This window comes from Hyalella azteca, unplaced genomic scaffold, assembly GCF_000764305.2.
Source record: "Hyalella azteca isolate HAZT.00-mixed unplaced genomic scaffold, Hazt_2.0.2 contig17841, whole genome shotgun sequence".
NCBI classification, from domain to species: domain Eukaryota; kingdom Metazoa; phylum Arthropoda; class Malacostraca; order Amphipoda; family Hyalellidae; genus Hyalella; species Hyalella azteca.
The window spans coordinates 440,392-505,100 of record NW_025947610.1 but is presented as its reverse complement, the minus strand read 5'-3'; the positions used below and the strand labels follow the sequence as shown (position 1 = coordinate 505,100).

Sequence of the window (64,709 nt, the reverse complement as noted above, 5' to 3'; positions counted from 1 at the left end):
TATATTACGCAGATTTGGCCTACCGGGCAATTGACTTCCAAAAGAGGCTGGTAAATAGAAGCAAAACACCCTACGTGGCCGACTTGCTCCTGATTCACCCCTAAGCCGAATATAGTTCCTCTAAAACGACCTTAATCGGCACGAAAATTTTGACAGGGTGCTCCTGATTCACCCCTAAGCCGAATATAGTTCCTCTAAAACGACCTTAATCGGAACGAAAATTTTGACAGGGTAGGTCGAAATATCCTGGAAGACATACATGTTGACAGCGAATTTCCTTTGAGGTCAAGTAAAAATCATTAGTTAGAATTCGTTCTGCAAAAAAATTTACAAAAACCACGTCCATACCTTAAAGCAGAAAAAAAACAAAAAGACGTAGGTCACTGTAATCGATGATACATCTGAGGAATATTGCTGGTTTTTTATGTCTTTGGGGACAAATGTTTTGGCATTTGAGATGACCCTGAATCACCGCAGGTTCGCTGACTTCGACTTCATTTGGTCCATCCCACCAATTGCCGAAATTATTTCAGGTTTAGTGACTCCGTTCTTACTCTACGAGCCACTGCAAGCTTGTTGAATCACCCTGGTTTATCGATTGCGCATACCCCTGGTCTATCTATTTACACCCTGGTTTATCTATTACTAACTTAAATAATCAAAGATTCCAGAACTCTGTTTCCTTCATAAATCGTCTTAGGTCGCTGAATCGTCCAGACTTATCGCTTGAGTCCTTTATCACCCTGTCCGTGCGGCTTGCTTAAATTACCAACGATTCCAGAACTCCGTTTCCTCTATATAGAGGAAACGGAGCCGCACAAATATAAGCGCGTCAAGCTCGGGAGTCTTTGAAACACCCAAGCGTTTCAAAGCAGGGGGCCTTTTTCTCTCAGTGTATGATCGCCTTTTAGCTTGCTGAATTAACCAGGCTTAGCACCTGCATCCTTCATCCCCGGTCCCTTTTGCTAACTTAAACAACCAAAGATTCAGTCACTTTTTCTCCTCTGTAAGTGCTGTATAGCTTGCAGAATCCTCCAGGCTTATCACCTACATCCTTTATCACCCCGTCTCTTTTGCTAACTTTAACAACCAAAGATTCAGTAACTCTGTTTCCTCTGTAATCGCCTTTTAGATTGCTGAATCCTCCAGGCTTATCACCTGCATCCTTTATCACCCCGTCCCTTTTGCTAAGTTAAACAACCAAAGATTCAGTAACTCTGTTTCCTCCGTAAGTGCCGTATAGCTTGCTGAATCCTCCAGGCTTATCACCTGCATCCTTCATCCCCCGGTCCCAGTAGCTTGCATAAATCAGCCCAGCTTCATTGACTTGGCCCAACAGCATCGCTGTGTATGCGACGCGTTGGTTCGGTAGCAGCAGCACATGAAGTGCCGGTGATGAGGAAGCTTCATTGGACACGGTGAGGGATGTGCATAATTGCCAGCTGAAGATCAACTTCCTGAGCGTCAGATCAAATGATAATGAGGTGCGACGAGACGCAGGGCAACACGAATACAAATTCTCGACCCAGCGCCTAATACCTTGATTCGACAATTTATCGTTGCCTACCATAAATAATCAATTGATGTTTGCTGATAATGAGTGAACTTGTTTAATTTAAAGCATTCCTCGTTCAGGAGATCATATATAATAATATTGTTATTAAGAAGTGATACCTCGATGAACCACTTGCTGTGAAATAGCATCGGAACACAAATGAAAAATATTTTCAGTTGTGTTCATAAAGATTCAATGGAAAAAAATTCATCGCAAATGCCAAATTATTGGACGGTGAAAATGTTTCAATACAAAATAAATTTTAATAGAAATTTTGAAACAAATTTTAGGAGATTTATGGATAGTCTAATTATTATCCAACTAAAATAACTTAGTACAAAAAGACTGCTCTGGAATGTCACGTTATCGAATTTCAATAATCACAAATAAATTTATAATTTGTAATAACTACTCATATTTGTCTGACTGATAACCAATTTTGTAGGATATCTCAAAAATCTAATGTTCCACTCATTGAGATACAATGCCACGTGATCAACGAATATTTCTTCTCGTTCTTCGCAGGATTTGTGCCAGGTCTCGGGTTGCGCTGCAACTTATGTGTACATGATGCCGACGGACAGAATTCTTATCGCTATCGGGAAATCTCTTCATAGCTGCCAAGAATGGGAACAGCATTATCGGCAATGTCTATTTCTGATATCGATCTCGTGTTTTGCTCGTCCATTGCACAGCAAAGTCCCGACAGCGGCAAGACAACTCCGGATTACATATAATGGCAAGCACATACCATCATGAGCTAATGCTTATTCTGAAAAACTCATTATTGCGAGCAAATATCCTCAAGTTCATCGATTCTTCATAATTAAGTACATGAAAACATTCTTTTATAGCAATGGAAAAATTGTTATGTTCATTGCCCCTTTTACCTACATTCAATTAAACCTCATCAGGCATCTTCTGCTTCTAAATGGCACTTTTATATAAATAATTTGCTTTCTTCAGTTCTTCAAAGCAATCCATTGATAACTGCGTCAAAGACTTTGTAATATGTTAAATTTCAGCGGAAAATTGTTGTCACTAAAACTATTCTTCCGCACTGAACCCAATCTCCGACAGTTCATCGTCAGGTAAGAATAAGGGTATTTTTTGCAAGGCATCGACCAGCTAACTTTTAGAGGCGTCTGCCTCTGACGACCCTTTAATGCAGGCAAATTACTTCAATAGCGCCACAAAAAAATAGTTCCTTTCTATTCCGTGAAAAAATGTGCCCGGAGAAAATCAGGCTTCTATTTTATTGCGCCTTCTAATTAATACAATAAACATGGAAGGAGAGAGAGTGTCATCAACTTAAATTCTAAGTAGAATTTTTTTAAAGTATTATCTATTGAAATATTTATTTTAGTGATTAAATGAAATCACCGTCGAAGCAGTTAATTTTATGAACGAACTAATTCAGCACTGGAACTCAAGATGAAGTAAAAGGTGTCACTTTAACTTTGACGTAGAGGTAAACTACAAAAATGAACGATGTGTATAGGGAAATTAATAACCCCTGTATCTCATAATTCATAATTGTCGATCCTTCAGGACATGACAAAAATTGTGTATGTGTATTGACGTTTATTTATTGGGTCTACCGTACCTCGGCAATTTTAGTTAAATATTTCTACGCCTTTTAACACTGCAAGTTATAGGAAAAGATAATGCTTTACAAAAGTTTCAAGCAAAAAATGGTATATCACGGTCTCAATGCATATTCGTTTAATAATATGCCTAGGCCCACATATTAATGCGTGTTAAATTTTATCCCCCAATTGAGGTAAATTTAAGATTTCCAAATTATTAAGTTTATAATAACTATGCTCTCAGTTTTAGAAAAAACAATCTGCATATCGCAATGTTTCCTTCATGCATATTAATCTGCTGCATTACTTAATGAGAGGTTTTAAATGAGCACGCTGCCAGATAACTTTGCAAAGATTATGTATATATTTATCCCAATAACTTTCACTTATACAGTATATCCTTAGAGTCAACTGCACTATGATATACAATGGCATCCAAGTTTATCATGATTGAGAAGACATATATTTGATGAAAATATCTTCAAGGACAGAGTGGAAGTAACCAAATATCGTGCATTATGAAATAAATTTATAAAAGATCGAATATTTTAATATTTTTATGTTAAAATTCATGCCTACAAAGCAGCAAGACCAGACAATATCCGCGAATTGATTCACCGTGCGCCCGTATGCAAGAAATGCGGCAGGTTTATAGCCTCAGAACGCGACTAGCAGCACGGCCACAAGCGTCGCGTATAAGCTGAGGAAGGCTCACTGCTCTGACATTCAATTACACCGCCACTGTATTTTGTAACCGACCTCGGATTTCTCATGCGAAGCCCATAGCTTCTGAGGCTCTAAACTGTGTGAGGTATTCCCCAAGGCTGTCCAAAGCAGAGCACCCGCTAATAAACATCACAGAACGTCTCCGCCCACCAATGCATTACAACTAGAATGCCTTAAAAAATCATGGCATGAATTGGGCCTGCGGACACATTTTAGTTCCGGACTTCCTAAAGATGATCGATTAAAAAGTGAGCAAGCTGAAAAATTTGTGTTACTGTTCAGTAATTTTATTGCTTAATAAAATTGTTTAAAGCAGAATTAATGTTATACATTTTACACTAAGAAAAAGAGATCGAAGGAAAAATTTATTTGAAATGTCAACATTTTGATAAATGTACTTATATATCTGTATTTTGAAATTATACAAGGACCGTATAGATTTCGGAAATATATTGTAATTATGCAAAGGTAGAATGGATTTCAGGACCGAGTAAGTTTGGTTGGTTTGTACTATTGGATGCACAAATGAATTCATACCATCGTCCTTAATAATGATCATAGGGCATCTTTTAACAATCTTAAAACAACGTTATTCACCAGCAAATTTTAAACTTTACCTCCGTTTAAACATCTAAAGAATGGTTTAAAAATGATTAACTCAGTCTCGGAATCAATATTTTTGTCACCCTTGTTCCACGATATTTAATAAAATTTGCACCCCTATGCAGTAATGTAAATTATTTTAGTGTCATAAAAGCATAGTGAGGCCCACGGGCTGAAACATGAGGATAATATGTAATGTAGCTCACGCTACAATACTAGAAGATGTTATTTCGGGTTACTTACAGAGCAGCCGTTCCTCTACATTGAACAATCCAACAAAAAATAAACGTTTCTCGAAAATAACGCAAACTAGATAACTTTCACATTAAGATTCAAATGATCAAAAATAGCATTAAAAATTGTTCCTCAAATCAATAGCATATGTTGGATCTATCAATCCCGCCTTCATTATTCATCATTGGCCTGGGGTTAGTATAGGCAGTATCATTTTACAGACTCCATTTCCCAGCGATCACAAGCTGGATAATTTCTTCCTAACATCATTGTATTTTAATGTTGATGGGCTTTAGATTATCATCATTTTATGACGTGATAAAATTCAAAATGAAGTTCCCTAACAAGGCCTTACTGCCAGTGAAGTGATTAGAATGTTAATGGAACGATTCAGTCTTAAAAACAGCGCTATCGTTAAAATTTTACCATTGAACGACGTCATCTCTTGAACGTCACATGGAATCAGCAGGGCCTGTTAGATATGAACTTGTGAAACTTACGAACTTATGAAATAAGTTCTTGAATCGTAAAATACATTATAATTTATATATTATTTATCAGGGAAATATTTAATGAAAGATCCATCATAACCATCTACTGCTTCTTGAAAGCACCAAGTTGCTAATAACGTAGACGATAATTATTAATTAATTAATCAGCGAAAAGTTTCATTCTTGATATAAGGAGAACAGCTGAAGCACGGGGTCAAAACCTATAAGGTATGATTTAGAGTTTAATTCGTCGTAAAAATTACCTTGCTTGGTAATTCTGGATAATTTTGCCATGCATAGATTAATTCTGACTCAGAGGTTGTTGCTCGAAGTGGTGTTAGTTGCTAATAAACTTTAGATTGAACTTTTCAATTAACTGTCAACGCGAGCTTGTTATCGTTTGTAGACATTTTCCTGTAACCCAGAGAAAAATTTTACGAATAATTTATTCATATCGCACAAGATACTTCATCTGTGTATGCTTTAACGTGATTGTTACTTTGATTCATATGATTGTATTTATGAAACAGTCATTGGACCTAAGTCAGTAATGAACCCTTCCACATAATTTCTCTGTCCAGAGTCTATCTAGACTGAGGTGAACGATCAAATGCATTCCTGTTTCATCAAAAGTAAGCTACGAAAAATCTTGATTGCTGACTTCATTAGTCCGTCCCTGCATAACAAATCCATAGACTTTTCGATTACACGGGTTCCAAACGGCAAATCAAACTCGCCATCTGTCATGCGTTGCACAATTAGGTGTAGAAATGAACAAAATTTGTATCATTAGATATCAATACCTAGAAATATATTACCACTGCTCTTTATATCATTATTATTATTATTACTTGCTGCGATTTTTGCATTTTCGATTGAATGACAGCTAAAATACAGGTAGATTCTTGTCGTGTGAATTGTTTAATTATATGACTTTTTTCTTTCCTAATTAAAATGTTTCTTTGGAAGCTTTTAATTTATTTAATTGCTGGATAAATTAAAGATACGTTCAGATATAATCAGATTGAACATTATGAACAGACCGTTTTTCGTATGTGTCAACGTTTTTCAACGCTCTTTGAATAATTTGTAAAAAATCACAAATATATTATTTTAAGGGCAAACGTCGTGTTGAATACGCTGATATAAGTTTGATAAAAAAACTACTTATTAATGTCCAATAGTTTGATTCGTTCAATTAAATTTGTAAAAAAAAATTCACGACTTTCAGTTAAAAACGTCTCAGTTGCTCTTCATAGTTGATCAGACGGAAAAATTTCTCAATTCTCCTTCCCACCTCTTGCCAAAACCAAACCCATGGAAAATATCTCCGAAGCAAAATCGTATATTTCACAAGCAAAACGCGAAATGCAGGTGTTGAGATTTTTAACATAAAGGCGAAATTTTCTGTGTAGGACAGAAAATGTATTTCATCTTATTCTGCCCAGTTTATTTGAAGAAAATTTTCTCCTTTAAATCGGCATCGAGCGTTTAGATATTTTATAATCCAATAATATAAGGAATAAAATCTTTGAATCATATGAAGTCCATATTGAACGAGGAAATTTGAAACTTTTATACCGAATTTATCCATCACATTATGATAACATGAAGTAGAAATGGGGCGATTGCCACGTTCCTCACACAAAATTATGCAGCCTATTAGCATTTGTTCATCAGTGAATATTATGGTGATTATTTATACTTTGTTTGTAATCATATTTTCGCCGTAATTGTAAGCACGGGCAGGGGAAAAAATCGTGTTGATGCGACATAAATGGCCGGCATTTGCAAGCTTTCGCTCGCTGCTCCAGATAGCCAAATTAAAAGTCAACATAGACCCTATGCGACCGATCCCAGCCGATGCAACATAAACCGAGCACCATAGCCGTGCTGCGGTTGTAAACAGCCATGTATCGGCTACGAACGATCACAGCCGATGCAATATAAACCGAGCACCATAGCTAAGGCAGTCGTCTACCAGCCCGTTGTTTGTCCTCGCTCCTTGTTAGTATGCGCATTGAACTTATATATTAAATAATAAGCGTTACAAGCGTTATTATAAATAATAATAGCGTTACAAGAAATTCCTCACTGGGCGCATCGTTAACTTAATGATTAATCCTACAACCAGAGACCTAAAACTCCTTTAATTGGCGTCTTAGACAGAAGCTGACATTATCCGGCATCCATGTTTCTGTCTTTGAGTTTATTGATGCTCATAGTTCAGAAATTGATTCGTTGTATAGAAATTATTTGGATATTATTTGAAAAAAAAAACACATTAGTTTGTTCGCTTCACCAGTAAGTGTCTGAGGAGGGATCACATTAGTAACAAAGAAATTACATTGGTTACAATGGGGACTTTCATCATAATATCACGTACGAGATATGTCAGCTGCACCTTCGCTAATCTTAACGAAAACCGCGAAGGGTCAAAAAAAAATAATTCGAACTAGTCGAAAATACAAAAAATGTATTTAATAAGGAGCAAAACTGGCACACAAATGTTGGAAATTGGAGATAGACTATGGCCCTCGCTCGAATAAGGTCCGTGTCGCACCCAAGCAGTCCGACGATTGGGAAGCTGCGGGAATAAGACAGAAGTTTCACCTTTCGTTTCAGTTATGGATGTAATAGTTGTAGTATTAGTTATATAAATTTAAAGTATTAGTTGTAGTATTAGTTATATAGCTAAAGCCATATAGTTATAGAATTTGGTATAGTAATGTCATTTTTGCAGTTATAAGGTAATCGTTTTAGATATATGGTAATAGTTTTAGTTATAAGGTAATAGTTTTAGTTATAAGGTAAGTTTTTGTTATTAGGTAATAATTTTACGAGTAGTAATGCGGATGGTAAGTACTTTTAGGATTTATTAGACAGCAGCACGCACCCCCCAATCATGGGCTCTAAACAGCGACAAATCACACAGCTCACCTTCATGACCTAGGGCGCACGCTAGTCCCAGGGCTGGTCCCGTGCTCGTCCCATGCAGGCGACAGACGTCAGGCAAGGCGACAGACGTCAGGCAAGGCGACAAACGTCAGGCAAGGCGACAGACGTCAGGCTGGAAACCGCTGACGCTTAGATCGCAGTAGCTCAAAGAATGCACGATTGAGTTTATGTGGCTAAGTTGGAACCAGGATGAAGATAAAAGTTTCCCTAATACGTGTACAGGTTGCAGCTGAAAATCAGGTGAGGTTGTATGAAAATGTCACTCAAGCACATGATCAAGGTGCACAGTGCTGCTTCTGACTAACAACTTAACCTAAATAATCAAAAACTTAACCTGCATATCAAATCATATAGTTGAATATAGTCATATATTCAGTAGACTTAAAGCCAAAGTTTGCGACCGGAACAGTGGCCGGTCGCGCCCGAATCTACGACACAAATGAGGTAGTTTCAGGTGGCCGCCTGAAAACGGCTTTTCTTGTCATGAACGGTCACGTTCTACTAAACGTATTAGTATCGTTTTAGACAAATCTACAGCATAAGCCTATCATTTCGTACTTCATATACAGACAAAAGCGGTCAAATAACATATGTAGTGTTTTTTCTTATAAAGAACATGAGAGATGCTTGGGATTTTCTCTGATAAACTAGGCAGTCAATTTTAATTTACCGGTGATTTCCTTTTTTGTTAATAATTCTGACATTTCTTATAACAGAAAGGTCATGTAATGCTTGATGATATAGTTTAATTTCTTTATGCCGTCACATTTAAAGAAAATAGATGAGCTGTATTCAAACAACGTAAAATAATTCTACAACTATTGCCCGTGTTGCGTTGAGTCAAGCTCCTGCAATTATCTCTGAAAACAACTGCAATTTTAGAATTTTCACATAACGATAATTTTTTTTCATGGTATTGGGAAGGATCTCGAGTGGTTTCTTGGATCTCTCTATCGCCTCCCCGCGCCTAAATTAATTATGAGCGCTGTTAATTCAAAGGCATTTAATATTTGTTAAGATGTCTAATGTATCGCGATATTCTTCTTTGTCTGGGGAAAAAATTATATTTACGATTTGCAAGGGCTCACAATAAATAGTTAAAACTAATACACCAGCATCAATAAAAAGACACTAATTAATCTGTTAAATTTGAATGAGCCGTTAAGTTATTTATCCCATACTTCATTTCTTTTCAGTTTGCTTGATTCATAATTACAGCACCACTTTAAGCCCATGTGTTCAGTTGAAGAATATTTCAGCATTATATGGTGCAGTAGAGGGGTCCAAATGTTTAACGTATTACGCAAAATTTCGTATAAAATTCAGTTATCTGGCAATAAAGCCTTCGAAGGCTAAATGAAACTTAGACTAGGTACAAGTTCAATAGATTTCGCTAGAAAAAGACCCTGTTTATATTTTTGGTATCATTCTATTTGAAATCTGTTGTATTATTACAGTTAATATGTATCACTTTTACCCATCTTTTGTTTAACAATTAATATTGTTGGCCTTACGATCATTGGTTAAACTTTGGAGGGCACCGTAAGCTTTATTCTTTTATTAATTTATTTAGTTATATGGCCCCAAATTTCAATTTCTGCTCATATTCACTCGGAGCTTTTATGCAGAGGCCCCACAAATAAGGAGCTCCATCCCTCGTATTTCACTTGCCCGTTGAAGGAAGAGGCATTTTATTAGCACACTTAGTGCGCACCTCTAAACGCATTAGCGCAGCGCTGCTCCAGCGCAGCACAAAACATCAAACCTGCATAAAATTTTTAGAAGAATTATAATAATTGTTAAATGACCGACGTTTGGCCATACCAAATTTGCTCACGATTAATTTAAAAAAGGATCCTGAATATGTGTGAGGACTTCGTTCAGGATATGCGGGATATTATTAGGTGCACAATAGGCACCTTTCTTCACTAGGAGAGCACTACAAAAATCCTTAGGAGGAGATTTGGAGTTTTAGAGCCGGCGGAGTCAAGGCCCCGAAAGTTGATCCCTTATGAAGGCGTTGCGCAGGCAAATGGAAGGAGCAACTGCAAGGCCTTATTGCTAGGACTGGAATATTGCATTTGTAGCCTAGAATAAGTTGGCTGTGATGAACGTAAACTGAACCAGTAATCAAACGTGTACTGAAACACTAAATAAAGGCTCTAGAAGCGTTTCGTATTTGTTTATATCATATTAGTAATTTTAAATATTGTTGAAGTTAATTAATCGAAATTAAATAGGAAAATATCATGCATCAATCAAATTCAAAAACATCCTTAGATCTTTCTCTTGCAGTAACACATAAAATAAGTTTATCCCTGCGTATCAGATGTTTTAAAAATTTTTTGCATCGGCATGTTTTATACAATGTGTGGCATCGGCATCAAAAGTAAAACACGCGCGTTCAATACGCACGTGTCTAATTTTTTCAATAAATTCCTCAGTTCCTGCAACGATATCTCCTGGACATAGACTGTATTTCTTATGTTGGATTCAATAAATTCCTCAATTCCTGCAACGATATCTCCTGGACATAGACTGTATTTCTTATGTTGGAGAGTCAATGTGAGATTAAAGATCGTTTTTTTCTGTCAGTCGCTTGATGTCAGCAACTTTGAAGTAAGTAATTACAAGTCCTTAATTGCCAACCTAGTTTGTTCTCTTTGAAATGTTATGTTAAGTCACTTAATTTATTATATTATTTTCTTTTTAGCGACGGAAATGCTGCAAATTGAGGGGGCGTAAAATATTTCTTGATATATTAGACGGGATTATACTATTTTATCCCTTATATATCTATCCGATCTGCCTCCAACTGCCCTGAACTACAGGCTAAAATTCAATGATGTTACTTTGTCCTTAGTAATTTCTCATGGATGAACAGTTGTTGAACACTCTCTTTGTGAGTAATTCAATGAACATAAAGAAGTCCTCTCAGTAAAGAATACCTTCTACGTCAACTTAATAGTAGCATTCCGGTCACTAAGCAGCTATTATGACGCTATAAACTGTCGTTGGAGCTAACATATAATAGAAAGGTAGCCAAATTTTGAGATATGGCTACGAAATTTTAAGAAAAGGTTTCCAATTTTCAAGAAATGGTTACGTAATTTTCAAAAGCGGCTACAAAATTTTAGGAAACGGAATTTCGGAATTTTAGGCCGTATTTACGAAACAGAAACAAAGCACAAAGTTCCTCTAAAGTATTCAGGAAAAGCGTGGTAAAAATTTTCTATCCCCGAATTCTTCTTGTTGTTTTTTCAGCAATGTTTTTATTATTTTTGTATGGGGTTTTAATAAAGAATATTCTAGATAATTTTCTAAATTTATTCAGTTGCAAGATGGAGGTGAATAAACAGGATTGAAATAATTGAAATTTCTTTATATAATGTTGTTATTCAAATGAGTCCTTCGATCGTATGTATTTAAACTCTTCACCGGCTTGATAACGAAAATTGTATTCTCGAAACGTCGCAATCCACTAAAATGTCATTTGGCAAGCGCCAGCAAGAGATTTTGTTCGACTCACTGAAAAAACAAATAAGATTATTAATAAAGAGTATGCTTTGGTCTTCAATCAAACTTGCATAATTGAACAGGCGTACATATAAAAATACAGCTGGAGTATATTATAATATAAGAATTTCGAGGCATTAAATGAAAAAGTATCACTCGTTTCGTGAAATTATGTTGTGTTAAATTGGCTCTAGTGTTTGAATAACAAAGTGTGTTGTGCCAAGCTCCCGTTTTCACATAGTTCAACTTAATCTACGGTCTTTACTCCCAGTATTTAAGTACCTCATTTACTTGTACAGAATTATCTGAGCTACCAAACACAGGTTCGTAACTATTTTTATGTTATAAAATATACTGTATGATTCTATATAAAATAACACATGATAAATATCTAGTATTTTTATAGATAAGTCAAGCATGTTTCATGCTGCAGATGCAGGGAATCTATCGTCTAACACTTGAGTTCATCCTAAATAGAAGTTTTCTATCAGGTGAATTTTTCAGAAAACGGCAACTTCAGGATAAACAATAGAAAATAATTTTTCGACACGAACTGACCAACATTGAAATCCACTACTTAATCTGTCAACCAACAAGCACATTTAAATTCAGTAAGCAGATTAATTTTCAGTGCAAGTTCATTGAGAATAAGAGATGAATTCATTATGAATGTCAAAAGCGAATGTTCGAAAGGCGAAAGTTCAAGAGATGCATAAAATACGGAGAGGATATGAACAAAAGAAGTCCAGCAGGGAGGTACATCAGGAATTTTATATTAAGCAGCAAGATGCCAAATATTAAACTCAAATTTAAGCTCAGTGAAATTAATTTTTCGCATACAGAAATTCAGTTCAACTTTCCATTAGCGAACAAATCTTTAGCCTCTCCATCATGACCATGTCAGATATCAAATTTGCCAAAGTTATCAAAAATTTTCATATATTTGAATTAAAAAATCATAATTAGTTATTTAGCGAATGATGGTCACAGGGGGATGAATAGTCTCATGTAGCGTGTAATTTTATGTTGCATAAGGGCGATGAACAATTATATGAAAAATTTCAATGAAGTAAATGAATCGAAAATTAGAAAACGGACTTGAATATTCGGGAAAAATTCCATCAAGCGTGAAATAAAAAATAATACAATGGCTTCACCGTCAAATCAAGTGCTGATTATCTTTATTTGGCTAGATGCTCGCTGGCCAACCGCCGTATATTCCCTCAAAAACTGAGGTAGCAAAACAATGTAACTCAAATTTTATTAATTTCGTTGATACTTTAAAGCTTGCAGTTCTTTTCCAGAGGCCGGTGTCGATGTACTGGCCATTTAATTGCAATGCATCATAGGAACATAAAATAGCCGTAAAATATATAATAGATTTAAAAACCAATATTCAATTTGATAACTAGATCGTACAGCCTGCAGACCATGCAATATGTAGCATGTATCCCGCAGTAACTAATGGTATTCCGCTGCACAAATGGAATTATTTTTCTTTCAAGTATTATTAGATTTGGGTATAAGTGTACAGAAAACAGAGAAAACGTCAAAACTTTTATTCAGAAGTCCAGGCAAAGTGTTTAACATCTTCCAATAGTGAGAGGATAACGGCAGAGGTTGCAAATGCTGAAGAATAAGAATGACATCACTATTGGAACGGTAATTGTTAGGCAAATAAAACAATATTAGCTTGCAATTGGAATGAGTCACTAATGCGAGATTGAGGCTCTCTCAAGTCTTACCGCGAAAGCGACGTTGCAGGATAACGTTATTTAGATCCGGTTATGGAAAAGGAACAAGTAGCAGGTTTCAAGTCCAGTCGGTAAGTGGAGGTGCGGAGATTCTTATCTGGTTAATATGAACGGTTGACTTAGTACAATATACCAAATAAAGTTTTAGCTAATATCGCAGATAATAACTGTCTTGGCAAAAACAATCAGGAATGAATTTTACTGATACGTACCTATTTGTCACCAAGGATGGAAACCATGGTAAGAGTTCTCTTGTTGAGAACAATAAGAAGTGAAAAATAGGGAAAATAGAGTAAGGAGTGTTCGCTCACAACAAGGCAATGAAGGTGAAGGTAGGTTAAATGCATGCAAGCATGCAAGTTAAATCCCACAAAGGGCCTGAAGAATTAAGTCCATAAGCTCCACGGAGCCAAAACCGACGGGTTCAAAGAAAAAGACAATAAGATTTCACGAATAAAGCAAATGGTTCCAGGATCTAATCCGCACAGTCGTAAGTCTTGTTCATCAATCCTATCGATAAGGCAGATGGCAGACGACTTAGCCTACTAATAAATGACTGTCGACAAGCTTAATTATAATAAAGATTTTAATAAGTAACAAATTTTAACAGCGCGCTGTGAACTTGGAGCATTTCACACTCTTTTTTCAGTTCATCATCTTTTTTCAGTCAACAATTACGCCACATCTAATAATTATTGGGCATTAACAACAACCGAACTATTACAAAATATGTATCAGAGCCGCTGCTTGTCATTGTCCCGGTATTGGTTTACAGGTGATGGAATTGCTTTTTGAAGCCAAGTGGCTTATGAAGAAAAGCTATCATGGTCTGTGCGCTCTCTATACCATCTCTTGCCAACTGCATGAGACATATCGAATCGCGTTAATGGCACTATTCATTTAGGACAAGTGAAGGGAATCAAACAACGCTATCCACACTGTTCTATACACAGACATGTGCGTACTATAACCAGTCATTAGCTCTCACGCATACCCTTACAATATACATAACATCATATGCTATATTGTGGCTTCAAAAGGACTGTCTGTTGCAATATGGATACTAGTCCAACAGAGCCTTAGAGCTTTTTTGTAGCTCTACAGAAGTAGCTTAATCTACATCAGTATCATATTTTGAACTGAATGCTACATTATGCAGAACATTTGAAAGAAGCGCTTGCCGAGTGATTCCGAAAGTGACAGATGATTTCTGTTGAAAAATGTGTTCAGTATAGATACGAGTATATTGAAAACTACAACACTTCATGGAATCGTTGCATGAAATCCAAGTTATTCCATAATCATATCAATTTATTATAGATTACACAATCTCAATTCTGACAAGTCTTTTCCCAGCTTACCTTTGACTTGGGGACATACATCTAACAAATTCATGCTTGAGGAACTATAATTAATGTTTAAAATTTATAGAAAATTATTTACATCTATATTTTTATCGCAAGAAGTTATGACGGAACACTAATTATAAAACACTGATATTTGATAATCTATTATTGAAGAATGATAAGTACCATGACCGAACACTCGGTATTTAAATTTCGCGCAAAATTTTTTAAAAATTTGGTTTTCATAGCGAAAAATTCGAAGAGGTTGATGAACCTGGAGCAAAATCTGTGAAAAATGCGAATCAAGTAGTGCCTGAAATCTTACTAGATGAAGCTGACACCTAATTAAATGCGGTGATTTACTACCATACGATTTTATATTGTGTTTAAATAAACTTATAGGGTTAAACAAGACTAAGAGCTTACCCTCGTATGAGCTTTATGTCGCAACCGATAGAAGAAATCCTACAGTTTGAAGTTCCAGACAGATTTTTTTCAAAATAACATATACTACTGTCGTAATCAAATAACGAGTCTCAAAATACAGGAATAATAGAATAAAATATATCGCTGGGATTATGGTAAAAACTATTTTAAAATCCAAAATTGGCCGTTCAAACAATTCTTCAAAAACTTTCTGTTTGTTTGATTATTACTAACAGAGATCAGGTACGTTCTAAGTTACTATATTTATCTTCAAGAGCAGTTGCACTTTGAATTTAATCACAAGGATTTGGATGACCTATAAGAACTTTTTCTCCACATTCATAAAATTTCGTTTCAGACACAGAAAGGGAGAATTGAACACGTGGAATTAGCTGGCAGTCTGGCGACCTTCATTAAGTTTTCCTTGAGGATTCCTAATGAGGGCAAAGCTCACACGGTTTGAGCAGACCCATCATGTATTTGCAATTTAATCTTTCAATAATTCAGCAGAGAACATAATTAGCCCCTAACGAGCTCCAGGCCTTATTTACCAAGCGGTGCCAATCGAACGTTAGTCGTAAATGGCAGATGAATTCGTTACGCACCACGAGGCCGCTGGCTTTGAACTCTCAAGCTCAGGCGCTCGGCAGCGCGATCTCGCCGCAGATTTTGCCCACGAAGTGAAATATGTGAATAAAGCAGCTTCATGACGTCAACGATGACATTTTGCAGTAGGAGGGCCTCTGCAGAGTAGGTTTTCGACTGAAAAATGTGAATCACAGTTCACTGATGAATTGCTATTTATGAATTAATTTGAAGTGAATGATTTCATAATTATTTATCCGTTGATCCAAGAAAGGTCAACTTAATTTAGGCTGCTTTAGGAAATATGAAAAGATCCTTAGCTTTCGAGTTTTTGGGAAGATTATCCATTTCAGAGAGGTTATCATGTAACGAACTTCAGTTTAATCATTCGGCTGACATAAGCGTTGCCGGCCGACTCGGATCGATACTCTGCCGATAAGTTTGCTGACAGTTTAAATGCGAAAAAAAAATTCCACAATAATTTACCATATCTCTATTGAAAACGCTGTGGAGTCCAGCTGCATTGCCAGTTCGAAAAAGCTGGAACTCAAGTACAATGAGATGTTAATACAGTCGAAATACAAAAGAAAAAAACATAAGTTAAAACCTAAGTTCACAAACTAAAGACAGAGTAATACAGAACGAACGCATCCATTCACAATTTCTAGTGGATAAGAGCTAAAGGCTGCATTCAAACTAGGCCTCTCTTTGACAGTATACAATGATTCTAAAATACACAGAGTGGAAGCGCAATATAGGGGCTAAAACCTTAAAATCACTGTCGGATACTGGAACATTGCACTGTTCGACTTGAGTCGCACAGCCGAATGATGAGGAGCGATAGTAACTGCCTAGTCCTATAACTCCTCCCTCGATGCTCTGCGACTCTAGAATGAAGATTGCATGACTGCATTTCAAGGTACGCAGATACACATAGCGCACAACTACAGTATATTTATAAATTAGGGATGATCACTTATGCAAATTGAGGACATCTTCGTGCATATAGAAGGAACCTATTTTAAAATTGTTCACCAATAAAATATGAAGATTAATGTTAAGGAAGTATTTCATAAAATACTTTTTTATTCTCTTGACATAGCTTCTGACTCGTGGCTTCAAGGCCGAAATATGGAAAAGAACAGTAAACAACGCTCCTATCATCGGATTCTGTACCAACCTCACTGTATCGCTTAGGCCCGAATTTCTTAAATTTTTAAAACACTAAGCTAGAAATTGCGAATAGACAGGTTTTTCTTTGTTTCTCTGTTTTTTGTTTTTTAATTTAGGTTTTAACATCTGCATTTTTTCTTTTCAATTTCAACTGTATTAACTTATAGCATTTGTGGGCTAGATTTTTCGAACTGGCGATGGAGCTGGACTCCTAAACATTTTCAATAGAGATGTGGCGAATTCTTGTGGAGTTTTCTTCGCACTTGAATTTATAGCGAATTTGCGGTTTAAGCAATCTTGTGACATTATTGAGCGCTGAGATTTCACGTCATCATCCAAGTAAGATTTTTGATCATGTGTCCTGACTTCAAATGTCCGGGGTGCACCAGGGACTGAACCATTCGAGGTTTCCGTCAGCTTCCATATTTATAAAGATTGACATCGGTCCCGCTACTTGCCCTATCAAGTTTAGGAACTCAGTTCATGACGAGAACGAGAAACATACCAATGATTTATTAGGCAAATAAGTTGAAAATATGTAAGCTGCTTGAAAGAGTAAAAAACATAAGTGGAGCATCGTATACTCCAGGGAAGGACTTTTGTGAAACCATAGTGTTGCAATTACAACAATCAGAGCGGATCTACATCTCATACAAACTACAAAATATGCCACACAAACTCCTTTAAAAGACGGAAATCTTTCAACCATATGTCAGCATGTAATCATAGTTTTTTAGGCGAATGAGTTTTATTTGGCAGCATGACATCATTTTTGTAGCCTTTCAAAGAAATGGACCCATGAGCAACTCTCTCGAGTAAACCGACGCTAACGCAGTAACGCAGTCACCCTCAAAAGTGCCCCGAATGCGAGTGATAGCCAAGTGCTAAGCCGATGAGCTTAGCATAAGGTTACGGAGTATAGAGCTCTTGTACTTCTTACTTCATGCAGTCAAAAGCGCCCTCGAGTTTGGAAGTGTCACATACGCGTTTAGATGACTGCATTTAAAGCGACAATGAGTGACATAAAAAGTATGATTGTCGTGTATGAAACTTCAGGTTACACTCACTTTTTTAGGAGAGGACCAATAAAGCGAAAATGAGTGTCCCAGGAAAAATACTAAGTGTTACTCAAGCTAAAAATAAAAATTATCACAATATAAAATTTTCGTCGCACAATACCAATGCCGAAATAATTCAAATGCATGCAAATTGGAATGTCTTGAACTCATATATGTGCGTCATCTGGAATATATTTGTTCTGCTTATTGGTTGCTGGCGATGAATTTTGAGCTTGCACTTACTTCAGACCAAGATGTTCTAATACAAACTTCCTGAAAAAGTTAAAAAATTGGGCAAAAAAACGAGCTACAGGAGAAACTTCTTTATAAATATTGACGTCATCGGAGTCACAATGGAGTGAGATATACCTGAATCGACATCGTCGAACCCAACGCCAGGTAACCCTAAAAAGTTATAAAATAGGGCAAAAAAATGTTCTTCAAAGACTTTGCGTCCTAAAGAGTTTGATGTATGAGATGTCTTATGTTCCAACTGCTTAGTCTTTGGTACTTTTATTTTTGCTGGGCGCAGCAAGGCCTTATGTGACGATTGGTCATGCTAGCTCACTTATATGCTGTGTTTCAATTCATCTGGTGAATTTTCAGTGCAGCGTATTTTCAATAGCATTCTTATTAACGTTGAGCTAAACGTAGAATTAATTATATGAATGCTTTCATATCGACATAAAAATTATGTAAGCAGTGTTTCTAGAAATAAATGAGCATATCAACCACTGTCACACACATTTTGATCTTTGGTTTTATTTTAGATTGCTAAGATTTTAAGATATATATAATATCATTCATTTTTATAACATTGTTTGGTAATTATTTCCATTATAGCAATCAATCCATCTCAATATAAACTCTCAAGATAGACGTATTCGAGTCCGTATTATTATCAGCCATTTAATCTGTTGCCAACTTAAACACAATCGCGATTTCTTAGAGTTTGATTTGATCCCAACAACAGCGCACGTCTGGCAGTTGCCGCGCGGAGGTTCACATCTAAATATATGACTGAAGGGAGAACCCTCATTGGCCAGGCTGTTGTTGTCGTACGATTAGACCGTCGTATTCATAGTAGCAATGATTCGAGCGCGTTGATTCAATAATAAAATTTGTTTGATTTGTTGAGGATATTTGGTAGCTCGTAAACACTTAGAAAAAATTAATTTGAAATGATTGAATATTTCAGCGTTGAACTAATTGGATTAACTGAGGTTTAATACTTGTTTACTAACCTAGTATATAAAAAATTAGTATTCAACAAGTAAGAATTGCTTAAAACAATATTAACAAAAATTTTACATGGGAAAAAATGGATTATTTATACATCATTTTACTCAAAGTGTAATAATAAGGCAATAATGAACTATCCCAAAAGAGATTTGGACCCTCACTAGATGAAATATTGTTTACAAAGCCGTCTGCGAGGTGTCAGTTTAACGATGTTCGTCCTCATCAATGACAATAATTGACGACACTGACAGGCGCTGACACTCGGCTAGTGCTTCAGTCAAAAAGCTGACAATCGGCTAAAGTTTTAGTCAAAATGACGAAAGTTGCTGTGGGGCTTTTTTGCCTACATGCAGCGATAATTGATTCCATTGATTTGGTTTTAATATTTTCGCGTTAAAAATTATTCCCGAAATTTGAATGGGCCCAATATGACAATATAATATTTACTTCATACACTGAAGTAAAAATGTGGAATGAAAAGGCATGCGGAGTATTGGCTAAAATATTACTTAGCATCATGAATGCAACGTGTTTGGCTACTTGCGAGCCTCTTACTCTGAATAGCTTTGCGTAGCTGGCCCAGTGAATGTATAATTTTTAAAGGAAAATCTTGCCCAGTTTGGTCATATAATTAAAACTAATGGAAGTAGCCTAGGACATGACTGATGGAACGATAAGCTTAAAGAAAATATGACGACTTTTTCCTTGTGTTACTCATAATTAAAAAATATACATTTAATCGTTCTTTTAGACCTTGAAATAATGGAGACATGATATGTCCCTATGTTGCTCATAAAAATCGGGATTTATTTGATTATATCCTAAAATTCAAGAAATTTGAAACAATTTTTTAATGTGATACGAAAATTCATATGACATATGATTAAAAAAAGATTTGTACACGTCATGCGCAAACCTGTACACCTACATCAAACTAGAAGATTTTTAAAAACGATTAGAGTGATACTCAACTGGATAAAAATTTTAGAATGAAAGGTGCACCCTGAAGTCCATTTCTAAAATCGAAAGCAAAAGGTGCAGGATATGCCCACTGAGCCCTCAGTTTATAGAACCGATCATCAAACAACTCCGGTGGCCACTCAAGTCTGTCCGAACGAAGCCAAGCCACTTATATTCCCGCCCTAGCATACAGCCAATAAAATTTTATGAGATACCTCGAGAAAAAGGCGAGAATCTGACATGAGAGCTGCGGGGTCGGTCACTTCAGCGATGGAGGCAGTTTTATGACACTCTTGAAGCTAGACTTGGCCACCTCCAGCATCTGCCGGCCACACTTTCCAAACTGGCTTTAATCGACCAAATGTATATGAAACGAACGCTTCAGTCGCGTTCAGTCTGTCCCTAACTCTAAATAACCTACCGTATTTTTTATTGCAGCCTATTCCAGGAACTACTTCCTTAAATTGGAAGTAGTCAAATACTTCCTTACGCATCTGTACTTACGCATCTGTGATGGCATGGTTCCCATTTCAAATACTCACACCATCATCAAAATAAACGTTTTCAATTGAGACCAAATAATGATGAGTTCACTCGAATATTCCTTAATGTACAACGACACCTATTATATAGTATGTCATCAGCACAACCAAAATTTCTGAATTTTTAGTAAACATCATTTGATGGTTTAGCCAATTTGTTTTGTCCATAAAAAATTAGCGATGAAATTTTTTAATGATTTTTATAGACATAAATACAGTTTTAAATTTTAATCAATATTATTATCCTTGAATAATATTATATATTATATTATCCCTGGCCTGGAACTGCTAATGAACCAAATTTCCAGGCTGCCCAAGCATAATTTTCGACTATAGATTCATTTCGCTTATATCCGTGTATTTATTATTCAAAATTCAGGATTTTGTTGTATTTTAATGACAATGTCTTGTTGGCTAGCCAGATAGAAGGCCAGAGGCGTCTTGCATAGCCTCCTCTGCCATGCATGAATTGTGTTGCCCATGAATAACATTATGGCCGCACAAAACGTACGGCTTTCTCTGCACCGTTTCATCGCCTTAATAGAAACTCTCTTCAAAATGCGCCAGCCTTTAAAGCTTGCTGGAGGAACAGTCAGCCCGTACATTTACTGGACGGTCTCCTTCGCTGAGACAAAGATTTTCGAAATAATCTAATAAATTCCTAATCAAGTTACTTAAATTGCTGAATAAAGAGCACAATTTTCTTCGTTGGTACATATTTACTTATTAGTGCCTAACAAGCATTGGCATCCGTTACCACGACATTAAAAATTACGAGTCATACTTATTAGCGAAACCTAATTCAAATCTACGTAATTGATAATGCTTCATTGGCCGATATTATTACGAGTTCGAGTAAAAACTGACTGCCTTTGCCGTTCTTGTAAAACTGACTTAATATATAAGATAAAAATGGGAAACGGTAGACAAACTCAATATAAGGAAAGCAGAACTCTGGCCACGATATGGAACGATAACTAGCTTTTAATATAAAACGTAAATTTTAATGATACAACTTACAATTTTTTCATTAATGCGTGGCCACTCGAAGTCCTTGTAAAAAGTTTGAATCGCTCAGTTGGCGCAGCCAGAAAATTTAGAAGCGCAAGGTTGCACTGCTGTGGCGGTGACCTCTAGTGCCTCACATTGAAAGAGTGCTATGTTTAATGTCACTTATCGAAGCAAATAGTGTTTTCAGAGATTTAATTGCTTTCGACTTACTAACCTTAATCCATTTAATAAACTATTAATCATTCTGTAGCAAAATGTCAATATAGTTATTAGTTATAGTTAATCAGCAAATTACTCGTCCATTTTCTGACTGATGCAACATCTTTAAATATTTATGCAAAGATAAATGAACAATCTGCTAATAATTTAAGGATAACTCAAATCTTCGTTACAGATGAAGGAAGGATAATAAAAATACCTCATGATCTTAGCTTAACGTATTTCACTTCTTATAAATAAATATAACAGTTTAGACTTTGCGGTACATTTGTCACAAGCATATCACAAGGTAATATGAAACAGCTGTCGGACGAATATATTTTAAACCTTTATTTTGAAAATAAGACATCGTACTTCTTGCACGCATATAAAGTAGATTCCACACCTGACGTGCCAGGCGCACAAAATCACTAGAAAATGGTCGCTAAAATGTTGATCAATTTATTCTATACTAAGTCTCCGTCAATTTACTGGACAAGGTTTGCCTACGACTTACTGGGTTGGGGCAGCTCGATTGCACAATGGTCATTGCACTACCACAAGCTAGGAAAGCAACGCTGAAATTTGCAGTGCAACTTACATTTTAGTAACAATGATGTGTTGAAGCTTCTCCAGCCATCGGGCATAAGCACATAAAAGCAAAAATAAAAGTGTCGGCTGAAAACAAACATCACTTTCGACTTGAGTGATGATGAAGTGCTAACGTGAAGGTTTTAACAATGTATCGTCTTCTTTTAACGAAGAAAAGTTAGAATAGAATTTCTAGGAAGAAAAAGAAATACTGTGTCATATGGAGTTAACATAAATTTTGTCAAATTGGCTGTTAAAGTGAATTTAAATGCTAGTTCCAAGCATAATGTGTTCGCGTGACAGAACACGAGAATATTCTTATCTTTGTTACGCACAGGGGCTTGATCGAAAGGAATAAATAATTGTGTTCCGATTTCTATTTAGGACTAATAACCTGAAATTCCCTAATAGAATAAAGCGATGTAAAAACTACAATTAGAAAGATTATTTTAAGGATTTTTAACGCCAACTTTGTTGATGAAGATTTCCTTTCTTTTGTATTTTTTTACCGAATATTGACGACCGCAAGTCAAGTGCCACAACAGGAAACAATTGTCCCCCCATAGAAATCTTTACTTGTAGAGCGAATGCTTATTCTTAACTTTCTGCTCCTGCTCCTTGCTGCTCGTGAGCTGAGCCAACACCTCCTTCGTGTCACGGTGGCCAGGTATAACGACCTTCGTCGGTCCCTCCTTCAGGAAACTCGGTTCATCCCCCAGCTGCGGGGTGTCTTCTCCCAGGGATGGATCAGACTGCGCCTGCAGGAAAAAATTGCAAATTTTTCATAGCTCTCAAAATTTTTTAAGTCAACCTCATGCTGATAATTGTGCTTCAAATAGTCAGGGTTGTCTCCGAGGCGTATTGTGAGTGTTATTAAATAGTCATTATTATGACAACATAATAAAAATATAACAGTTTCTACTTTGACTATCTCATGTTTGACCGTCGCCTATTCTTAACCACCCTTGAACTTTGCCAATTTCAAAAAAAAAATTTACAGAGTGTTGGAGGTTTCGAACCCCCTAAAGCGCTGCTCCAATATTAACCGCTCGGTCATTCGAACTAAATTTATAATAGGTAACAAAATTTGCGAATGATTCTAGCGAGAAAATACTGTGTAAAATAGTTGGAATTAACGAAGATTAAGTCGTGATTTCCAACTTGCCGTTTTCTTAATGATTTATTTGGTTTTCATTTCTGTGGATATTATCAACAATCGTTCTTTCATTTTTTGCAATTGTAAAAACTGAAACGTAGTCACTCATATATATTTTCAAAAATATTTAATATATAAAGCCTTTTTAACCGCAATACTGAGTTAAACTATTCCAGAATAAAAATCTTTCTATAAGGTGCAGACGACAAGTGTCCCATCAACGAATTTAAAGAGAAATTGTCTACCACGCCCGAAACGTGCCAAAAGTGATCTAATTGTGTCTCAATGAAAGACATCTTTCTAACCGCTGTGGCAAACTGTTTTTGCGAAGTTGGGAATTTACCGAACCTGACGTCATGAAGTTCTGCGAATGGGTGATTCATGACAATTTCTTACGTATAACTCACGTCGTTGCCGAGTCTTTTGATAATTAAATGGCCCACATGTCCTGATTCTGAGAAGTCACGTTCGTATCTATACTGTCCTTTTCTCGTGACAATTTATTACCAATTATCATGGCCGATCATCAAGCCCACGAACTTATGTATCTTTCATGGATTTAATTAGAGCACCAAAACATAGAATAGCTCATGAACGAGCTCAATAAAATTTACCAAATCACTTTATGCGAAATCCCCTTTTTTCAACAAATTTTGGTATTATGTAAACTATTGTCGCTCAATCCTCATGACTCACTATTTTAGCGAGAGCATAAATACACCGGGTGACTCTGGGCAGGTGTCGCAGGTGCAAGAGATCTTCTGGAAAGAAGAGTTTGGCCTTCGGCACTCCGTACTTCTCTGCCGCCTTCAGGAAGTTGTTGATGTTCTTCTGCTTGCTGCGCGCGCCTTCCCATGTGATCTCCTCTTCCGGGATACAGTTCGGAACAATGCGGTTCATCAACCTGGGGTGAAAGAAAGGTGGGTTCATCAACCTGGGGGACAAATTTGGAGTGCGGTTCTTCAACCTGGGGGCACAGAAGTGGAGTGTGGTTCATAAGCCTGGGGGCAAAAGTGGAGTGTGGTTCATCAATCTGGGGGGCCAAAGGGGGAGTGCGGTTCATCAACCTGGGGGGCAAAAGTGGTGTGCGGTTCACCAACTTGGGGACAACAGTGGAGTGTGGTTCATAAACCTGGGGGCAAAAGTGGAAAGTGGTTCATCATTTAATAAAATTGGAAAAATTGGAGTGTGGTTCATCAACGCGAGGTAACAAGCATGTAATGCGGTTCATTAACCTGATTCAGCGACCAATTCCAGCGGCCGGAAAACAAAAGTGGGACTGCTAATTTTATTATTTTATTGACATTAATTATCAACGTCGCTCTTGGTGATGAATATTGATTATCTTCACGTTTTTTTTTTCAATTTAGATTTCCAAAATTTTATTGAATTTCAATTGTACATAAATTGAGATAGAATCACTTCATCAAAATTATTTCTCTATTTTGCTTTTATTAAATTCAATCGATATTCGTAAAAGTACGTTTAAGATAAACGAAGAGAGGAAGAGAACTTGTAGTAACGAATATTTATTAATGATTTCATTAATCAATTGATCGCTTTCGTTATCCGTGTTGGGATGAGGGCTGACAGCGCACCTGTGCCGCGCTAAAAAATGAAGCTTTATGAAGCCTCAGACGCGCTCTTTGATCTCAAGAAGCTTGATGCATTTTACGCCTACTTGAGCTGTCGTACATGAATGGCGCTGCATCGCAATTTAAATTATTAATGATTATAAAGAAAACCTTGACAGAATGCAGATATTGCATTGAGGACAGAACTACTGAAGGCATTTTGGTCTATATGGGATATAATTTAGCACACTCATGCATTGGTGCATTTTAAAGGGTATTTTTTTAAATGAAATTCAATACTCAAGTCACTGGTAATGAAAGAATTCACTTACTTTTTAGACGACTGATAAGAGGAGTAAATATATCTGTGCTCTACGAAAACTCTACGATTATCCTGTATTAGAAATATTTCGTCTCTTAAATAAAGGAATATTACTGCTTACAAGTATGAATGTATGTCGACTCTTCGCTATGTCAATAAGCAACCGCCCTTTGGATTATTCACTTATTCCAGTTATTTTCTTGAAATAATTATTATTGGCCAATTAGTTGCAAATTGTGTGGCCTACCTATAATAATATTCGATTATCTGCTTGTTTCACAAAACACAGTCGTTCCAGAAAATAAGGCTGTAGATTTCCTTCTCACGCCCATTAAATTTAATGCCTTTAATTATCAGGTACAATTTCTTCCGAACGTTTGCAAAAGAAAGAGTCCCACAGGATAAAATTTATTCTTATTCCCCATTTTTACAAATAAGCAGTCCTACACAACGGAGTGCGATTTCAACCACACTTTAACAAATTGAGACAAAACGATTTCAAGCTAAATTGGATATAATGCAGAAAAATTCTATCTTATGTGTTTTCATTGCTTTCTAGTTTACAAAATAACGAAAGATTTTTATCTAACATGGGAAAATTGCAGCAGCCCCCAAGATGATGATCGATTTCTTTCTTACTTACAAGAATGTAGCCCTCCTTCAAGATATATAGACAATTCTCAGAGTGTCTTACTTGACCAAATGTAGCCGCCCTCACTCGCATAAAATGCAGTCGTTCTTCAAGATTTTAATTTACTTGCACAAAATGCTACCGTTCTAGACAACTAACTACGGTTTATATCTTACCTAATCAAAATGCAGTCGTCCTTCAATATATAGTAGCATTTCTATCTTACCATTTTCTTACGCAATCAGCCTCTAGAGTTTACAGATAAAATGTAAGATTTATAGATTACTCGTATAAAATGTGATCATCCTCCAACATAAAGCCAAATTTTTATTTTACTGGCGCAAAATGTATCCATCAAAATACATCCGAGATAATGTTTGATTATTATCTTACTTGCACAACATGCATCCGTCCTCCAAAACCAACTACGATTTCTATCTTACCTGTTCAAAACACAATTGTCCATCAAGTACGGTTTCTAGCATGCTCGCACAAAATGCACTCGTACTCCATGGTAACGTACAATTTCTGTCTTACTTGCACAAAATGCATCCATCTTTCAGGAAGAACTCGAAGTCGACACGCGCCGCTTCGTCTATCATGTTGTAGATCCAGATCAGTATTTGACTCTCTTTGATAGAGTCTCGCTGTCGGGGGGAAAACCGAAACTTACTTTAACTTACTGTCTTGAGATGGCAAATTTTCTTGCATTTTAGGTATTTTAAGGGAATTTTGTTCGTTTTTAATCATTAGTTGGGCCACGAAATTTACTTTATCGTATGACGTGATTTTAAACACGGATACTTGATTGTGAATCGTTAAGAACTAAGGATTATTTATATCGTGCGCAATAATTATTAATTTTTTTTATGATTACATTAATCATTGCCAACAATCAACTGCAATTTGACTCCTTTGGAACTCACTCAAGAGTTGACAGCGTGCAGCATTCATTGTAAAGGTTAAAAGAGAATTAAATAGCGAGAATTCAACTAGGTATTACGATGAACATTTTACTTCGGAATTTACAAACTCTAAAATTTATCTGAAGAAATCACGCTTTTTTAATTAAGTAAAATTCAGGTTGATTGCTGCAAAAACTGTTACATAAATTTTTTGTTGGGTTTAGCATTTTAATCGTTTAGTCACATAAGTAGTTTTCAAAATAACATTAAAAATACCAAGTTTACATATATATTAAGTGGTTATTTTAAGCTTGTGGTGAAGTTTTCTCGTGACAAATGGTGGGCTGAGGTACAAGCAAGAGAAGTACACGAGAAGAAGTTTGTGCCAACAACAGCACCAGCCTCGCCCACTCTATGTGTTGCACGGCTGTCTCATCACCTACATAAAACCTTCATTTGCGTTTAAATACAATAATTTAAATCTTTAGTGACAAAATTCTTCGCTTACTTTTAACTAAAACGAACGAAATCATCACCAACAAAACACGCCATTTACTTTCAATTGCAATAAATGAAATCAGCGGCAAAAAATACCCAATATTCATTTTTAGCTGCAATAAAAGAAATTTTTTTCCGTGGATAAACGAACATCCTCATTAAAAGGAAAGAGATAAGCCCAAGGAAAGGAATTTTTTAGAACGTCCGTTGTTCTCTGGTGTCTTGAGTGTAAACTAACTTCCTGAGAAGCGTTATGGCAGTGACTAAAGTTAAATTTTAGGTGTGTTGGTCCCATCAAATGAAAGACAATCGGTTAGTTTAGAACCGCCGTGAAGACCAACATATCCATCGCAAATCCATTCGAAACATAGTCTTCGAATAAAAAACATGTCTATCGCTAAGATGAACAACGACAATATGTGTAAATCTCTTCTGGTATATTTACATGAACAGTGCTTAACGAAAATTGAAATACTGATGTAGTTAGGACTTGTAGTTGAAGAAAAAAATCTTCACTAATTGCTGAAGGTTAACCTCTCTCCGTGAATAATAATTACTTCTGCGAATTTAAGCTAGTGTGTCGAGGTTACGGCTGAACTCGTCTTTGTTATTTTTTTGGTCGTTTATGGCCGTTTTCGCGGCCGCAAATCGACCTCGCCTGTGCCTTGTGTGTCAAGGGTGGGTAGAGCTGTGCATGGCTGATGCCCTAAAATGATACTAGCTGCTTTCACAAAGAAATTATCAAGTTCTTTTTTGGAAATGTAAATAAATTCATGGTAAATTTGAGTCTCGTGAATGCTAGGGCACTATTTTTATGAATTAATGTTAACTTGTTAATAAATAACCGTAAATTTACTGTACTTTATTTCGATAGTAATTCAGTAGGGTACTTAAATGTGATAATTATTTTGGACGGGTACCTAGGAAGAATGGTAATCTAATAAGGTATTTTCATCGTACAAGGAATAATTACATCTGTTACAAACCTTCATTAATTCGGTTAAATAGTCACATCACGAGTGTTCAGTTGTGAATATATTATATCAATTATAAAATGAATGAAGACAACTAATATAGGCGAAACATTGCGGCGAACCCACCGCAATTTTTGTTTATGGAAATTTAGTCGAAATAAAATTTTAACCATACCTGAAATGATCATGATATTCGTAAAATTTTACTGGTGATTTTGTTTAACCTGTATTTTTGTTTAAAATATTCAGGTGATTTTGTTTCAATAATGCGTGTAAATTATCTAAAATAAATGTGCTGTGGTCCTAAGTTATGTATTAATTTAAGTTTATACCATGATACTCAATTTTATTGTACAATAAAGGAAGCTGACAGTTTCAATATTGACGAAATTAAATCAAGTTGTTGAGGCATTTTCCATTCGTCGAATCCTAAAGATAAGTGGGAAAAACTAAAACCCAAACCCGGACACTCCAGTGTTTAGCGTAGAACGACCTGATCAAGTCTGGAAACGAATTGTAGGTACAACAGCATGAAGCATTGTACGGTATTTATAGAAGTTAAACTGAAAATGAGGTTTTACGTTGCCTCCCAATCTCATGTGAGCAAAAAATGTTGAACGCAAACTTCATTCACTCAGGATTAGTCTAGTCTCTCAGGATCTTTTAAGGAAAGAATAATTTTAATTTTACGATTAAATTTAGCAAAAGACCACTATCAAATCTTGTCATATTAATTTTGCCTAGGTATTTTTACCATGAAGAAAAGAGCACGAATGTAGGAATATTATTCAAGTCTGAAAAAATTCAGTAGATCAATTCAAGCCAAATTTTTCCCTTTAAAAAATTCAGAAATGATGAAAAGTCATGCAACAATAGAATGTCGTTCAATTGAAGTTCGTTATTTTCCAGCATAAAATTACTAAATTTACCGAAGATGCATTGATAGACGGTTTAAAATCGCTAACTTTGATACCTTGCATGAACTGTTTTATTAAATGAAAGCATGATACAATATGGTCTTGAAATAGTCACTAAGTCTCGTCTCTAAAATGATGTGATATGGTACAATGATATATGACGAAATACAGTATAATACATAATATGATGATAGTAAATGATTTGAGTTTCAACTTACCATGTGCGGTTCAAGAGTTTCCGGCTCTCCAGCACAGTTGAGATTTTCTGTATTCGCAGCGGCTGACATTTTCGCTAAATATTTCTTAAACTTGGCTTGAGCGTCTAAAGCCCTTTGTTCTGGATCTTTTGCAACGTGGGAAGGAGTGAGAAATGATGTTGTATCAGATAATTGAGAAGATGATTGTGCTTGTTTGGTTGAGTGGGAATGTTTTCGGTGACTTTTTCTACCACTTTTACGTCTGTGGCGTGACGTCAATTCTTGCGTTGTGTTAGTCAGGGTTGCGTTAATTGACTGACATGAAACAATAGAAAGAGGAGTAAGAAGTTGTTGATTAGTTTGTTTATCGTTTTCTGGTGCAGTTAGTGACGAACTTAAAACCTCAAACTCTGTCATTTCTTCATTAGTAACCGATAGAGTACTTTCGAAGTTCGAAGTATTTCGCGGCATGTCACGCTCGACACTTGGAACCACTTTTGTGGAGGTCTGAGAATTCTGATCACTTGAACCTACTTCATCTGTTCTTGTTCTGTTCACTGGTTCACTAGTTTCTACGGATTCAGAAACCACAAGTTTTGTTTGAATGCACGGCTCTTCGATAACTTCACGTTTATTAATATCATTGACGTCTGTTTCATCTAAACCGGCATTGCTATAAGATTGTACTATACTATCATCCACAATATCTATTTTCACTTCCAAACTCTCACTTCCACCCAACCGTGCACTGCAATCCTCATAGTCATCGTCCGCAACTTTGTTTCTCTTAATGGCGATCTCGAAGTCATTGAGTAACTCGTTGTGATCGTCGTCAAGTTTCCTAACATTTCTTGATACATACTCCTCACATTTATGCCATAAAATTTCCTCTTCTTTATCGATGAGGTTCTCATAAATATCATCGAGAACTTTATTGACAATAGGTTCATCATTATCACTAGGCTTGGTAAATACTTCAGGTGTTTCGCCGGTGGCCAATTGGGTTTCAACGATGCTACTTTCAACGTCCGAAAGGGAAACTTTTAACGGATTTTTTGTTGATTCTGTGTCGTATTGGTTTTCTACCTCTTCATCTGAAGAATGTTTTCTCTCTTCTATTAGATCGGTAATATCAACAGCAACTAAATTAGCAAAAGCTTTCCTCGGTTTGAAGACAGTTTCTTGTTGCAGGACATCAAGGCTCAGCAAATCATTACTTGGAGGAGGGGGTAAGTCTATTAATGTGTTACATAGGCTGTCATATGCTTGATTGTCGCGTATGCAGTTTTTTAGGATGGACTTTTGTGTGGTAGAACTGAGCAGACTGGCGACTTCAGTGAAGGATACGATAGAAGGATAGTTGCCCAATACCAGCGCTGGAGGAGAGGCCTCGGCGGAAGGACGAGGCTGCAGATCAAAATCGACTTTCCTCTTTTTGACGACCACTGTCATGGACACACCAACGCATGTTAATAATGTAAATATGATTTATTCCAGTGATTTGAATAAATAAGTCATTCCAAACGCAGATTCAAGCAAAAAATAAGAAGAAGATAAATAATTACGCATGTTCCAGGAAATGATTCAATTTTCTTAAGGGTAGACAAAAAAATGTAGGGGAAAATGGCAGTTTTTTTTCAAAATGGTCTGTTTTTATTAGGTTATTATGGGATCATCGTATTGACCAGTATTTATGCATTTTTCAGAGAAGGCGAATGAATGACTTTGCAAGGAAGTCTGCATAATTTATTCGAGGTTTGTACCGTAAAAAATTTAATTTACTATCAGGATAAGTCAAAAAATCTGTTGTTAAAAAAATGTTATTAAAATCCACTCTTGGCATTTCTATTGAAAAAGCTAGATCTGATAATAAAGCAAGGAGCTGAACCAAAGCAAGGATTAAATTAATAGGAATGTCTTTTTCGTCACACAGACTTATGACGTCATCAAATTCTCGCAACCGATTTTGCGACAAGTAATCAGAATCTTATGGGCGGCTTGGAGAAGGGCATGATCGTTCCCAGAAAGTACGAATGCTCGCCCTTCTAAAATACCAGCGAGCCTCCGGCAGCAAGTTCATGCCGTTGCTGTTATAAGATTAACAACATTCACTGTTGATTCAACGAGACGAAAGTCTGGCATTAGTCCTTCATTGAATTATGGCGATTCTGCAATTTTTACAGAGTAAAGAGTCTAGCAAAGTCACTTTTAGCTTATCACAATCAAACAAAAATTGTTGCAAGTAAAGATAACTGAAGTAAAAATTATTAGAGCAAAAATAAAGCTAAATATTTCGTTACGTTTTCGGCGCTTGTTAGAAATTCTATGCAAAATGCAGCACTTCATTAAAAAGCTTCACTCACTCAGAGAAATGTATTATGCTTTGTCCTAATAACGATCACAATTTTCGCCCTTGTGTGGATCACATTAGCTCAGTTTAAGACGATAGAAAGGCGTATCTGTGGCTCGAGCAGATAATTTACTATTTGGACAACATGACTTGCTCATTTTTCCCAGTGCTTGAATGAAGCTTTGAAGTTGAACCAACACAACGTTTTTAAGTAGAAAAAACAGTACACACTGAGCGTTAGTAGCCAGCGTTGGCAACCTGCGTTGCGTTAGCGGGAACTGAGATGCAGCGCATTTGCTTGAAGTTCTTCGCACTCTGATCGAGGTATGTGGAAGAATGTTTTGTAAGTGTCGAATGTTCCTGAGAATTTTGTGCATCTATTGTGTTTGGATAAATATTCATGGTATTGTCTAAAGATGATTCCAAAGAGAGCTCATGATGACGATTACTGAGTTGAACGAATGTTTTGGAAGTGCCGAATGTTTCTGTAAATGTTGTTCAGGGGCTTTAAGATGATTATTTTGCGATCTGAGTGCGTAATGTGATATTAATTCATAAGCTCACGTCTTGATATCACTCATTTCAATTCATGTTGACCTAACTCTTCTCTTGTGTAATTACTCTAACTGGTATTGAGTCTGTTATTTTTTCATGTCTTTGCAACTGGATTCAGATCTTGTTCGTATTCGAATATTTCGATTTATATTTAAGTATTAATGGCGCAATATTTGGTGTGAATTAATTTAAAAAATACTTAGAAAGGATACACAACAACGCGTTTACAAAGTGTTTAACGCTTGTCATTTAGGTGGGGTATTCGAAACTATAAATTGTTTGCAAAAACTTCAACATGATTCAGCGTAAATTTAGATATACTGGTTATTTAAATGAATTATTTACTTCATTGTTTGCTTCAACTTGTTTTTCCGTGTTTCTTTTGAGGAAATTATGTTAAAGTTTAACAAATTATGCAAAGATTTAATTGAAATGTCTATAATTAAGCCAGATTTTTCTTTCGACGTCCTGGGCTCTCAATATAAACCAAGATAACCGATAAGTAGGAATCGAAAAAAGGATCGTTGGTAAATTATTGGCCAAAACCATTTTTACTGTTCAATTCGTAAGGGATTTATTATTTTATTTAGTTATTGATTCGTTTAAATCATGAATTAGATTGGATTAATGGAAGAAAAGTGGAGTGATTTATGACGATCTTTGAAAGTTATTTTGATATATATGATGCTTCTTTTCTATGAGGCTGGACATTAATGAAGAAATAATTAAATATCCATCAACATGAAAATATATGTATGATAAACCGTCAATATCTACGTCTACTATTACAACTCTACTTTTATATTCTTCAAAATATTGCAGACGATTCATCGGGAGTTATTTAGTAACTAACGGTAATCCGTCTATGAATTTTAATTAGGAATTACTATTTATAGTCCAAGTTTAAACTGAAGAAGCATGCTTATCTCAACTCTATTGAGCACAACGCCAAACAAAACTGAAATTATAATAACTATGATCAGACTTGTGTGGTTGGTTGCTGGGCTGCAGCTCACGACACCCGCTCAGCACGACGACCAGAGAGCTACTGCCGCGCCAAGAAGCTTCCTTGTGCAGGTGCCAACACACCGCGACAAATCATGTGTCTTTCGCACATGTGACTAACTCGATGCAGACAATCTTTTTTATTTATTTGAAATTCAACTTATGATTTATATCGCATTTTTGTCATCTGAATCCTTAGTATTCACGATTCTATATGACTTTATTTCGACTTTTACAATAGATTATATTTTATTCACACGGAATCATGTTCGATAAGTAAAAAAAATAGTTTTATTTTGAGGCACGGGAGAATTAAGTTTGAAGACGTTGGCTCTTCATAGACTGCCAGCAATAGTGCCAATTCATATTCATAGTGCCAATCGAGATGACCTACATCAATTATTAATTATAAGGTCGCATTGGCCTACCCACTTCCTTCATTGAGTGCATATAATATTTTTTATAATCCTAATCCCCGCCCATCAAGGACAAATGGAATTTATGGAATAGAGTTGAGAAAAATTGGGTGACGAATGAAGATAAAATGGAGAAAGCGCGAAATACACGAATTTAATTTTATATTATACAAGCAGTATTCGTTAAACAATTTTTACCAAAATGTCTATTTTTTAGAAACAGTTTTATGTTCCAAATGAATCACTTAATATTGTGCGTTATTTTTGACCCATAATATATTGTTGAAACAGACATCTGTGTTAAGACAGAAAATATATTATGATAATAGGAACTTGAAAATTGACAAAAAAATAAAATAAGTTTATGTTGTGGATAATACAATCTGACATTAACTGCCACCAACGCCGGCACGCTTACTTCTCTGAATTAAAAAATGTTTTGGTTCATCGCAACACTTTGCCTCGAAGGCTTAGAGCTTCTAATTTGCCCATAGAAAACTCATTTAACACAGAGTTAATGACTTTTGTCATATCCTTGCAACCAGCGCTGATCACTCCAATGGCTTGTCATCAGGACAAGCCTAAAGTTCAACGTTCATGACTGTAAGGATTTAATCATTTATGCTACAAAATAGCGGTTATCCCGACATCATGGATCTAACTTTATTGCGGACCGGAACTTACTAGGGACGAGTTATTTTAGATATTAAGGTTATTGACTTTACGATCTCATCCTCGGCAGAAGTCTCCTTCTGATCCATATATCATTTGTACATACTGATTGCTGCTGTAATAAAGATAATGTGGGAACTCGTGATCTTCTCCTGTGATGTGCCAAAGCTGATGTAGAGAACCCAAGTGAATTACTACAATGACCTGATAGAGACACATTCGTTTTTAGCGTCCGGATATAGAATGGCTTTTTGATTTTAAAAATAATATGGCAATCGTATGCGTTGTATGGTAAACCGGAATTATTTTTGTCTGCAATATTGTATCACCAAGCACAGCTAAATCATTTGAAAAAATAAGAGTTTTACATGCCGGGTAAACTGTCGTTTTACATTACACATGCTGTAGACTTGCAAACATTGTTTTTGTTTATGTCTTCAATAATTCATCCTGAACAACAGCTGTCCAAACTAAACTTGCTGAAAGTGTTGAACTCATTCGACAAATTATTTGAAAGTCCTCGAAAATTTGGCAGACGCAACTTAGACGAAAAATCACCCGGGAGATGCCGACTTACCGGAAGAAACTCCGAACTTTTCCGTAGCACAGCATAGAAAGTTTGAGTCCGCACCTTTAGTATAAAAATCTCACGGGTTTATCCCTGGCCGTGGACTGGCCGCTGATTTCGCGCACATAATTTTCAACTTGCTGGCGTCAGCGCTAGATTTGAGCGGCTATTTACTGTATGGTGTCAATGGTTCATCAGACATGGACATATTTGCCTGAAACTCCGAGCCTCTTCTCACTTGCACCGAATTTTGCCGAGTAATACCGACTGTTCTCGGCAGGAGGCAAATCGTGACGCAAGCTGATAAATTAAGGGGACTAATTTTATAATGAAGATTACTGATAAAAATCATTAGCATATGAAAGCAATTTGATTATTCTAGACATCTTCAGATGTTTTGAGCAAATAATATAGTTCAAAAGTTGATTTAAAGTCAATGAGATTCCTACAGACCCAGTGACAGATTTATACCTACGAGTACCTTTCATTCAGTGATAGAGATCAAATCAAAGAAGCAATGACGTGATGCACATAATTAGTCCAAGAGCATTCAATTTTTCTTATTATTTACATAAAACACAATGGAATATTCCAATCCGTCATCTATAGAAACAATACAGTTAAAATTCGATTATCGAACAACTCGTATCTTTAAATTCGGAGTCGTTGAAATAATTTACGATAACATCTTACGTTGCAAAACTGGAAAAATCGGCTCAACATTAGGTAGTAATTTTTACCAACTCTTAGCATGCAATTTCCCCAATTTAGAGTCATCGTGTATTTGATAATTCATTAGAAAAGTGAAACAATTTGAATTGCATAAATTTAATGTTCAATTTAAATTTAATAAATATTGCTCCTGTATGATTGCTGATTTTTTATTGTTCCAAGTGAAAAAAAAAGATACAAAAACTAAGCTCATCCATAATTACCACGAAAAAATCAAATTCCGACCAAATCTTTCAAAGAAAATCTCAAGTTGCTCTTCAAATTCCACGAATCTCTCGACTTTGCTTGAATGCTTCGGTGAGATGTATACCTCACAACAGACATCAAACGCGGTCGTCACGGCGTCACTGACTGACGTTAAAACGCTAAAAAAACGTGTTAAGTTAAAATTTTTGTGAAAGATTTGAATGAATTCTTGATGTCTATTATTCCATATCTCAGTTATCCCAGGATAGGCGCGAAGTCGATAAAAGTCTACGGAAGTCACTTCGAATATTTAAGTTACTTCTACGTTTAACTTAGGTTTTTTATTATACTTTACTACTTTAATTTTTTTGGGTCTTGTGTAACCTGTGCTGCCTCGAGTACTTCATGTGTCTTCGCGTGGAAAAAATAAATATAGACCCAGGTCTCTTGAATAATACATTTTCAATTTTTTTATTTTAAGCTTAATGTATAACTAACACTAAACGGTATTATTTCACGGCGATGTTCCGTATTTTTTGCGTGATACCAGACCAGGTAGAAGGTTGAATTCTAAGGTTAATCCGGTTCACGATTATTTCAAACATGAAAATCTTAAGTACGCATCAACAAAGGAACGCACAAAACAAGATATAATCTATGATTCCAATAACAAGGAACCAAAGAGAATCATGAAGGAGTCTTGAGAGAATCCGAAATCTTGAATCGATTAATTTGAAACATAGCATGACTGTACAGTCTAACCTAAATTAACAAATAATCATTTAGCGTTTTATAATTATAGTAGATGTGATTATACGTGGCAAATGCGTATGACTGCATTGAAGATCATGTTGACGAGAGAGTGACCCTCGCAAGAAGATTTCGATGACACCCAAGACGCTCCTCAGTGTCGCGCCGGCGAGCTTCAAGTAAGGGTGTGCGTGTCGTGTTTCCGGTGCTCACCACTGGAACCATTTTCAAACCACAATTCCGATGGGTTCCTCGTGAACATAATATTTAGGACACAAGTGAAATACTGATGCATCTATGCGATCGTTATTGAAATTTACATCAATATATTTGTCCTTTTAACCTACATAGAATTTCGCGTTGCAAAATTAGGCAATTATTCTGCCAAGCCACGTGCTCTTCCCCGCCTCTTGCAGTGCAGGAAAAGTTAAAGACTTTACTTTTACCAAAGGATGCAATAGTATCAAAGAGACAAACTGATTAATACAAGGCCCGATTCACTAATTTGTGTTATGAACCTCAAATTTTTTAGTTATACAAAATTACTAGTAACTACAATTGGATTGAAAAAAGTTTTCAAGAGGATTATTGAACTAAAGCTATTCAATGTAGTTTTTAAGCAAAAATTCGAAAAAATATATACGAAATTTCTTCAATAGCAATTGTGTAATAAGAGTCATGAATCAGGCTGAGAATGCTCCCAATAACACTTTGAATGATTTTAAAAGATTGCTTCAATTGGTTAATGACATGAGCTGATTCACAAAACTCGATGCAATCAGCTGATTGATTCGGAACTGATCGAAAAAATATTTCTCGCGTACTCCGGATTAATCTACGGAAATTGAACGAGAAAATCCGAATAAAGATTAGTACTGTGCACAACCGACGTTGAAATAAGTTAAATAAAACAATACTGTTATCATGAGCACTGTAGCACTATTCCAAATTCACAGTGAAGAGGCTTCGAGCATTTAAGTTCTGCACTGCAAGAACACTTCAGGAACACACAGTGCGTCCAGTTTAGACGAACAAATAATACATTTAATTGTAATTCATTAACTAATTATACTTAATATGGTATAGTTAATCAACATATCGTGATCAACAACGAAGAACCAATCAAGGCTCGTGGTCCCTATCAACTATTCTACTCTCCTGGAGTCTACGGTCCCGGTATGGCCGCCACGACCACGAGATTTCTCCACAGAAGAGCTTGAAGCGCCACGTCTCTGCTGAAAATATGCGTGAACATTCCGCAGAGTTCCTCCAGCTGCTGCTGTTCTGTGTCTGCTGCTTGTCTGCAGGTCAGTGGTGAAATAATACTGATTAAATAATTATTTATAATAATTGTTAATTATCAATAATGCAGGTCAGTGGTGAAATAATACTAATTCAATAATTAATTATAATAATTGATATCTAATAATAAATTAATAGTTAAATATTGTTAATTGTGAGTGAAATTTGCTTTTCTTTCGGATTTCAGTTATGTTAAATTCTTCTTGCGTCTATGTTTTACTGCTAACGGTAGGGTTGGCAACCTTGTCACACGCTGACCTAGCATTACCGAGCTGAAGCCGTCTTAGTTTCTTGTCATTTGATTACTTCCATTTGGTCGGAGCGTAGCTATTGTCACTGTTAGCGGGTGTATCCGTAGTCGTCCTTATTGGGACCTACTGCTTGCCCAGCCAGCTAGTACGGCTCTTACTTAGGCTGCCCCGACGGTACTTCCCAACTCCACTACCTGCACCTGTCGAGTCTCAACCAGAGTTCGATACCGTCAATGCTGTGCACCATCATTGCAGTGCCCTATTGTTGCTGTGTACCAACTATCATTGCAGTGCCCCATTGTTGCTGTGCTCCATCGTTGCTGTGCGCCCACATTCACGTGCACTCCACTCTTCAATTGCTGTTCATCTATATTGCCCATTGCTGTGTATCACCTTCCCAATGCCCATTTTCCTAGTCATGTCCTGAGCTAGCTTTATTTACTGGAACTTGTTCAAAGATTTATTTTGTCCGTATTTAAATAGTGTATTATGTTCGATTAATACTTCTTTATTAGGCTTTCATTTTTCCCTTGTTGGGGAAGGGTGGCAGCATTGGGTTAAGTTTTTGAATCTAATTGGAGTCGTCTTCGTTTGAACCTTACATTAATACATATTTAACCGAACGGTGCGTGGGTACTGCAGCCTGTGCATTCTAAGTCTGCTGGTGACAGTGTATGATGTTGCCAGTATATTCTGTATGCTGATATATAGCATCGTATTGATCATAAAATCTGTACTCGATAGCGATCTGCTCACGAAATCCTATTGCCTGCATTTTTTGACTGACTTTGAAACAGCCGATGATATGCGCTATTTCCTGCTAGCGTTTCATTGCCCCACCTTCACTGAGTGATATATAAAATCTATAAATGTCTCATTATCTACAGTTTAACATAACTGACTATTTTTAGATAACATCATTTAACTGAACGAGTTTCAGCCGTAGCCAAAAGTCTTCTAATTCAAGCCATATAATAAAACTCGATACATTTTTGATTTTCTTAATAGTAGGCGGCAAAGTGAGCCGATTTACCGCACTGTTTACGGGTCAGAGGCCACATTTTTACGAGGGTCGCGAGGTTCTTCAAGCTCAGCAGCAACCGCGATGAATGTTTTCAGCTCTGTACAAAATCTCAAAAATAAAAAAGCCGAAATTTTTCAGCGACTTTTTGTTCCTGTATTTTATTTTTGTTTATTTATTTTTTTCACTCGATTTTTGTTGATGCAACTTCCTGGTATGATTAAAGTATCGAATCAATTTTATTAAAATTTAAAAAGTTTACGTTGAAATTATAGTCGTGTTAGTTGAAAATAAGGAATAGATTTTTATATAACTCGTTTTAATTGTTATAGATGAAATGCTTTATGTATTTAATATTTATCCAGTGACGTGTCACCTTCTACATACGCAAAGCTTTGTTTCGATAAAATACATAATCTATTAACTTAACTTTTGTCTCAGATTACATTGATGTGTTTTGGGCATTCTTTTGCGCTACAACTACGGATGGCATGATTTACTAAATGCCTCGGTTATTTAACAAGTGTCATGAAATTACTTTTTCATTTCCATAATGCCAAAGATTCTTTTTTAACCGTATTTGTAATTCATTGACATTTTTTCAGTAAATATGACGGTAGCAGAAAATTGGTTGTGCGCTTGTTAGCAAGACGTCTGGAGCACAATTGCTGATACTTCAGCATTCCCAGGTACAGCTGATTTAAAGATGTACATAGCTTTTGCAATGCAGCTGCAAGCCGTGCTTTGGATAACGTGCAGTTGTGGACAGTAAGAAAGTATTCTAAAATACATTCAGCTGTACACCACTGACTTGTACTAAAGGAGGATTACAGCTGTATGCCATAGACTAATACTCAAAAAGGCTGGCAGTTATAAGCCACACACTAATACCAATGAAGGCCTACAACTGTGCGTCACACTCTAATACCTATGACTGCTTACATTTGTTCATTACAGACTAGTACCCAAAGAGGCTTACAGCTGTACACTGCAGGCTAGTACCCAAGAAGGCTTACAGCTGTACACTGCAGACTAGTACCCAAGAAGGCTTACAGCTCTACGCAATAGCAATGTACAGCCATGGCTGGTAAGCAGTTGTGTAAGCACAGCTCAGCGTGCGTGACTGTACGACGACCGTTGAGATTACATGGAATTGACGGCAGAATGTGAGAGCTGTAATCCAGCTACGGGGCTCTGTGTAGATGCTAAAGTAGGAATAATGTTGTGAAGAATGTCCATGTAAACCTAAATGTTAAATTCGGTAATATGAAACCCATATTCCCGAAACATTCATATGAAGTAGCACTTTAATTCTGAGACCAATGTCGTGCAGTATACCCATTTAAAACGACATATTAAAATTGTGTAATAATGCCTGGCAAAATACCCACATAACCCCACCACCTAAATTTAGAAATAATGTTGTGCAAAATTCCCACGTAGATCAATCATGTCCTACATTATCTACACCTTTTCACTAATTGGTAGATGTTGAAAGTTTCGGCTGTGAAGCTGATGTAGAAAACCAATGTATAGCAGATGCAGTTTGCGTTTTGCATGACTCGATGCACATGTAGACTCAGAAAATGGCAGCATGAAATAATAAAAGTTACAATTGCTGCGATTGCTACAGCTGCTTTTCTATCGTAACATACTTATGCATGGCAGCGAGATGTGTAATTGCTTAAACAAATGCACTGTAAAACTTTATTTTCTGCACCAAAAGCCTTTTACGAGCACGCAATTTTAAAAAATTGAAGCGTTTCGACTCAATGAAAGCTAGTGTTTATATTCTCTAATATTCTCATATAATAGAGATCATTATATTATATATTAGGCTATTCGTATAGCCGGATAGCCGTAATAGTGTTTACTTTAATTGCCGCCACACCCATGCAGTAACCTAGCGACAATATTTCCTCAGGAAGCAGTCAAATGAGGGATAATGTTCTTCTTTACATTGTATTCCTAATTTTACTTGGCAAAAATTTAATGTCTATAATCATTCAAAATTTCCAATCGGAGATCACTAGTAATATCCTGCTCAACAACAGCAATCAATTTGCATGGAAATTTCGTGCGCTTCCACGTGCATCAATTTGAGCAATCGCGGTTGTGAAGAAAATTTTATTTTGTAAAAACCAAATTAAAATAGAAATATAGCAGATTGCTTTAAGCATGTGCTCCAACGATAGGAATAATGCCACAGTAATAGGTAAATATTAATTAGTAATTATTATTATAATGGCAATAATATTTTATTTTAAGAAGCAATATATGGTAACCTAATAATTAGGTGCATGAAAACGTTAATGCAATAATCCCTCCTAGACACTATATTATTCGGTCACGTTTTAGTTATGTAAGCGAATCGCGTGTCCAGACAAAATAGCTATACGTGACGATATTGCCCGAAATGATATTTTTACGAGTTTCGATGCTGAACTGGACTTCAGCACGTACGCGTCCACGTGTTTGTCGTTACGCTGTCGTGAGGTTGGTTGTTGTTCGTCTGCCGACGTCGCTACAGAGACAAATGAATGCAAAACCTGAACTGTGTCATCTTCATCAGCCGGACTGAGAGAGAACGCTGGGCGGGGCAGGCGTTGCGAAGAATGGATGGTGAGTGTGATGTTCTGTGGAGAATATCCTAGGTGATTCTGGTATCCTGTGGACAATAAATGGTGATTCTGGTATCCTGTGGAAAATCGCTGGTGGTTCTGGTATCTTGTGGAGAATAGATGGCGATTCAGGTATCTTGTTGAGAATCTGGGGCTATTCTGGTATTCTGTGGAGAATGGATAGTGATTCTGGTATTTAGTGGAGAACGGAAGGTGAGTGTAACATGCTATGGAGAATAGATGGTGAGTGCTGTATTTTTAACACGTTTTTCTTAGCTTAGCTTCGCGTTTGTTTGTTTGTTTGTTTGTTTGTTTGTTTGTTTGTTGTTAACATTGACAACGAAAATTAGCCCACTTCTGATTGTTCTAGAGATCTGAAATTTGGCATGCAGGCTATTTTAGCCTAACAATTTCAGATACAATCATAAAAACTAGTAATTAGAGACCTAAATTAGTTTAATTGAGTAAAGTATATATACAGTGTATATATATAGTATGACGTGCGGGCGCTCACGTTATAGACGAGCAGGCGCTGACGCTGCGTATCATCGATACGTACGTCAAGTCATACTTAATCAAGTCTTAATCGTTTTTCTTGTGGACTAAAAAGTAGAAAATAAAATACTTAAAAAAAACTTTTTAAAAAGAAACACGTTTTTCTTGTGGACTAAAAAGTAGAAAATAAATTATTTTCGCTTTAATCATAAATCTGCCCGACACACGTTTTTTTGGGGCGAGCCATAATTTATTTTCTACTTTTTAGTCCACAAGAAAAACGTGTTTCTTTTTAAAAAGTTTTTTTTAAGTATTTTATTTGTATTGTGCTGATTCTGATATTCTGCGGATATTTAATGGTGAGTCTGCCCCTCTGGTATCAGACTCAAACAAGTTCAAACGACGAGTCTGACATTGTATTGAGGTTATATGAGTCTGTTAATGTGTGAATAATAGATTGCGAGCCGGGAATTCAATCGTGAGACTGTAAAAGTTCACCAACAGTCCAACATTTTCATTGAGTATTCAAAACGTCTTATGACTTTCGCGAGTAAAACTGCAAAACGGGCTGACCCGGACCGTTTTGACATTAAAGAAAAGAAAACCTTACACTCAAAAAGTTCTTGCCTTAGAAAAATTGTGTTGATGGCTTTGAAGTACCAAGAGATAACCTAAAAATGCAATAAAGTTATGTATTTATACATTTACTATGTGACTATTTGCCTTTGGAATTTGAGTACTTTATTTATATCGCTAAAAGGTAAGCACTTAAAACGCTCCAAGTCACCTTATTTTAGGGTATTGTAACATATATTATCTTGTAGCTTATTTCGACAGCATTCATTTCGTGTCGGTTTTTGTATTTAAAAAGATTCCATTCGATCCCGATGTTTTTGAAACCATCTTTATATTCATGTGTAAAATACACCAAATGTTATTCGGAAAATATTTTTCGTTTTAAAACATGTTTTCTACACTTAAAAATGGCATTATTAAATATTGGGTTATTATTGAGAGAATAATAGTATTATGTCACCCTCAAATACTCTGATATCTGATAACTAAAACACTCTGATACTCTCTGATACTCTGATCTGAAACTAAAACATCTGTAGGCTAAATTTCAAAATTTGATGCCAAAAACAGAATCTTTTCGTTTTCAAAGCAAAAGATAAAATATTCCTATGAATTGTTGATTCACAAGAAGCCTAAATATATTATTATTTTATAGTTTTTATATATAATATAAGAAAAACCCTAAATAGCCAGCCTATATCGTTAAAATGTTAACCTGACGCTAAGATTCCAACCTATTTTGTTACTGTGCTTGACAGCCGCTGGGGTTGGAGCCTCGCAGGTCCAGCAGCTCTGGGCACAGACCTGCTGGGGCCTCGCAGGTCCAGCAGGCCTGGGCACAGACCTGCTGGGGCCTCGCAGGTCCAGCAGCCCTGGGCACAGACCTGCTGGGGCCTCGCAGGTCCAGCAGGCCTGGGCACAGACCTGCTGGGGCCTCGCAGGTCCAGCAGCCCTGGGCACAGACCTGCTGGGGCCTCGCAGGTCCAGCAGGCCTGGGCCCAGACCTGCTGGGGCCTCGCAGGTCCAGCAGCCCTAGGCACAAACTTGCTGGGGCCTCGCAGGTCTCGCAGACCCGGGCACAGACCTGCTGGGGCCTCGCAGGTCCAGCAGGCCTGGGCACAGACCTGCTGGGGCCTCGCAGGTCCAGCAGGCCTGGGCACAGACTTGCTGGGGCCTCGCAGGTTCAGCAGCCCTGGGCGCAGAGTTGCTAAGGCCTTGCCGGTCCAGTAGTTCTGGGCCTAGTTTTGTTATGAAGCCTCACAGGTCCAGCCCAGTCTTGCATGAGCCCCCAGAATTGCTGGAAATAATGTGATCCGAAAATGGAGGCGCAGCTAGGAAATTCGACCGAAACTTGCGCCGTTACAGAGAAATGCGATTGCGATTTTTCGCCCAAGTTTTCACTGAGCGTGTGTTTGACGCCCATTTTCCTGATGTAAATTTTTACTAGAGTTTAAATTCGACAATTTGAGTTCTGTAAGAAACTCGAGAGTTGGAGGCCAAGTGCTAGCATCTGCTCACAGGAACTTGGCTTACTTCGAGAAAATGTGGTGCAATGAAGAGAAATAGTGTGTGAATTCAGTGAATGGAATAGGGTTCAGTGTATTGGAGGTAGGGTTCAATGAAATGAAAGTGAGGTTCAGTAAAAGAAAAGTAGGGTTCAGTGAAATAAAATTAGGGTTCAATGAAAGGAATGTAGGGTTCAGTGAAAGGAAATAAGGGTTCAATGAAAGGAAAGTAGGGTTCAGTGAAAGGAAATGAGGGTTCAATGAAAAGAAAGCAGGGTTCAGTGAAAGGAAAGTAGGGTTCATTGAAAGGAAGTAAGGCTCGATGAAATGAAAGAAAGGTTCAGTGAAAGGAAAGTAGGGTTCAGAGAGTGAAAAGAAGGGTTCAGTAAAAGGAAAGTCGCACTCAGTGAAAGTAAAGTGAGGCCTTTTGATATAAAATAAATTAGGCTCGAAACTATCAAACAGGATTAAGAAACAGAAGCTAGACTGAAATGAAATAAACTACATGAATAAATCATTCATTTTATAGCAACCAGGATCTCAATTTGACTAAGCCGACAATGGTAATTATTTAGCTGATAATTATTAATTATTTTCTTGTATACAGTCAGAGTCCGCGTGTCCCGTGAGAGAACAAGAGCTCAGTGAGGGAAGATATGAGAACGGGAACGCAATCACTTGAATATGGTAGAATTACTTGAATAATTTGCGACTAATCGCAGGTTGACGAGAAAACCAAGCGTCGAGGGGATTTAATCTGAGCTGGTGAAGTAATTGTTACAACCTGAACCTCCCCTGCTCCCTACTCCCTCTACCCTACACCGCCTTATCCTGATGCTCCCTACTCCCTCTACCCTACACCGCCTTATCCTGACACTCCCTACTCCCTCTACCTACACTGCCTTATCCTGACACTCCCTACTCCCTCTACCTACACTGCCTTATCCTGACACTCCCTACTCCCTCTACCCTACATTAGCTACAGCTGCAGCAGCATTAGCTACAGCTGCAGCAGCATTAGCTACAGCTGCAGCAGCATTAGCTACAGCTGCAGCAGCATTAGCTACAGCTGCAGCAGCATTAGCTACAGCTGCAGCAGCATTAGCTACAGCTGCAGCAGCATTAGCTACAGCTGCAGCAGCATTAGCTACAGCTGCAGCAGCATTAGCTACAGCTGCAGCAGCATTAGCTACAGCTGCAGCAGCATTAGCTACAGCTGCAGCAGCATTAGCTACAGCTGCAGCAGCATTAGCTACAGCTGCAGCAGCATTAGCTACAGCTGCAGCANGGTGCAGCGACTGGCTTACGCGGTGCAGCGACTGGCTTACGCGGTGCAGCGACTGGCTTACGCGGTGCAGCGACTGGCTTACGCGGTGCAGCGACTGGCTTACGCGGTGCAGCGACTGGCTTATGTGGTGCAGCGACTGGCTTATGTGGTGCAGCGACTGGCTTATGTGGTGCAGCGACTTGCTGATGTGGTGCAGCGATCACACGTTTATTCAAAGATATAAGCTGGTAATCGACGTTGATTGAGCGTCCAATGTTTAATTAACGTTGATTAAGCGTTGAAACAAAGTTTATTAAGTGTTAATTCAACTAAATCAACTGGTATTTAATGTTGCTTCAGTGTCATTCACCTGGAGGGTGAACGTCAGCACGCGTGCCCACAGCATCTGACGTTGGAACAAAGTAGATTCAACATTGACTCCTCAACAAAATCTACTCGTGATGCTCATATCCTCCGCAGCCTCTGACGTTGCAACAACGTAGATTTAACGTTGATCATGGACTTCTCCCCCACAGGTCGCTCGCTGAACATCAGCTCGGTGACTGTACCGCCGTGGGTGGAGGCAGGCAAGAGTGTGGACCTCGGCTGTACGTGGGCGCCGCCCGAGCAGGAGATCTGGGCGGTGCGCTGGTACCGGGGACTCAAGGAAATATATCGCTACACTCCCAGCAACAATAACCCCGTGCAGGTGTTCAGTAACCCGCACCTACAGGTGGATGTGAGTAGCGGGGTGATGAGGTGTGGTGTGGTGTGGTGTGGGTGATGTGATGAGGTGTGGATGATGTGATGTGGTGTGCTGAGGTGTGGGTGATGTGGTGTGGCGTGGGTGATGTGATGAGGTGTGGGTGATGTGGTGTGATGTGATGAGGTGTGGATGATGTGATGTGGTGTGGGTGATGTGGTGTGGTGTGGGTGATGTGATGAGGTGTGTTGGTGTGGGTGATATGATGTGGTGTGCTGAGGTGTGGGTGATGTGATGTGGTGTGGGTGATGTGGTGTGGTGTGGGTGATGTGATGAGGTGTGGATGATGTGATGTGGTGTGGGTGATGTGGTGTGGTGTGGGTGATGTGATGAGGTGTGCTGAGGTGTGGGTGATGTGATGAGGTGTGGGTGATGTGGTGTGGTGTGGGTGATGTGATGAGGTGTGTGTGATGTGATGTGGTGTGGGTGATGTGGTGTGGTGTGGGTGATGTGATGAGTTGTGGATGATGTGATGTGGTGTGGGTGATGTGGTGTGGGTGATGTGATGTGGTGTGGATGATGTAATGTGGTGTGCTGAGGTGTGGGTGATATGATGTGGTGTGGGTGATGTGGTGTGGTGTGGTGTGGGTGATGTGATGAGGTGTGGGTGATGTGATGAGGTGTGGGTGATGTGATGAGGTGTGGATGATGTGATGTGGTGTGGGTGATGTGATGAGGTGTGGTAATGTGATGAGGTGTGGTGTGATGAGGTGTGGGTGATGTGGTGTGGTGTGGGTGATGTGATGAGGTGTGGATGATGTGATGTTGTGTGGGTGATGTGATGTGGTGTGGATGATGTGATGTGGTGTGCTGAGGTGTGGGTGATGTGATGTGGTGTGGGTGATGTGGTGTGGTGTGAGTGATGTGATGAGGTGTGGGCGATGTGATGAGGTGTGGGTGATGTGATGAGGTGTGGGTGATGTGTTGAAGTGTGAGTGATGTGATTGGTTCAACCACCTGCACATCACCGTGGATGTGAGTCGCAATGTGATGAGGGTTGAGTAATGTGATGAACGACGAGAAGTGTGTCAAGATACTCAAATAAATATAGTAAAGCAATGATACGCCAGGGCGTAGCCCTGATACGCCAAACGTTGTCAGGATGACTCACACACGGGCAAAAAGTGACTCAATATTTGGACAAAGTTCCACTTAGTTCTGCGAGTATCACGACAAGCTACCGCGTGAAGCACGACGTTATTTGCCAGGCCATTTAAGCGGCTTGAATGACACGGGGGGTGACAGTCCCCCTTCGTGACGACGTCTACAGGGGGCCCAGGGTGGTAGGGTGGGATCAAGCCCCCCCCCGCCCTCAACCCTTTGCCTGGCGTATGAGTTAGTGTTATTGTAAATTCTATTCTCAAACCTTTATAATTCCTGAAAACAACCTAATAACGCAGCTTTGCTAGGAGATTGTAAATAATAATGTCTCGCCATTTGCCTGACGTATGAGTTTGCGTAAATTAAATATTCAACCCTATATAATTCCTAAAAAGTAAGTAAAAACGCAGCTTTGCTAGGAGATTGTAAATAATAATGTCTCAGATTTTACGCGTTCGATGAGGGTAAATTCAAAGTACGGGAAACTACAAATGAAAAGGGAAGATAGACGCGGTCTTGCAGCAGCGAATGGAGGAGCATGAGGGCATGAGGGTCAAGAGGGGCAAGAGGAGCATGAGGGGCGCGAGGGGCATGAGGGGCGCGAGGCTCGTCTTATCTCGGTGATTGCGGCACCTCGCAAACCCCTTTAATTATGAGCTCATTGCCGTCACAATGGCGACTAAGACGACGTGTCGACGGCGCTGCTTGGGACACAACAGGACAGCGGGGACGCTGGCCCCTGGCCCCCCGTCCCCTCCATACCCTAGTTCCTATTCCATTCGTCCCCTGGCCTCCGTCCTTTACGTCCCATGGTCCTCATCACCTTCTTCCTACGACCCCCGTTCCCTGACCCCTTGTCGCCTCCAGGCTCATGGCATGTTTCGCAACGCTGTAAAATTAGATGAAGTTTAAACTAGTTGTGGCTGGACTGAACTGACTTTAGTATATATACTTATAGGCAAATCCAGCGGTCGTCAGGCTGCAACAGGCTGACTGAAAAACACGGTCCAAATTTACAACAAATGCCGAAAAATCATTATAATATAATTTTTCATACCTACCCTATCAAATTTTTGGGGGTTATTAGCTTCTGAATTAAAGACGACTTTAGCTCGCCCAGCGCGTATGTTAGCGGCTCTATAATATGTCCGCTTTACGCTCTGATTGTACGAGCGAAATAAGGGCGTGTCCAGTCGTAGACTGAGCGAGCTTGGGGCGATCGTGGGGCGAGCGAATTTGGCACCCGATACCTTCACGACGGACACGGCCGAATCTGACAAGTGCGTTAAAAGATGCCCCCTCCCATCCTCCCTCATCCTGAAGGGAGAGGGCGTTTGAATCACTGTACGCTATTCATGTACATATGCAGCCTAGTGCTTTTCGCTTAGTTTTGAGACCAGAGGAAAGCCTATAAAAGGCTCAATTTCTGTGCATAGACTAGACTAAAGTTACAGCTAGTAATCGTTTTGACATCACGTTTTTCTAAAGTGAGGGCTTAAATCGATTTCTAAAGAAAGAAATTCCAATTTCCAGATAAAAATAAATTATTCGAGGTAAAGCAAGTCGAGGCAATTTTACCTATTCCATCCATATATCCTTCTGATTGAACCACGTTATTTAGAGTTATCAACAGTTAAATTATTTGCCGTATCATGTCACATGACTTTCATGAGTTCCTCATGACAGTTATGGTCGCCTACAGGTGCAACGGTCGTCTGCAGGTAGTATTGAGGCTGACTTATAAACACAGGCAAGCTTTTATAACAAAATGCATTACAATTAAAAATTTTATTTTGGTCTCACACAGGCGCAACGGTCGTCCGCAGGCAGCGTGCGGCTGTTGAACGTAAGCCTGACGGCAGCAGGGCTGTTCCGCTGCGAGGTGTCGGCCGAGGCACCAGCCTTCAAGACGGTCTACGGAGAGAAAGAGCTGCGTGTCGTAGGTATGTTCATGAATTGCGGCTTAGTGCTAAGTTTATCTTTATGTTCATAGTTCCGCTGGTTCAGTTACTTCAGTAGGTTCGCTGCAAGGAGTCGGCCGAGGCGCCGGGCTTCAAGACGGTTTACGGAGAGAAGGAGCTGCGTGTCGTAGACAGGTTCATGGACAGCGCCTTGGTGCTAAGTTTTGTCTGTGTGTTCATAGTTCCGCTGGTTCAGTAGGTTCGTTGTGAGGTGTCGGCCTAGGCACCGGCCTTCAAGATCGTCTTTGGCGAGAAGGAGCTGCGCGGCGTGGGTATATTAACCCTTTAGCTTCCAGCTGTACATACACTACTGTATATGTATCCTTAGTATCCTTATTATTTGTTTGGGACATAGCAGTCCCAGGCCACGATGGATCGCCGCCTCTGATTATCGTTCATCCGCCCTCATTTGGGCCACCTGATGCACGATGCTGTTGCTTGCTTCTCGCCACTGGTAGTGTTGCAGGGGAGGTCGATCTGGGATTGTGCTCAAGAACACGTCTAGCTGTCTCTTGAAGGTCTCCAGGGTGAACTCCCCTCTCTTAGATCCCTTGGTAGGGCATTGAACAGCCTTGGCCCTGCCACGGAAAGCGATCCTTCCCGCAGGGATTGAAATCTGACTGCGGATCTGTTACGCAGGGAGGGATCTTGCACAGTCTCCCCCTTCTCTCGTTGTGATATGTCTGAATCCTGAAGGTCTCGCTCTCGAAGTTTGGTACCATTCCGGTTATCATTTTCCATGTGTACAGAATGACATACCTCTCCCGTCTCCTCTGCAGTGAGTACAGACTCAGTCGCTGTAACCTCTGGTTATTGCCGGTATGTGATCACCAAAATTGACCTGATTGTTCATCAACACTCCTAGATCGCGAACGAGTCGCTTCTCTTCCATTTCCGAGTTGTCAGGTGCCAGGTAGCGGTGATCCATTCCAGCTCTTCCGGTTCCTCTGTATCTCAGGACCTCAAACTTGGTCCCGTTGAACTGCATGTTGTTCACTAGGGCCCAGTCATATATTGCAGAGAGGTCTTCTTGCAACCTCTCACTGTCCGTCCTGTCTGTGATGGTCATTAATATCCTGGTGTCGTCCGCGAATGACGATGCAGTGGCGTGGTTCACTGCCTTTGTTATATGTTACCTTTACATATTGTCGTCTTCCTTACATTCATGTCGCCAGCGCTTTCTATTTATTTATGAAGCTCATTCGTCTAATTGCCAAATATATCGCATTCAATATGAGGTGGCGCTATTACCAGGTGGGCGAACATATGTCGCCTGTAAAAATGTTTTTTTGTTAAGGTGTAAATCTCATTTGTCCAATTGAACAAAATATATCACATTCAATTTCAGGCGGCACTATAACGTAGTGGACATAAATGTCGCTTGTCGATTTCTTCCAATGAATAAATGTCCGCAATGTAATGTGGATACAATGTGGAGTTTAGCGCTCGCAAGAAAAGTGACCGCTAGAGGGTTAAGAAGAGCGGCTTGGTGCTAGGGTCTTCACATATCAGGACTTCCCAGCATGTTTATAACAAGGCTTCTCAATGGGCTCTGTGGATAATTATGCCTATAACGCGAGGGTGATTGTAGAATTTCCGGTAATGTAATTGGGTTTTTCAGTGGGCTCGTAATCTCCAGTGGGCCTTACCTTTTAGTGGGCCTTATCTCCGGGGTTATGAAAATAGTATTATGTTTTGAAGAAATTTACTACCTTAATTACGCTGGGTGTTTTCATGAGACCATTTATTGACGTATAACTTTGAAAATTGCATTTTAATCACGGTCTTTCTTTGAGCTCTTCATACCAAAACAGCTCATCTTTTGTTTAGATTCCGGTCGAAATTCAAACGAATCTTTTGTCAGCTAATGTCATCCAGTCCAGATGAAATACCGTCGCCGCATTAGGAACGACCGTTCAAAGACAATGACCAGCGGCCGTGCTGTCCTAACTCACTTGAGCTCACGCAATGGCCTAAGTACACGTATGTAGCGAACTAAGTTCAAGTAGACGTCGAAGAATCTAGTTACACGTGGCGGCCGAAGTACACGTTGGACACGGTAGCTCGGCCGTGATTGGCGGATTTAACTTTAAAAGCCGTCGGTGATTAGCTGATGGATTAACGAACACGTAAGTTTTCTTTGTTGTTCGGCTCTAGGCTAATATGTACATTTCTTCCATGATATTGTGATCTAGTGGTCAGTCAGCGTTGTTACGCTTAACAAAATGTTTCTGGACTCAACGTGAATTCATCTTTTCATACATGTAATATTTTACGCCGATGAAAGTTCATCCAGCTAATTAGTACTCGAGATTATAAATACTCTTTTCAAATATTGTAATCGAATTAACAGTTCATTTACAGGATTAAATCAACTTAATGTTATCCAAATTTTTGGCAACGAGAGGCTTCAAGTGGCTCAACCGCAATGTTTGGCTGAAAGCTGTTCAAATTTACACTGCTGACTGTCACTTGCTGACTGAGCCTTTAAACCTGCGTCTTTTGCCTGCCTCCTGCGAAATATGGGTGAAAGAAAGCGCTAGGCTTTCCCTATCGGCAGTTTATGGGAAAATCGCTTGTCTTTGCCGTAATGACAGGATATGGGAAGAGCGCTTAGGTAGGATTTTCCTTGCACGCATGTATAAGTATTCAAAATATGGCGCAATACGTTACGTATATGTAATTGGTAACCAAGATTAGGCTGTGAAGACTCTTAATAAATTTATGCAAGTCAATTTATTTTGAACTATCATTTTTGATGGATTTGATTGCCCATATCTTTCATGACTCGTGCAAAGCATCGATAGCCAAGAGCTTAATGAGAGGCCCGCTGTATGCCTCTTAATTTAAAATAGCCAAGAGTTTAAAGAGTGGCCGTCTAAATCATCTTTGGCTGGCGTAGCTTTGACAATCATTCCATTTATGTTCCGTATGTGAAGTAGCTGGCACAAGAAGGTTATTTCTGTCTCAGATCTAGTTTAGCTGGAATAGCTATCCGACTTCTGTCACATAAAGTATTTTTGCGACGAGCATCCCGTTTTACTATCCCTTATTTGCTATGGATGGGTCATGCGCGTCCATTTAGGCCCGTATTATTAGGCCCGTATTTAATTAAACATTCTTTTCCAGTATTTGTTATGGCTGATGCAGTGTCGATTTAGTCCTCATTTATTTGTACAACTATTTCTCAACTTGCTATTGCATATGTGCGTCAATTTATATCTGGCATAGCTAAAACGATCATATGTTTTATAAGTCGCGTGTCCGTATAGCTTGGGTATAGGCGCCGGTTTTACGCATCGTTCTTTTCAGCTGTGGTTACGCTGTGAACTTCACAGTAGGATGGCTATTTTAGAGGCAGCTCGTTGGTCTGAATGTTAGCGCCGAGAGTCGTAAAGCTTGCCATTCCAATTGCCCTGCTGCTAACATGCCACGCATGACGTGCTGTTAACATGCCACGCATGACGTGCTGCTAACATGCCACGCATGACATGCTGCTTACATGCCACGCATGACGTGCTGCTAACATGCCACGCATGACATGCTGCTAACATGCCACGCATGACATGCTGCTAACATGCCACGCATGACATGCTGCTAACATGCCACGCATGACATGCTGCTAACATGCCACGCATGACGTGCTGCTAACATTGCACGCCACTTATTTCTTCAACCACTCAAAATTACAATTACACAAGTGCAATTTTTTGCCAGAGCATTAGTATTTTTTTGTATTTTATATGAGGTTAATAGTAATGTAATGATAACTTTTTTTATTTTAATATTAGTAGTCTATTTTAGTTCAACCAGAAGAATGTACGACTTATTATTTTTTTCAATTTTTAGTTCATAGCTTGTTTCATGGTTTACGTGGTCTTTTTTTCAATAATCAGACTTTATGTTCATTAAATACTTTGCTTAGGCGCTCACAAATTCGAGATTAAACACTAATTATTTAGACAAATAATTAAGGAAATCATCCTTTCCATCCATTACACTTTAAGAGTACTATTATTCAAGCACGAGATATTATGGCCAAAATTACTTTACAATCCAGGTTATTTGAGCTCACGTAGTCTGAGCTGCGGCTATTCCAGCCTCAATTCCACTAGCAAGCGCCTGCTCCTAGACTCGACACGGTTATTCCAGCCTCAAATCCACCCGCCAGCGCCTGCTCCTAGACTCGGCAGGGCTATTCCAGCCCCAATTCCACCCGCCAGCGCCTGCTCCTAGACTCGGCAGGGCTATTCCAGCCTCAATTCCACCCGCCAGCATCTGCCCCTAGACTCGGCAGGGCTATTCCAGCCTCAATTTCACCCATCAGCGCCTACTCCTAGACTCTGAGCTCCCTAGGCGCTCATGAGGCGCCGTTTTACGACGCGCCTGCCGATAGCAAATAAGTAAATGCGATTTGGCCTCGCGGGAGGCGATGAGCGTGCGCTCGCTGCGCTTAATCCCTGCGCGCATAGCAAAAATTACCTCTTAATGAGGTCTAGCGCGGTGCCCACCTGTTTGTGTGGGACTTAAATAATGGATGGGGACTTGATCTAATTATGGTCTTCACTTAATTGTTTACTTGATCTAATTGTAGAGACTTGATCTAATTGTGATTGATCATTCAGCTGAACTAATTGTGGACTTGATCTAATTGAGGACTTGATTTAATTGTGGACTTGATATAATTGTGGACTTGATTTAATTGTGGACTTGATTTAATTGTGGACTTGCTCTCGCTTCAGTCCATCATAAATCCTATAACATTGTTTGTCATGTCATTCTTGTTTCTATCGCTGCATTTCTCATGCAAATATCGTTCTAATAATATTTTTTTATCATTACTATAGTTTCCACTCGTTATTTTCTTCGTATCTTCTTATTATGAAGTTTTAGTGAATCGCTAACACTGAGAAAAATGAATGCCGGGCCACACTGGGTCATAGTGAACAACAGAGGCAAAATTGCACCGAAATTTGGACAACGTCTCTCTCAATTATATGAAATAAGAACAGATAAATTTTAATCCTCCTTTCACTTCCCCTCCCCATTCCCCCAGCGCTGCCCCAGCAGGTTCCTCTCATCAGCGGCGCTGTGGGGACGTACAAGGAAGGGGACTGGGTGGACTTGACGTGCACTTCAGGCCCTTCCAAGCCCCCAGCTCTCCTCTCGTTCACCCTCAACGGCTGGCCGGTATGTCGTGACGGGTGACTGGCGGGTAGCCCGTGTGTTGTGTTGTGACGGGTGATTGGCGGGTAGCCCGTGTGTTGTGTGGTGACGGGTGATTGGCGGGCAGCCTGTGTGTTGTGTGGTGACGGGTGATTGGCGGGCAGCCTGTGTGTTGTGTGGTGACGGGTGATTGGCGGGCAGCCTGTGTGTTGTGTGGTGACGGGTGATTGGCAGACTGCCCATACGTTGGTGTGTGGTGACTAATTGGAAATTGACGGTTGCTAAAAGCTCGGTAACTTCAACTCTTGATTAGCAGCGAAGTCTCGGTTGTAACAAGTGATTATTGAAGACTTGTTTGAATTTTACATGAAACTAAATATACCTGGAGCAAATAACTACAATGGGTTTTCCATTAGGCACTCATTTTTATTCGTTTATAATCACAAAATTGTGAATAGTTTTCAACGATAGAAAGAATTGAATAATTTCGAACTCAATCACTCGAATGAAATCAAGATAGAACCCAGGTTTCTTTACATTGTTAACTATAAATACGGTGGCCAGCGTCGCTATTTTCGTTATCATTTTTGCTGTTTTGACGCGTCGAAGATTACATTTAAACCTTGTTAAGAAACTGCCAGCAGGTGGACGACAGAGGGAGCAGTGAATAGAAAATATGAGGGGAAGCATGTGAGTTAGAAAGGGGAGTCATGGAGTGTTAAAGGTAGAATTTGTGAGGGTTAGAGGGTTAATTCTGTGGGTGTCAGGGGTAGAAGTTAGTGAAGGTCAGAAATTAAAATTAGGGAAGGCCAGAGGTTAAAGTTAGTGAAGGCCAGAGGTTAAAGTTAGTGAAGGCCAGAGGTTAAAGTTAGTGAAAGCCAGAGGTTAAAGTTAGTGAAGGTCAGAGGTTAAAGTTAGTGAAGGTCAGAGGTTAGAGTTAGTGAAGGTCAGAGGTTAAAGTTAGGGAAGGTCAGAGGCTAAAGTTAGGGAAGGTCGGAGGTTAAAATTAGTTAAGGTCAGAGGGAAAGGTAAAGAAGTAAGAGCGAAAATTTAATAAAGGTCAAAGCGAGAAGCTATTGTAGGACAGTAAAAAATAATTGTTGGGGTTAGAGGAAGAACTTTGAAGGTCAAAGTGAAAGGTAACGAAATAAGAGAGAAATTTTAGTGAAAGTCAAAGGTTGAAGTTAATGTAGGTCAGAGGTAGAGTAGGTAGGTTGGTAAAGATCCATTAGATAATTTAGTAAAAGTTAGAAGATGAAGTAAGGAAAGGTCAGAGGGAAAGTTAAGTGGCTAGAAGAAGAAGCTAGTGAATGTCTGAACGAAAAGCGAGTGGATGTCAATGGAAACTTATTGAAAACAGGTTTAAACTGGGGAAGGGTGTAAAACTATGGGCATCTTGGTGAAGACCGAGTGAAGGCCAAAAAATAGATTGGGTGAAGGTGCAGGAAAATATTCAAAAGTTGGTCGGCTGTAAGTCTGAGTAAAGTTCAGAGAAGAAATATATTAATGATAGATATCCGAGAGCAAACATAAAGAAGCAGTTCCAGAAAATCATGCTATGAGCAACATTGCAAAAAAGGATTCATTTAACCATGCATTTAGACAAACCTAACATATCAATAAATTTCGACTAGAGATCATAGAAGTCCTGTAAAATAAACAATAACTTTTAAATGTGGGATTCTCTCTCACAGTGATTCGGTAATGATACTATGGAAAATCTTAGCAGGCTCATCGGCGGCCACCTGACAGACGGCCGGCCGTCAATGAACGGAATCATATGATTTGTGTAATCATGCAATTAATGTAATCACGCGATAAATGTAAAGACACTGTGATGATGTCGGGTTCAGTTGATAGATAAATAGTTTTATATTTATTCAGGAAATCCCAACAGCTTAGTATAGTATTATCATAACTAAACTATTTAACTACAGAGAGACTACAGAGAGGAGAGGGACTTCGCTCTGTCCTGGCGAGACAAATAAATGACACAAATAAATACACGTCGAAATGAACAATACAGAAATATAATTCAATAATCCAAAATACAATAATTCATAGCCACTTATTGAAGAGCACTATTCCATATTCACTCGCACCTGAGAATAGCGTACTGCAGCCTATAATAGCGCAGTCAGCCTCGCAGGGACACCAGAGACAAAGTGCTCTAACTTGACTGGCTAGGCCTTACAACAGGAACTATTCCTAGTCCTAGTAGTGCGGATAACATTCTTACAGACACATTAAATGTATTGACACAATAGATGTAATCGCAAGATAAATTCATCACACGATTAATGTAACCACCTGATAAATGTAACCACCTGATAAATGTAACCACCTGATAAATGTAACCACCTGATAAATATAACCACCTGATAAATGTACTCGCCTGATAAATGTAACCACCTGATAAATATGCTCACCCCATAAGCGCTCCTCCTGACAGCCGCGCTTGAGTCACGTGGAGCCGCAGGTCGTTGGTGCTGACGAGGACGGCCTGCAGCTGTCGTCCCTGCGCCTGCGCTTCGTCCTGCAGCGTCAGCACCTGCGCAGCGCTGACGCCGGCGGTGACGTCGGCCTCGGTGGCGGTGGTGGTGGCCGGCAGGAGGCTCACGTGCGCTGCACCGCCGCTATTCCCGCCGTCGGGTACGAGGAGGCGGCCGACGTCGTCCTTGCCACCACCGCGCGCTTCGTGGCCGCCGGCATGGACGGAAGGACGTCGGGCGCCGCAGGGCTCGGTACGTTGCGAACATTAAAAAAATTTGAACACCGTATAAATAACCAGAGATGAAGTTACGTATGTTGCTGGCACTTTGAAAATGGTAAATAAAATACCTAATAAGAAACTACAAATTACGCGATCAAACTCTGATTTTAGTAATAAAAGACCTCTGCTCTCTCAAGTATCCAATCAGGGAATGTTTAACTCGAGAATATCTTTGGCCAATAAAACAAAACTTGAACCTGAAAATTGGAGAAGAGTTGTCATTTAAATTATTCCAAATTGACTAAATATTGTTGAACCTGGGCTCCGCCAATCAAAATATTTTCTATGGCTGACTGGAAAATAAATCTGTTACTTCCACTAGATGAAGCATTTGTTATAAATACTAAAATTTTCTACTAAAACTTTCTCCGTTGCAGGCGTCGGGGCTTTGTGTTCCAGTTGGATTATGTTCCTCTTGCCACGATTATTGGACTGGGCTAGAGTGCCCAGATTTTCTTCCCAGCAGTTTATGTTACTGTACCGAGGCCCAGAGAGGTGGCTGGTCCAGTAGCCATAAGCCACGAGGGGTGGCTGGTCCAGCAGCCATAGGCCCAGAGAGGTGGCTGGTCCAGCAGCCATAGGCCCAGAGAGGTGGCTGGTCCAGCAGCCATAGGCTGAACTGAGCCACCAACAGAGTGACAAATAAATAAACAAGAACAAGTGTTTCGCGACTCAGTTATTGAATGAAAAGTGAGTAATCACGCACTTGAGAAATGCTTCTCTTCCAAGCATTACTCAACTCTCCGACTCACTTCCAATCCAAGATTATTTTTAATCATGACTCGATTAAGTTGGTGAAAAATTCGAATATTCACCACAAAAGTGAAAGGTGTACAACAATACTAATAACAACTTGACGTGTTCTTGATTCAATTTGAATAACTTATGCCCGTGAATGCTGCCCTAAATGTACTAAGTTGAAATATCAAGCTCTAATTTAAACGAAAAATCCATCGCATCAATCTAGTCTGCAAAACAACTGCAACTGCGATAATTTAATTGATACTTGCGCACTTTCTGCATGAAATTTTTTATTGAACTGACTAGATATTACAGCATTTTTTGATTATCCCCAAAATTCAACTAAAAATATCTTCGAACTTTATGACCATAATTTTCTATCACCATGGGAACTCCCACTAAATTATATTGTTAATATTAATGATATTTACTGATCACCTCAATCACGAAAACCATGGTAACTCAGTTTCATTAACGGTAATAAAAAATTTTGCTTTGTTTGTTTTGAAACTTTAACATAACTTAAGATTTTGGTAGATTCAATCCTGGTATCACGGTTAAATTCGTTCAAGACAATCATCGATACCCGAATTTTTGGAATACAGAAAACCTCCTAGCAGGACACTTGAAGGACAGCTTATGTTTTGAATATCTGTGAAGGATCTCATGTCACCATAAACCGTAAAGTGCAGAAGTGTGCAATCTTTAGTACGGGACACACTGAACCACAACGTATCATTAGTGGTGAACGTATATCATTGGTGAATATCACTTACACATAGATGATTAATGCAGATTAATGCATGCCTGATACGAAGCTGTTTGTTTTTCCGTTAATTAATTACGAATTAATTTTAAATGAAGTTAAATAATTTTATGTGTGTGTTATCATCATGTAAATAATTTGTAAACATTCACAGCTAATTTATAACAACTTGTACTCCGTTAGTATGTGTTGTGTATGTGACTTGTATATATGGTAGTTATACACTTAGTATTACGCATCATGTATTAGCACTAATTCATGCATTAGGAGTTTCGTGAATGAGTGTAAGTAATGTGAAGGAATTGCACCTGATATTCGTGTATTCAAATAAATGTTTCAAGCGCAGTGATATCGTACCGAAACGAGGTGTATTTAGAGGGATAACCCTTCTAGTGAACTGAAATACTCCTATGCTAATTATGATATGAATGATCTATGATAATGTGCCAAAGAAAGCTTCATAATCATTGCATTAATGTGAAAACTTAATTAACAAATTAGTAAAGTAATAATAAATGGAAAAATATCGCCTTTTTAACCTTTAAGCGAATAAATAAATCAGCGGGATTTTTTCTCAGTATTTATTTCAAATAACAAATTCATGAAAAATTTACTTGGGTGAATATAAACAAGAAATGGATTGAATGATCCTTAATAATAATTAAGGAAGATTTAATTTCCTCTTCTCTGTTAATCTGGTAGAATTCAGAATTTTATTTCTTCAGAATATATTTGCATTAATAATTCTTTCATAGGAAACGGCGCTACAAATATTTGTAGTATTAGTTCTATTAATGCTTATCAACTTAGCGGATTTGAGTCTAAAGAAGCTTTCGAAGGATTTGTTGTTAGAAACAATTACGACACTAGGCTTGCCTAAACAATCATGACACTAGGCTTACCTAAATAATCACAACACTAGGCTTACCTAAATATTCACAACACTAGGCTTACCTAAATATTCACAACACTAGGCTTCCCTAAATAATTACGACACTAGGCTTGCCTAAATAATCATGACACAAGGCTTCCCTAAATATTCTAATAAAATGAATGCTTCTCTACGTTTCCCTTGATTTTATTAAGTGAATTCTTCTACTACTAAGCTACACTTTAGCTAATAAATGAAACCAGTTTGCAATCCAGGGGTCGTTAGTGGTGAATATTACTAGCGATTTGAGCCTCCTTTATACAATCCATTCAACATCTCATAAGAATTCTGAAACTAAAATTAATGATTAGGAAAAACTTATCCGTTCAAAACTAAATTTAATTCAGAACTCCCTTCTTAAGGACTCTCGCAAGAATCCCCATTTTAAAGTTTCGGAGTAATATGAAATTTCCTAATAAGGCAAATTTTATTTTTCAAAAGAAGAAATGTCTATTCGTAAAAATTTCTTAATCCAGCTCGTTTGGTGATACGCAAGGTTGAACCTATAAAAATTAAGATTCAGACCCATTTATTTTTATCATAATTATTTTACTTTATTTGTTTTTTTTTTTTTTTGACCCGACAGATTTTTGTGCATAATCGCTCGAACAGCATAAGTTATTCCAGGCTTTAAACAACCACCCAAACTCTAACATATGGAAGCTATAATACCTAATATTATTATTATTTGACAGTAGTATACTAATAATATTCGGGTGTTTTTGCAATCAAATATCAATACTCTTATTGCATAACTCAGTCAATCGTTACTGTATGCTCAATCTGTGCTAGATTCTCTAAGATTACTAGGCACATAATATATACAACTATCCTTCGCAACGATCAAACACTACGCGAGCAACTAATATATTAGACTCCCCTCCACGCCGCGATATTTACCTCCTTCACTGCAGGGACTGAATACTATGCTAGAATAATATTATCTTGCTAACAAATTACGCGAGAAATATTGTTAGGAATCTCATTGTCTCGCACGACACACTTGGCTAAATGCATCACCTGCATGGCAGCGATGTGCTGCATAATAACTTTCTTGACATCATTTATTATGATGCAACTTCATAAAAACATGACTTGAATGCGAATGAATGACTGTAGATTCTCACCTATAGCAAATTTTCGTTAAAAATTTAACGTTCCAGGGAAATAAAAACTGATTGAAAAATAGAAAACTGAAAAGGATTTATTTCAAATTGAAATGAGTGTTGTCAGGGCTCGCTCGGTCCGCCATGGCTGGCCACGAACATCTCATCTGGAGGTACACAAACCCAAACTTGAGACAATGCCACAACAAATAATAACATGTCACAGAATAATGACAATGTCACAGAATAATAACATCAGAGTTTAAACAAAAATTACGGCGGAATTCAAGATTAGTTAACGGTTAAGATAAAAAATTGTCAAGTTTTCATAAATTGGCTGGTAGCGAGGTAGTCAGATTTCTGGCTAAGCAACCAGCTTCACCGGCTACTTCTCCACGGTTTGGTAGGGAAGATAATTCAAGTGAATTAACCGTTCTTAAATTCACAAATGAGAAGAAATTTAGGTAGGCTGCGTGAGCTTGAAGGCGTTGAATCATCTCCGAAGTCTATGAAGTGAAGAGTGTAGTTAAAGATTCTTGAAATTTTGGTACCCAGAAACTATTTTTAAAAACATATAGAAGATTCTTATAAGATTTAGGGAATAAGAAGACAGTGAATGAATGTGAGAAGAGAACTCGGGGCCAGGAGAGAGCAATAGACAAGGGCAGCGCTGGTCGCTATCGGTTATTGCTGCTGAGGCAGAGAACGACTTGCACATCACGACCCCTCGAATGTTATGGAGGTGCTTCCGATGTGGCCACCTCTTCTGTAGGGAGGTTGTTAAGAACTGAAGAACTTTCAGTTGTCGTTGCAAGTTATTCATCGCCTCCATACAACTGCAAATTACGTAAAGCGTTTGTTGATTACGCAGACGATTCACTTTGGATTAAATGTTGACATTTTATTCAAAATCCGAAGAATTCAAATGAATCGAAACAATTAGTATTTTAATTAATGCTTGTGGGAATACAAATGCATGTAAAAAGGTTTTTTAATAAAATAAAGTTCTGAATAAACAATATACCAATTGAAATATTCATAATTTTTGGAGGAATGAAATTGAAATACCAATGAAAATGACTAAAAGCGGGAGGACGTGTAGAGACGTTACACATACATGTATGTGGGACACTTGAACAAAATAAATCTTTAGTCTCTTCTAACTCTGTTACATATTGTGAGAACAATTATAGTACATTTGTCCAACTGATATTATATTTGAAATGCAAATAACAATAGTGAGGAAAGGTTATAAACAAATCCAATAATAGAGCTCCATTCGATCGACACTCGTGAGATTTTCCATGAGAATTCTCCATCAAAAATCGCCGTCTGAAATTTGGTTGAGATTGTTGAAGAAATTAGAGCAGAAAGTTCGAGTTGAGCGGCTCAGCGCGACGGAGAGATCGTTAAAAGTTGTGTCTGGCAGCGATCGACCTTGGCTCGTTCTAGAACAGTGGTCATTACCATTACTGCTAATGAAAATTATCGAAAAATAATGACCGGTTTATCAGTTGCCGATGGTTGGCCGATTATGAATCGCCTATTATTGCAATCGGGGCAATGCTAACTACCAACTTCAAAAGTTCGTAATAATCACAAAAAGTACGGAGTTATCCGAGCAATTATTTTCAGACTGAACAGCGAAGCTTCGTAGCATTCACGATCCTCTGAGTGGAACGGTTTCTTTCCCTGAAAATTTAGAAATGAAGATTAGTTTTTAACATCAGGCTAAACCATGCAAAAAAAGATTGCTTAAAATAGATCTTAACATCTAAAGCACGCATGAAAATAGCATAATTTCAATTTCACTTTTTTCTTTTAAATATGTTATTTGATTGTTACCAATTCAACTTAAAATGCTTTCTCAACTACAATGTATATGAATGGATCAATACGAGAAAATATCTGTACCTAAAACGTAGTCATTTTAATCGTTTAAATAATTAGTTACACTTGTGCATTTTTTGTATCCTGAAACCTTCACTTCGTTGGGGTTCATCGAAAATCTCCACAAAACTGAAATAGGTTCTCATGTCATTAACCTGCCAAGATCGCAAATTAACCAAGAGCTTAAAAACAAGAAACGTAATTCAAATTCACGATGATTTCACTTGAAATGACTCTTAGTGTAAGTGTACCAACCAACAGTGCGACTCAAATTCAGGTCAATGAGTGAGACTTTGCCTAAATATATAGACATTTTTACCCATATATATGGAATATAGATTACCCATATGTATGGGTAATCTTGACCCAGACCTGCTCGGCAAATCAAAGTGCCATTGCTCGATGCCGGTAAAAAATTTTCCACTATTTGTACAATATATGACCAAATAATTTTATTGAGATTATGCATCTAAGAACAAGCTCCTACAGTTAACTTGAGCCCAACCCCACACCCCATCTTCAGCCGCAGCGCCGTAAGCAAAACTGAGAAAAATGCGTACACGGCCCCCGCCCCGACGCTGCAGCAGAGCTAGCGGTTAACACCTCAAAACTCTGCAGCAACGAGCGCTGCTCGTCTCGTAAACTGCATATAACTGCAGCTGCAGCTTCAGCAGCCTCAAAGAAGATTCACAAAAAGAAGGAGTTTATACCAAGAAGGTTTTAGCGTTCAAAATATTTAGAAGCAACATGAAAATTTGGAGATCAAAATTTTAATTTTATAATTAATTCAATTTGGAACCAATGGCTTCAATTTGTTTAATACCATTTATTTGGTTCCTGAAACTATTGCCATCCTGATTCTTCTTAAAAAATCAAGGTTTTGAATGCATTCAGAGAAGGCATTGTGTTTATTTTCAAACACTGGCTCTGCAGACATGCCATTTGCTCGCCACATTACAGATCTGCTGTGTTACGTCAGGTTACTTACTCGCCATGTGGCATACCAAATGGCTGATTAACCTCTCTACTTACCCCGCATGGCTAGCTAGCCTCTCTACTTACCCCGCATGGCTAATTAGCCTCTCTACTTACCCCCGTATGGCTGATTAGTGCAGACATCAGCCACAAGCCTCCGGCTGATTTAGTCGCGCCGAGGTAATCCAGCGAAGTGATGAACAAGACGGAAGACTACAGCTGTGATGGCTGCAATGTGCTAATGTGCAGCGTGATGTGCTAATGTGCTGCGTAATGTGCTAATGTGCAGCGTGATGTGCTAATGTGCTGCGTGATAGGCTAATGTAGGTACTGCGTGATGTGCTAATGTGCTGCGTGATGTGCTAATGTACCGCGTGATGTGCTAATGTGCTGCGTGATGTGCTAATGTGCTGCGTGATGTGCTAATGTGCTGCGTGATGTGCTAATGTAGGTACTGCGTGATGTGCTAATGTACTGCGTGATGTGCTAATGTGCTGCGTGATGTGCTAATGTGCTGCGTGATGTGCTAATG

The 64,709-nt window shown here is 38.3% G+C and overlaps 2 protein-coding genes across 3 annotated transcripts; one reads left to right on the top strand and one right to left on the bottom strand.

Annotated features, from left to right (window-relative positions):
- Positions 1–22,191: 22,191 nt before the first annotated feature.
- LOC108669765 (myophilin) lies at positions 22,192–33,676 on the bottom strand. Of its 2 annotated transcripts, none has more exons than XM_018157171.1 (5): positions 33,623–33,676; positions 29,754–31,177; positions 26,779–26,888; positions 24,411–24,618; positions 22,192–23,316 (listed from the first exon to the last, which is right to left on the bottom strand). In XM_018157171.1, coding segments are annotated over exons 1-5 (1,929 nt in total). In that variant the 5' UTR covers positions 33,624–33,676; the 3' UTR covers positions 22,192–23,130. The 2 variants fall into 2 exon arrangements, with proteins under 2 accessions (XP_018012660.1, XP_018012661.1); XM_018157172.2 differs by having other exon boundaries at positions 29,754–29,878; positions 33,623–33,654.
- Positions 33,677–38,123: 4,447 nt separating this feature from the next.
- Positions 38,124–59,240, top strand: LOC125179472. The gene is made up of 6 exons (XM_047885405.1): positions 38,124–38,273; positions 46,541–46,743; positions 49,676–49,811; positions 54,886–55,019; positions 57,448–57,739; positions 58,146–59,240. Exons 1-6 carry the CDS (start codon positions 38,210–38,212, stop codon positions 58,277–58,279), a joined length of 963 nt encoding a protein of 320 aa, XP_047741361.1. The 5' UTR covers positions 38,124–38,209; the 3' UTR covers positions 58,280–59,240.
- The last annotated feature ends 5,469 nt before the right edge of the window (positions 59,241–64,709 follow it).

What these genes read in the sequence shown, in the direction of transcription:
- LOC108669765 (XM_018157171.1), bottom strand. An exon ending in AAACTCTTGAACCGCACATG is followed by an intron (nt 26,889 to 29,753) that starts GTAAGTTGAAAC and finishes TCCCCCCGACAG; the next exon opens with CGAGACTCTATCAAAGAGAG. An exon ending in GATGGATGCATTTTGTGCAA is followed by an intron (nt 24,619 to 26,778) that starts GTAAGACAGAAA and finishes CTTTCACCCCAG; the next exon opens with GTTGATGAACCGCATTGTTC.
- LOC125179472 (XM_047885405.1), top strand. Translation starts at nt 38,210, where the DNA reads ATGCGTGAACATTCCGCAGAGTTCCTCCAGCTGCTGCTGTTCTGTGTC. An exon ending in TGTCTGCTGCTTGTCTGCAG is followed by an intron (nt 38,274 to 46,540) that starts GTCAGTGGTGAA and finishes TCTCCCCCACAG; the next exon opens with GTCGCTCGCTGAACATCAGC. An exon ending in TCACCCTCAACGGCTGGCCG is followed by an intron (nt 55,020 to 57,447) that starts GTATGTCGTGAC and finishes TCCTCCTGACAG; the next exon opens with CCGCGCTTGAGTCACGTGGA.